General features: G+C 43.1%; 1 protein-coding gene across 2 annotated transcripts; it reads left to right on the top strand.

Moving 5' to 3' along the window:
• The first annotated feature begins 15,600 nt into the window (after nt 1-15,600).
• Nucleotides 15,601-70,125, top strand: LOC137385109 (NACHT, LRR and PYD domains-containing protein 3-like). 2 transcript variants are annotated; one of them, XM_068059879.1, is made up of 11 exons: nt 15,601-15,683; nt 20,056-20,151; nt 23,626-23,792; nt 27,535-27,706; nt 27,813-27,878; nt 37,214-38,951; nt 42,108-42,194; nt 42,346-42,516; nt 42,780-42,950; nt 69,655-69,822; nt 69,992-70,125. In XM_068059879.1, exons 2-11 carry the CDS (start codon nt 20,088-20,090, stop codon nt 70,077-70,079), a joined length of 2,892 nt encoding a protein of 963 aa, XP_067915980.1. In that variant the 5' UTR covers nt 15,601-15,683; nt 20,056-20,087; the 3' UTR covers nt 70,080-70,125. The 2 variants fall into 2 exon arrangements, with proteins under 2 accessions (XP_067915980.1, XP_067915979.1); XM_068059878.1 differs by lacking the exon at nt 15,601-15,683 and adding an exon at nt 16,954-17,294.
• The last annotated feature ends 1,964 nt before the right edge of the window (nt 70,126-72,089 follow it).

The raw sequence follows: 72,089 nt of genomic DNA, 5'->3' as shown, positions 1-72,089 counted from the left end.
TGAGATCAGACAGTGTGTAACCCGGGGAGGATGGACCCAATAAGATCAGACAGTGTGTAACCCGGGGAGGATGGACCCAATAAGATCAGACAGTGTGTAACCTGGGGAGGATGGACCCAGTGTGATCAGACAGTGTGTAACCTGGGGAGGGTGGACCCAGTGAGATCAGACAGTGTGTAACCCGGGGAGGATGGACCCAGTGTGATCAGACAGTGTGTAACCCGGGGAGGATGGACCCAATAAGATCAGACAGTGTGTAACCCGGGGAGGATGGACCCAATAAGATCAGACAGTGTGTAACCCGGGGAGGATGGACCCAGTGAGATCAGACAGTGTGTAACCCGGGGAGGATGGACCCAATAAGATCAGACAGTGTGTAACCCGGGGAGGATGGACCCAATAAGATCAGACAGTGTGTAACCTGGGGAGGATGGACCCAGTGTGATCAGACAGTGTGTAACCTGGGGAGGGTGGACCCAGTGAGATCAGACAGTGTGTAACCCGGGGAGGATGGACCCAGTGTGATCAGACAGTGTGTAACCCGGGGAGGATGGACCCAATAAGATCAGACAGTGTGTAACCCGGGGAGGATGGACCCAATAAGATCAGACAGTGTGTAACCCGGGGAGGATGGACCCAATAAGATCAGACAGTGTGTAACCTGGGGAGGATGGACCCAGTGAGATCAGACAGTGTGTAACCCGGGGAGGATGGACCCAGTGAGATCAGATAGTGTGTAACCCGGGGAGGATGGACCCAGTGAGATCAGACAGTGTGTAACCCGGGGAGGATGGACCCAATAAGATCAGACAGTGTGTAACCCGGGGAGGATGGACCCAGTGAGATCAGACAGTGTGTAACCCGGGGAGGATGGACCCAATAAGATCAGACAGTGTGTAACCTGGGGAGGATGGACCCAGTGTGATCAGACAGTGTGTAACCCGGGGAGGATGGAGCCGGTGTGATCAGACAGTGTGTAACCTGGGGAGGATGGAGCCGGTGTGATCAGACAATGTGTAACGCGGGGAGGATGGACCCAGTGTGATCAGACAGTGTGTAACCCGGGGAGGATGGAGCCGGTGAGATCAGACAGTGTGTAACCCGGGGAGGATGAACCCAGTGAGATCAGACAGAGTGTAACCAGGGAGGATGGACCCAGTGAGATCAGACAATGTGTAACGCGGGGAGGATGGACCCAGTGTGATCAGACAGTGTGTAACCCGGGGAGGATGGAGCCGGTGTGATCAGACAATGTGTAACGCGGGGAGGATGGACCCAGTGTGATCAGACAGTGTGTAACCCGGGGAGGATGGAGCCGGTGAGATCAGACAGTGTGTAACCCGGGGAGGATGAACCCAGTGAGATCAGACAGAGTGTAACCAGGGAGGATGGACCCAGTGAGATCAGACAGTGTGTAACCCGGGGAGGATGGACCCAGTGAGATCAGACAGTGTGTAACCCGGGGAGGATGGACCCAGTGAGATCAGACAGTGTGTAACCCGGGGAGGATGGACCCATTGAGATCAGACAGTGAGTAACCCGGGGAGGATGGACCCAGTGTGATCAGACAGTGAGTAACCCAGGTAACGTACTGGTTCGCCGTGATCGGTTTTTATAAATTTGTTCTTGGGATGTGGACATCGCTTTTATTTATTTCCCATCCCTAATTGCCCTTGAGAAGGTCGTGGTGAGCTGCCGTCTTGAACTGCTGATGTCCATCTGGTGCAGGTACACCTGCAGTGTTGTTAGGCTGGGAGGTCCAGGATTTTGATCCAGCTGCATTAAATGAATGGTTAAATCGTTCCAAGTCTGGATGGTGTGTGACTTGGAGGGGAACGTGCAGATGATCCTGTCCCAATGTGTTTGCTGCCCTTGTCCTTGTAGGTAGTAGAGGTCTCGGGTTTGGAAGGTGTTGTCGAAGGAGGGTTGGTGAGTTGCTGCAGTGCATCTTGCATATGGTGCACACTGCAGCCACTGTGTGTCGGTGGTTAAGGGAGTTAATGTTTGTAGATGGGTTGGCAATCAAGTGAGCCGCTTTCTCCTGGATAACGTTGAGATTTTTGAATGTGTTGGAGCCGTACTCATCCAGGCAAGTGGCGAGTATTCCACCACACTCCTGACTTGTGCCTTCTAGGTGGTGGACAGGCTTTGGGGAGACAGGAGGTGTGTTACTTGCTGTAGAATTCCCAGCCTTTGACCTGCTCTTGTAGCCACTGTATTTATATGGCTGCTTCAGTTCAGTTTCTGGTCAATGGTTACCACCAGGATGTTGATTGTGGGGATTCAGCGATGGTACTTCTGTTAAATGTCAAGGGGAAATGATCGGATTCTCTCTTGTTGGAGATGGTCATTGCTTGGCGCTTGTGTGACACGAATGCTACTTGGCATTTATGAACCTAAGCTTGGATGTTGTGCAGGTCTTGCTGCAGCTGCTTCAGTATCTGAGGAGTTAGAAATGTACTGAACAATGTACAACCATCAGTGAAGATCCCAACTTCTAATCATATAATGGGGGAAAGGTAATTGAAGCAGCTGAAGACGGTTATGCAATTCAACCCAGGTCCCACCCTGTCTGTACAGGCGGAAGTGAAAGATAGCACAGCTCCATTAGAGGAAGATCAGGGCACTACTCCCAGTGTCAAGTTCCACTTTCAGAAATCTTCAAAGTAAAACCAGACCATCCTCTCTAGTTTTCTTAAAGTATTATTTTAATGTTCCCAGAAGCTCCCAGATAGCCATACACTGACCAATGGAGGAGGGAATGGATGTAAATAAACTGATCTCTGGTTGTATCTTGTGGGCTGGATCAGCTACAGATGTGCCGGGTTAGGGCACTGCACAGCTGGGACCACAGGACCACCTCTCCCCTGTACACTGAAGTGGATTAGTTGATGCCAATGAGTCTTGTGCATTGGTGACACACATCAGTAAGTTCAGGGTGCGCTGCCATTGGTTAATGGACAGAAAACCCTGGGCAAAGAATCCTCCATTCTCCAGTGTACAACCTTTACGATCCCTGTCATTTTTTTTTTATTCGTTCATGGGATATGGGCGTCGCTGGCTAGGACAGTATTTATTGCCCTTCTCTATCTTGATATTATGCTGCATGTTTTGGTAGTGCCAGCCATGTTACTGAATTAATATGCATTTCATATCCAACCATTAAAATTAATGGACAGGTCTCAATCAAATCTGAGTTTTGCTTTTCGCTTATTTCCCATTGTTACATCTACTTCTCAGTTTAACACTTACTACTGTATTTAATGATTGATTAAATTTAAACTGGTGATTAAAATTATAACAATGTTATTTTTGCAGTATACATTTTTAAACTTGATTAAAGTAATTATTTTGCATTGTCAGCGTTAAGGGTTTTACCTCGTTCTCCGCACTCTTGCAGCAGATTGTGTGTCCGAGGATACTCAAATAAGCAATAAGTGTATTACAGGTAAGAGAGTAGCTAAAGTGAATGTTGGTCCTTTGGAGGATGAGACTGGGGAGTTAATAGAGGGGAACACAGAAATGGTGGAGGCACTAAATCGGTATTTTGCCGCAATTTTCACGGTGGAGGACACTAGTAGCATCCCAATAATAACAGGAAATGCAGAGGTTATAGAAAGAGAGGAACTTAGAAAAATCATCATCACCGGGAAAAAAAAAATACTGAGTAAACTATTGGGATTGAAGGCAGACAAGTCCCCAGGGCCTGATGGCCTACATCTTAAAGGAAGTGGCAGTGGAGATAGTGGATCCGTTGGTTATAATCCAAAATTCCCTGGATGTGGGAAAGGTTCCATTGGTTTGGAAAATAGCTAATATAACGCCCTTATTCAAAAAGGGAGGGAGGCAGGAAGTAGGAAACTATAGACCAGTTAGTTTAACATCTGTCATTGGGAAATTGTTAGAATCCATTATTAAGGAAGTAATAACAGGACATTTAGAAAGTCAAAACGCAATCCATCAGAATCAGCATGGTTTTATGAAGGTAACTCATGGTTGACTAATTTGCTAGAGTCCTTCGAAGCTGTAACAAGTAAAGTGGATAATGGGGATCCTGTAGATGTAGTATATCTGGACTTCCAGAAGGCATTTGATAAGGTGCCACACAAAAGGTTAATGCACAAGGTAAGATCTCATGGGGTTAGGGGCAATTTATTAGCTTGGATAGAGGATTGGCTAACCAACAGAAAACAGAGAGTCGGGATAAATGGGTCTTTTTCTGGTTGGCAAGATGTAACTGGTTAGGTGCCACAGGGTTCGGTCCTTGGGCCCCAACTGTTTACAATCTATATTAATGACTTGGATGCAGGGAGAGAAGGTACTGGAGCCAAATTTGCAGATGACATAAAAATAGATGGGACAGTGAGTTGCAATAAAGAAATAATAAATTTACAAATGGATATGGATAGGTTAGATGAAAGGGCCAAAATTTGGCAGATGGAGTTTAACGTGGATAAGTGTGAGATTATCCACTTTGGTCAGAAGAATAGAAAGGCAAATTATTACCTAAATGGAGAGAAACTTCAAAATGCTTTGGTGCAGAGGGATCTGGCTGTCCTCGTGCATGAATCACAGAAAACTAGTATGCAGGTACAGAAGGTAATAAGGAAGGAAAATGTAATTTTGGCATTTATTGCTGAAGGAATAGAGTGTAAAAGTAGGGAAATGTTGTTGCAACTTTACAAAGCATTAGTGAGACCACACCTGGAGTATTGCATACAGTTTTGATCCCCTTACTTGAGGAGGGATGTAGTTGTATTGGAGACAGTTCAGAGGAGGTTCACTAGATTGATTCCAGAGATGAGGTTTGCCTTATGAAGAGAGATTGAGCAGCTTAGGCCTTTATGCTGTAGAGTTTAGAAGAATGAGAGGAGATCTAATTGAGGTATATAAGATGAGCAAGGAGATTGACAAAGTAGACATAGAAAGGATGTTTCCTCCTGTGGGGCAATCTAGAACGAAAGGTCATAGTTTTTAGGAGATGAGGAGAAATTACTTCTCTCAAAGGGTTAAGAATCTGTGGAATTCACTATCCCAGAGTGCAGTGGATGCCGGGACATTAAGTAAATTTAAGGAGGAGATAGAGAGATTTTTAATTAGTAATGGGTTGAAGAGTTATGGAGAACGGGCAGGAAAGTGGAGTTGAGGTCGCATCGTATTGAATGGCGGAGCAGGCTCTAGGGGCTGAATTGCCTACTCCTGCTCTTAGTTCTTATGACCTTATGACCAATGGTCACCTGATCCAGCTCCCAGCCTTGACTGAGGGTTTTTATTAAACTGAGAACAGTGTTTGTTCTGCTACATTGTAGATTCATTGCTGTACTCGTTCAACACAAATCACCTGGTTATTGTTGGGACTTGCTTTCAGCGGGAAATGAAACCACCATGTTTCAGCCCTTTAAACACTAACTGGAGTTTTATGAAATGTAATATTTTGTAATAGTCACATTCCTTGAACTTCTGAAATATCAGATATTTTGGCACTGAATTCAGTTTGTTTGCAGTAATTTAAACAGTTACTGCTAACATTTCGAGGGTTAGATGGCTGAAGCTGGTTTAGTTGTCAGAGGTGACGAGGTCTATTTCTAAAAATATTACTTTTATTGATGTATTTCCGTAAATCCTGGAGCTGCTCAATGTCCTGTCCAGCGGGTATTAACAGTGCATTCAGTCAATCCGCAATGTCAGGTCTGGTGGTGAACAAAATCATTATTGGAATTGTAGCTTCATGGTTAGAAAACCTGGCTGAATGTTCAGGGTTAAATCTTCCTCTTAACTGAACTCACAACACGTAATGTTCCTATTTGGTTATTTTTGCTGAGTTATTTCCTCTGTTGCCCTGGTAACAATCTGTCAGATCTCCGTATGAGAGGTGTTGGTTCCATTTTATATGCGAAGGAAGTTGAAACATTCAGTATAAAATTCTCTCGGTGTATATGTCAGTCCAGGAGTAAAAACATCTTCTGGATTTCTGGAATAATTTTAATACAATGTCTATAATAGTAAAATGAGGTTATAAAGGTGATGTTTCTGAGCAGTTGCTTATTTGGATAATTGTAATTATTCTGATTTCCACTTGCTGTTTAACACTTTCTAGGGTTGATGATGCCTTTTTCGATGCTTGTTTACTGGAGAATATTATTTTACATGCCTCGCAGAACTGGGGCAGTGCAGTGAATATTCACACAGGTCCACCTGCCATTCTGGCATGTACCTACAGAAGCAGTGGAAAGACATTCCAGTTCATTTGTATAAGTATGAGCAAGGCCAGTGAGATTTAATTGGAATGAATTAAAAGCCTTATTTGTAACAGACACTTCTTGTAATTTTCCACATTACTGCTGGTTCAACTCAGCTCCTGTTACATTCACTTCCAGTTAAACATCAGACATCTCCCATCACTATTGCTCTTCCATTCCTCTCACTCCTACCCCACTCAGTGTGGCCTCCTGCTCCCTGGTGTCACATTGTTCCTCATGAAGACTGTTCTCTGAGTCACGGGCTGAAATTTTTTGGCCCCCAGGAGGCGGCTGTGGGAAGCAGGAGGATGTTACTAAAGTCACAGCCGTGCTGGATCAGCTCCCTGCTGCGGTCCCGGCTTTGGGGCATTTTACTGTGTGGCAGAGGGAGAAGGAGCCATTGATGAAGACCCTCTGGCTATCATTGGGTAAAAATGAAAGCAAGTGAGGTCAGTCCCACTGAGCTGGGCTATCATAGAATCATTGAATGGCCTCCTTCTGCGCTATAATCATTCGGCCAGTTCTCTGCAAGAGCAACTCCCCCAGTCCTGCTCTCCCAACTTTTCCCCAGAGCCCTGCAAATTTTTACACTTCAGACAAAAATCCAGTTCTCTTTTGAAAGCTACAATTGAATCTGCCTCCACCACACTCTCAGGCAGTGCATTCCAGATCCTGACCACTCCCTGGATACAAAAGTTTTTTCTTGCTTCGTTTGCCAATCACCTTAAATCGGTGTCCTCGGTTTCTCGACCCTTCACCAATGGGAACAGTTTCTCCCTATCAGCTCTGGCCAGACCCCTGATCATTTTGAACACCTCTATAAAATCTCCCTTCAACGTTCTCTTCTCCAAGAACAGTCCCAGCTTCTCCAATCACTGCATGTAACTGAAGTCCCTCATCCATGGAACTATTCTCGTGAATCTTTTCCACACCCTCTCCAATGTATTCGTATCCTTCCTAAAATGTGGTGCCCAGAACTGGACGCAATACTCCATTTGAGGTCAAACCAGTTTTTAAAAAATTCAGGTTTAATGTAACTTCTCTGTTCTCTATACCCCTACTTATAAAAGCCCTGGATCCCACATGCTTTATCATCCTGCCCTGTCATCTTCAATAATTTGTGCACCAAAATCCACGGTTCTCTCTGCTCCTGTACCCCCTTTACAATTGTACCCTTTAATCTATGTTGCCTCTCCTTGTTTTTCCTACTAAAATGAATCATTTCACTTTCCTGCATTAAATGTCATCTGCCACTTGTCCACCCATTCCACCAGTCTGTCTATGACCTGTTGAAGTTTATCACGATCCTCCTCACAGTTCACTATATTTCCAAGTTTCATCTGCAAATTTTGAAATTGTACCCTCTACACCCAAGATTAGGTCATTAATATATATCGAGAAAAGCAGGGATCCCAACACCGATCCCTGGTGACCCCACTAAACTTGGTGACCCCACTATATACCTTCCTCCAGTTCCAAAAACAATTGTTCAGAACTACACTCTGTTTCCTGTCACTCAGCTAGTTTTGTATCCGTGCTGCCTTTTACTGTCCCTTTTATTCCATCAGATTTAACTTTGCTGACAAACCTGATTGGTCAAGGCATTGCCCTGAAGATTGAACCAGAGAATGGCTGTCACTTACTTTGTTCAGCTGTAACAGACTCAATGTTTGTACATGATCATTCTGTCTGCAAAAAACCTGGTCCTGTGTATTAATATATGTGGCTTCCAGTACGTGCAAATGCGCCATCGCGAGCCCCACTAACAATCTTAAATTGGTTGTCAGCGTAATTCCCAGCACACTGAGTATTATTTAACAAATGTTGTCCAATTGCGGAAGCAAATCTTAATGTCGGACACTGTGGTTTGAGTTTTGCAAGCATTGATTGGTTGGGTACGGCCTGTTTCCTGCCCGTTCCAAACAGCGGAAGGGACATGTTTGATATGATCCGTCAGTCTTTGGGACGTACAGCCTACATACCGAGCATCACACTGGCATTAAAATTCATGTGTGTAATTATTCATTTGTGTGACAGACAGGACGTCCTTTTGGCTTAATGGCAGCATCCTGTGAGTGGCGATACCACAGGTGTTGTTCCTGCATAGTAGCAGCGTGAAACTGCTGATGGATCATATCAAGCAACATAAAGCAGCCCCACCCACTAACCCAGCCCAGCCCCGCACCCACTGACCCAGCTAAACACCTCACTGACCCAGCCCTGCACCCACTGTCTCAGCCATTTAACAATCCTTTGGAATCTGCTTCCACCAATATTTCATGTCATGCAACCCTTTTTGTTCCTTTCCCTCTCTTCATTTGCCAATTATTTTAAAACTGTGATCTCTGGTTGCTGACACTTGCCTGAGGAAACAGATTCTCCAGACTCACTCAAACACAATCTCTATTTTTATTATCTGTATTCAATCTGCTTCTCTGCTCTAAAAAGAACAATTCCAGCTTCTCCAATCTCACCATGTAACTGAAATTCCTCATCCCTGGTATCATCCTGGTAAATCTCCTCTGTATCCCCTCCAATGTGGTGCTCAGAATTGTACACAATACTCCAGCTGAAACCTCACCTGTAACTAAGGCAGTAACAAGGACGTTAACTAGCAAATGGAGGGAAGGGATCAGGTGGAAAAGGTAGGAATACAATAATTAATTATAAATAACAGTTCAAAAGTAAATGAAAGGGAAGAGACTAGACTAACAGATAGAAATTGTGCTTTATGCACTACAGGTCAAGAGAAAACTAAAAGATGTGAAGAAATTAAAGGTGGAGAAAGGAATAAACATGTGATTAAAATATTGGAGCAGAAGGTTAGGGGGTGTGGCCAAAATTCAAAATAAGTGGTCTTAATACAAGCACACAGAGTGTAATGAACATATTGAATTGGGTGCAGACGCAGAGTCAACTTGGAGGATATGATATGGTAAACATTACTGACACATGGCTGCAAGATGGTCAGGACTAGGAACTAAATATACCAGATTATAAAATCTACAAGAAGGATAGGGTGAATGAAAGGTGACCAGGTATCATCCAATTTCCCTATGGACTCTGCCCCAGCTCCACCCATGGACTCTCCCCCGGCTCCATTATCCTATTTCCCATGGACTCTTCCCCCGGCTCCACCATCCCTTTTCCTATGGACTCTCCCCCAGCTCCATCTTCCCTTTTCCCATGGACTGAGTGCTGTTGGAGGACCATCAGTATGAAGAAGGGAGTTTGGTAAGTGAGGGAGTTCAGTAAGGAGGGGAACTATAAATTAGTTAAGAAAAAGTTAAATTAGTGAAAAAATTAAGTCTTAATAATAAGGAACAAGTGAGTAGCTAGCGAGTAGTATCCTTTTGAGTAAGGTTTATTTTAACTAGGGAGTTGTATTGATTGGTAGTAGGATTTATCAGCACTAGTAAGGTTTTATTGATAGTTCTAAGGTGTTTTCGTATTGGTAACATTTCTTTTTTTTATCAGTAGCAAAGGGTCAGCTAATAAATAAAGGTATACCACAGTTGCTTCAACCTCAAAAGTGCACCTACTGTGCTATGTGGGAGCTCCAGGATGCTTCCCGTATCCTGGAGAACTATTTGTGCAGGAAGTGTCGTCAATTGAAGCAGCTTGAGCTCCGAGTCCTGGAACTTGAGCGGCAGCTGTCACACTGCAGTGCATTCACGAGATTGACAGCTACGGCCGAAGGAGAGCACATTTATAGATGTGGCCATCCCACAGCTTATGAGTATGCAGGGAGAGAGGGAATGGGTGACCACCAGACAGTCAAAAAGAATCAGGGAGGTAGGGCAGGAGACCCCTGAATGCATCTCACTGTCCAACAAGTATTCAGTTCTGAATGCTGATGAAAGTGATGGCTGATCTGGGGAGTGCAGCAAGAGCCAAGTGCATGGCACCAGGAGGCTCATCTGCACAGGGGGTACAGGGAAAACTGGGAGAGCCATAGTGATAGGTGATTCAACAGTTAGAGGAGCAGACAGGGTTTCTGTGGCAGCAGACGTGAAGCCAGGATGGTGTGTCAACCTCCTGGTGCCAGTGTCAAGAATAGAATGATAAGGTGGATGAATGCTTGGCTGGAAAGGTGGTGCAGGAGGGAGGGCTTTAGATTTCTGGGACATTGGGACTGGCTGTAGGAGAGATGGGACTTATACAGGCCAAACGGGTTGCACCTGAACAGAGCCAGGACTGAGTTCCTTGCGGGACGTTTTGCTAGTGATGTTGGGGCGGGTTTAAAGTAGATTGGGTGGTGGTGGTGGTGGGGACCTGAGGGTATACTCAATTGGGACAAAATCAGAAATGAAAATGGAAGGAAGAAAATTAATGAATGAGTCTGGAAGACAGAGAAAACAAAGGTTGGAAAATAAAAAAAAGAAACCAGAGTTTGGCAGTGTTCAAGGGTATCTAGTTCAATGCAAGGAGTATAGCAAATAAAGCAGATGAGCTGAGGGCACAGATAGATATGTGGCAGTATGAAATCATAGCTATTACAGAAACGTGGCTGAAGGAGGGACAAGAATGGCAGCTCAATGTTCCTGGTTACCGGGTTTTCAGATGCGATAGGGAGGGGGATAAGAAAGGAGGGGAGTGGTAGTTTTGGTCAAAGAAACTATTACGGCTGTGAGCAGGGATGATATGTTGGAAGGTGCATTAAACGAGGCCATATGGATTGAGCTAAGGATCAAAAAAGGGGCAATCACACTGCTGGGAGTGTACTATAGACCCCCAAACAGTCAGAGGGAGATAGAAGAGCAGATATGTAGGCAAATCTCTGAGAAGTGCAAGAACAATAGGGCAGTAATCGTCGGGGATTTTAATTACCCCACTATTAACTGGGATAGTTTTAGTGTGAAAGGAATTGAGGGAGCAGAATTCTTGAGGTGCATTCAGGAGAACCAGTATGTAGCAAGTCCAACAAGAGGGGGTGCAGTTTGAGACTTAGTTTTGGGAAATGAAGATTGGCAGGTGGAAGGAGTGCTGGTGGGAGAGTATTTCTGGTGGTAGTGATCATTATTGTCAGTTTTAATATAATTGTGAAAAGGACAAAGATAGAACAGGAGTTAGAGTTCTCAATTGGGGCAAGGCCAATTTTTACTAAGCTGAGGAGTGATTTAGCAAAAGTGGACTGGAAACAGCGAATTGAAGGTAAATCAGTGTCAGAGCAGTGGGAAGCAATCAAAGGGGAGAATCAAGGGGTTCAGAGTAAACGTGTTCCCACAAAGAAAAAGGGTGGGACAGCCAAATCTAGAGCCTCATGGATGTGAAGGAGCTTACAGGGTAAGATGAGGCAAAAAAGTAAAGCTTATGTCTGGCACAGAGAGCTCAATACTACAGAAAGTTGAGAGGCGTATAGAAAGTGGAGGGTGAAATCAAAAAGGAAATTAGGAAAGCAAAGAGAGAGCATGAAAGAATATTGGCAAGCAAAATCAAGCTGCACCCAAGGATATTTTATCAATACATTAATAGTAAAAGGGTAACTAAGGAAAGAATAGGGCCCATAAAAGACCTAAAAGGTAACTGATGTGTAGGGGCGGAAGATATTGGTATTGTTCTTAATGAATACTTTGTGCCTGTCTTCACAAAAGAGGGGGACGATGCAGATATTGTACTAAAGGAAGACGTGTGTGAAATATTGGATGTAATAAACAGAGGGAGACAGGAAGTATTAATCGATTTGCATCCTTGAAAGTTGATAAATCACTAGGGCCAGATGAAATGTACCCTAGGCTGTTAAAAGAAGGAAGAGAGGAAATAGCAAGGGGTCTGACCGTCATTTTCCAGTCCTCACTGGATACGGGTGTGGTGCCAGAGGATTTCAGGACTGCTAACATTGTGTCTCTGTTTAAAAAGGGAGTGAGGGATAGACTGAATAATTACAGGCCAGACAGTCTAACCTCAGTTGTGGGAAAATTATTGGAAGCAATCCTGAGAGACAGGATAAACTGTCACTTAGAAAGGCGTGAATTAATCAAGGATAGTCAGCATGGATTTGTTAAGGGAATATCTTGTCTGACCAACTTGATTGAATTTTTTAAAGAAGTAACAAAGAAGATAGATGAGGGTAGTGCAGTTGATGTGGTCTACATGGTTTAAGCAAGGCATTTGATAAGGTCCCACATGGCAGACTGGTTTAAAAAAATCCCACAGGATCCAGGGAAATGCAGCAAGGTGGATACAAAATTGGTTGAGTGGCAGGAAATTGGTTGGGTAATTGTTGACGGGTGATTTTGCGACTGCAGGGCTGTTTCCAGTGACGTTCCACAGGGTTCAGTACTGGGTCCCCTGCTTTTTTGTGGTATATATTAACGATTTGCACGTAAATGTGGGGGCATGATCAAGAAGTTTGCAGACGACACAAAGGTTGGCTGTGTGGTTGATAGTGAGGAGAATAGCTGTAGGCTGCAGGAAGATATTGATTGTCTGGGCAGAAAAGCGGCAAATGCAATTCAACCCGGAGAAGTGTGAGGTGATGCATTTGGGGAGGTCAAACATGGCAAAGGAATACATGATTAATGAGAAAATACTGAGAGGTATAATGAAAGTGAGAGACCATGGAGTAAATGCCCACAGATCCCTGAAGGTAGCATGACAGGTCAACAATGTAGTTAAGAAGGCATATGGAATCTTTTCCTTTATTAGTCGAGGTATAGAATATACGAGTAGGGAGGTTATGCTGGAAATTTATAACTTATCGGTTAGGCCACAACTTGAGTATTGTGTGCAGTTCTGGTCGCCTCATTAGAGAAAGTAATTACACTAGAGAGGGTACAGAGGAGATTTACAAGGATATTGCCGGGACTGGAAAAATGCAGCTATGAGGAAATATTTGATAGGCTGGGGTTGTTCTCCTTGGAGCAGGGAAGGTTGCAGGGAGATCTAATTGAAATGTACAAAAATTTGAGGGGCCTGGATAGAGTGGAGGTGAAGGGTCTATTCACATTAACAGAGAGGTCAGTGACTAGGGGGCATAGCTTTAAGGTGATAGGTAGAAAGATTAGAGGGGAGATGAGGAAACGTGTTTTTCACCCAGAGAGTGGTGCGAGTCTGTAACTCACTGCCTGAAAGGGTAGTTGAGGCAGAAACCCTCAACTCATTCAAAAGGAGTCTGGATATTAGTTAGTTAGAGATACAGCACTGAAACAGGCCCTTCAGCCCACCGAGTCTGTGCCAACCATCAACCACCCATTTATACTAATCCGACACTAATTCCTACTACATCCCCACCTGTCACTATATTTCCCTACCACCGACCTATACCAGTGACAATTTATAATGGCCAATTTACCTATCAACCTGCAAGTCTTTAGCATGTGGGAGAAAACCAGAGCACCCGGAGGAAACCCACACAGACACAGGGAGAACTTGCAAACTCCACACAGGCAGCACCCAGAATTGAACCCGTGTTGCTGGAGCTGTGAGGCTGCGCTGCTAACCACTGCGCCACTGTGCCACCTCAGGTGCCGTAATTTGCAGGGCTATGGTCCAAACGCTGGAAGGTGGGATGTTTTTCGGCTGGAACTGACACCATAGGCCAACTGGCCTATTTCTGTATAGTAAACTTTCTATAATCATATCAGTGGGGAAGAATGGACTCTAAGTACAGATAGTGTGTAACCCGGGGAGGATGGACCCAGTGTGATCAGACAGTGTGTAACCAGGGGAGGATGGACCCAGTGAGATCAGACAGTGTGTAACCCGGGGAGGAAGGACCCAGTGTGATCAGACAGTGTGTAACCCGAGGGGGGGGGGGAATGGACCCAGTGCGATCAGACAGTGTGTAACCCGGGGAGGATGGTCCCAGTGAGATCAGAGAGTGTGTAACCCAGGGATAATGGACCCAGTGAGATCAGGCAATGTGTAACTCGGGGAGGATGGACCCAGTGAGATCAGACAGTGTGTAACCCGGGGAGTATGGACCCAGTGAGATCAGACAGTGTGTAACCCGGGGAGGATGGACCCAGTGCGATCAGACAGTGAGTAACGCGGTGAGGATGGACCCAGGGAGATCCGACAGTGAGTAACCCGGGGAGGATGGACCCAGGGAGATCTTACAATGTGTAACCCGGGGAGGATGGACCCAGTGTGATCAGACAGTGAGTAACCCGTGGAGGATGGACCCAGTGTGATCAGACAGTGTGTAAGCTGGGGAGGATGGACCCAGTGAGATCAGACAGTGTGTAACCCGGGGAGGATGGACCCAGTGAGATCAGACAGTGTGTAACCCGGGGAGGATGCACCCAGTGTGATCAGACAGTGAGTAACCCGGGGAGGATGGACCCAGGGAGACCAGACAATGTGTAACCCGGGGAGTATGGACCCAGTGTGATCAGACAGTGTGTACCCCGGGGAGAATGAACCAGTGTGGTCAGACAGTGTGTAACCCGGGGAGGATAGACCCAGTGTGATCAGACAGTGTGTAACCCGGGGAGGATGGTCCAAGTGCGATCAGACAGTGTGTAACCCGGGGAGTATGGACTCAGTGAGATCAGACAGTGTGTAACCCGGGGAGGATGGACCCAGTGTGATCAGACAGTGTGTAACCCGGGGAGGATGGACCCAGTGTGATCAGACAGTGTGTAACCCGTGGAGGATGGACCCAGGGAGATCAGACAATGTGTAACCCGTGGAGGATGGACCCAGTGCGATCAGACAGTGTGCAACCCGGGTAGAATGGACCCAGTGTGATCAGACAGTGTGTAACCCGGGGAGTATGGACTCAGTGAGATCAGCCAGTGTGTAACACGGGGAGCATGGACTCAGTGAGATCAGACAGTGTGTAACACGGGGAGGATGGACTCAGTGAGATCAGACAGTTTGTAACCCGGGGAGGATGGACCCAGTGTGATCAGACGTTTTCCTAAAACACTGAGGAAAACTGCCACATTTCCATGTTAAATTGTGAAGGTTTACAGGAATTCCAGGTGGGTGAGCTGGGGATCAAGGAAAGGGACTAAATTCACCAGACGCAGGTGGCCCTGATCTTGAAGATGTGGAGGATTCCAACAGCTATTGGTCCCTCTGTTACCTCAGCAATCCAAGAGACAGTTTCTGATGCAGTGTCAGTTTGTCCCCGGTGCCGAGGAAAAAAGTCACATTTCTGCTGGAAACACTGTTTTCCTGTAGCCCAGGCTGATGGGCCAGGTATCTGTGGAAAGGAACAAAATCAAACAGAAATATTCATCCCTTAAATTTCACTTTGATGGGTTAGAAGACAAGTGTACATTACAATACCTCATGCCGTCTACATCCTTCTCATTTTCTGTCCTGCTATAATTAGATGAATGATGGAGTGATGAGAAAGGTCCACAGCTGGAAGTAAACAGGGATTGTAGACTGAGGAACAACAGCAGGTGAACCAGCACAGGATTGCGAGAGCACCAACCAGAGAGAACCCTTCCCATTCAAAGAGCTGTCATCGATCGACTGGGGAGAAAGGTGAGAGAAAGTCCCATTTACTCTGAGAAACACTGGTCCTGTAGACAGTACACAAAGGTTACAAGGTGAGGCAGGAAATGGTGGAAATGTGACTGGGAGATAAAGGCCGATAAACCCTACCCGAACCGACGGGACCCGACAACATGTGTCGGGTTCGGGTCGGTCGGGGTGCACTTCCGGGTCCGGCATTCGGGCTCAGGTCGGACACACTGTATCATGGCTAAGTGGCACCAATTTAATTTTTGGACCAGAAAGTTGGTTTTGTTACAGTTATTTTAAGCGTGTGCAGATCAGCAACAAAGTGAAAAACGGAAGGTAATTTCACTGATGGTCAGGCCGTGTCAGGCTTGGGTCGGGTTTGTTTTTGCAGACCCAAGGCAGGCCTTTACTGGGAGAGTCTGACCAATGAAAACAATTAATCAGCAAGAGGCCATGCAGTGGAATGTGAAGTGAGATCGGTTTCTGTCTTAAAACACAGAGTCATAAGTGAATCTTGTGAACAATTTTTAGTGAATGGATTTGCTCTAAGGGGTGACTCCAGTCTGGGGCAGAGTCCAGCAGATGGACACCTGTCTGTTTATTAGGTGGGGCTGAACTCACACAACATCATCAGATCAGTGTTAAAATGTCTCAGATTTGGGGACAAATCAAATGGGAGAATGAACTGTGAAACGAATTCCTGTCAATTCACTGAACACGATGCAGAGACAAACCTCAAAGATCAGCACGGCCTCTGACCAGCAGCTGTGGAGTATTGTCAGATAGTGAATGCTGAACACAGCTTCATTACCTTTCAACAAGCCCAATGTTTAGTACTGAGGATGGTAAAAGACATGAAACACCGGGTGAGTGTTTGCCTCCTATTTCATTGGTGACAGAGACACACAATACAGAAATCGAACAACAGTGGTCAACGCAAGCAGGGAATGTGCTTCCAAAATCAACTTCAGATACAAAGAAAACATCAGTTTCCCAGTGTATTCAGAAATAGAACCCAAACCAAGAAAACACAGAATATAGTCTGAAATGGGGATGAGTAATATGTCATAAATGGATGCAAACCCCCTAGTAAATTATGCTGTGCATTTGAGTATTATGTCAACAACCATTTTATACAGCAGGTTTTAAGCTTGGACTTCTGTGTTCTGATTGTCAAAATGGAGGACAGAGGTCAGGTGGGACAGCCACTTGTAACTCGTCTAGCTCTAGGACCCAGGAGAGCCCTATCCAACCTGTGTGGACTCAAAACGGTTTGTGGAGACAACTTGTCTTCCGTTATACAGCTACGATGTGCTGGAGACACATCTTCCTGCAAGAAGCCACATCCTGTCTTCAAGCTGCATTGACTTTTCTCTCTTAAGGCCTCTCCAACAAGAAAAATTATAGAGAAGCTACACTTTGAAAAATGCAGCAAGTAACAAACCAACCTAAAGACAAGCTGCAGTGACAGCATAAAATGTCTGATTTCTCCCCGTTTCCTCTCTGTTTAAAATAAGGTGACTTCAGCAATTTAGCTGTCTCTGTTATTACTTTTGAGAATGAAAAGAAAAAGACATTTTCAAGAAAAGAGCTATCTCCAACAGCTCCTCCTCCATTCACCATTTTGAATAGGTAATCTCCAAATTTTGGACACTTTTTTTTGATATTCATGGGCACTGGTTTTAACTGAAATCCATATTAGCTGGTAGTTAAAATACGTTTCTATTTGGTAAATGTCCTTGCCTTTTTTATGCCTTTAACTTTTCCCTGAATATTTGTAAGTGTGTGTGGTGAAGTTAAACCCCTTCCTGAGTTTAAGAGTGGGTGATAACAAACCTTAATACTTTGTTTTGATTTTAAAAACTATGTTGTTGATGCGGTCATTTATTATTGGGGTTTAAGGGAGGAAAAGAAATTCAAACGCTAATCTAGTTACGGACAGGTCGTTGAAAAGAACAGGAAATAGGATCAGAGGGAAAAAATTAACTTCCTGTTTGTAACAAATAATCTTAGAAATAAAGCAGAAAATCTGGAAACGCTGTCATTCAGGCAGCGACTGTGGAGAGAGGAAGGTGGGGTTAATGTTTCAGATCCTGATCCTGTTAACCGTTAACCTCACCATCCTTTCCCCACAGACACTGTCTGACCCACTGAAGATTTCCAGCATTTTCTGTTCTTTTTATCAGACTTCCAGTATCTCCAATATCTTGCTGTCTCTAATAAGATTAGTTTAGTTTAGAGTTGGTTTCCTCCCTTGTATAAATGGCCCTTATAGTCAGGGTGAGACTGTCCAGACTGTAATAAATGCCTGTCCCCATCATACTCCTCTCACTACCCCATGCTGTCTGGCTGCCGCTTTCTCCCCATTCCCAGCCTCTCCCCTCTTCTCCCTGGCCTTCTGTACCCTGGACCCACACCCTCTTCTGTAGCTGCAACAAGCTCCTCTGATGGAACTGAAAGATTCCAGTCTCCCAGCTAGAGCATGTGGAATATCTTGTAAAAGTGAACTGACTTTAATGGTTTCTATAACATTAAGTCACAAATGAGATTGTGTATTCCAGAAGATAGAGTTTGATCAGACACTCACCCAGTTTGACCTGTGGGTGAAGAGTTAGACATGTACGTCTCCATCTCCAGCCTCACTTTCCTTTCATTGATTTTTTTGGATCCTTATTCTCTGCAAGTTTCTCACCTCTCCATGCTTTAATCTCCAGTCAGGTTACTGCTCCTGCCACAGCTCTGAAATGACAAGAATCAAAGTCACAAATAACCCCTTCTTTGTCTCTGACTGTGATAAACTCTCCCTCTTGATTCCTCTCTACCTCTGCAGTCTTTGACACCGTCGAGTACAACATCCTCCTTCAGTGCCTCTCCTTCATTGTCCAGCTCAGTGGGACTGAACTCACTTGTTTCCACTCTTACCCGTCCAATGATAGCCGGAGAATCTTGTTCACTGGCTTCTGCACCATTACCTCTGGAGACCCCCATGGATCTCTCCTCACTCCCTCCTATTTCTCATCCTTAAGCTGCCCCTTGGAGACACGATGCAAAGACAAGGGCTCAGCTTTCACATGTCCACTGACAGCACTCAGCTCCACCTCTCTCGACACCTCCACTGCCTCTGCTTTTTCATGCTACTAGTTTGACCGCACGTCTTAAGTATTTATTTTATTCAGAGATACAGCATTGAAACAGGCCCTTCGGCCACCGAGTCTGTGTCGACCAACAATCACCCATTTGTACTAATCCTACATTAATCCCATATGCCCTACCACATCCCCACCATTCTCCTACCACCTACCTACACTAGGGGCAATTTACAATGGCCAATTTACCTATTAACCTGGAGAGTCATAACGGCACAAAAGTAGGCCGTTCGGCCCATTGACAGCAATCAAGTCAGCCCCACTCTCCCATTCTATCCCCATAGTCTTGCAAATTTATTTCTCCCAAGTGCCCATCCAATTTCCTTTTATAAGTCATTGATCATCTCTGCTTCCACCACCCTTGTAGGCAGTGAGTTTCTGGTCATTACACTTGCTGCAAAAAAGTTTCTTCCTCATATCCCCCCTGCAACTCTTACCCAGAACTTAAAATCTGTGGCCCTAGTCCTCATACCATCAGCTAATGGGAACAACTTTACTTTGTCTACCTGATCCAAAACTGTCATAATCTTGTAAACCTCTTATCAAGTCTCCACTGGCCATAATCTTCCAATCCTCCTTAGATACAGGGGTAGTGCCAGAGGACTGGAGAATTTCACATGTTAATACCCTTGTTCAAGAAAGGGTGTAATTATGAGCCCGGCAACTACAGGCCAGTCAGTGGTAGCTTTTAGAAATGATTAAAACATTTGTTTGAGGGAATCTGGGCGTTGCTGGCAAGGCCAGCATTTATTGCCCGCTTGCTAGGCCATTTCAGAGGGCAGTTAAGAGTCAACAACATTGCTGTGGGTCTGGAGTCACATGTAAGCCAGATAAAGATGGCAGATTTCCTTCCCTTAAGGACATTAGTGAACCAGATGGGATTTTATGACAATCGGTGATAGTTTCATGGCACCATTACTGAGACTAGCTTTCGATTCCAGAATTTTATTAATTTATTGAATTAAATTCCACCAGCTGCAATATTACTCGTTCAGTGACATTATCATTACACCACTTTCTCCCCCACTTCTAGTGCAGAGCCTTGGTGACGGGCGTCCATCTGGAACTGGGTGATGGAGCTCAGCGGGACTGACTGGGCAGCTGTCTGGGTCACACCTGATGCTCGATCCCAGAGTTAACGGCTGTTATACTGATGGGGAGGAGGAACTGATATCATGTTTAGCGAGGCAATGTTTTTTTTTTATTATTTCTGTCTAACCCTCTTGTTAATTTTACCTTTATTGCAGAGAATCAGAATCTGGGAACGCCTGTCACCACCATGGCTCAAGGTCCAAATAGGGAAGAAGATTCAACATATTCAAGAAGAATGAGAATGGATACAGGTAGGTTCACAAAATATTTTAAAATATCATCTCTGTCTTGATCTCGTTCAAGAACCTGCAGCTCGCACAGCAAGAGGGAACAGAATGGGCTGAGCAGAAAGAGGGAGGTGAGTGACCATCTAGAGGGATATAACAGTCACAGGTGGGGGGAGCCCCTGAGTACTGGAACTGTCCAGTAGATACATGCTATTGGGGACTGAAAGGTGGATAGAGACAATAGCTTGGAGAAGGATCTTCCTGTGCAACAGTGTGACACCAGGGAGCAGGAGGCCACCCCAAGTGGGAGGGGGCTGGAGCACAGGAGAGTGTAGTGGTGGGAGATTCTATAGTCAGGAGAATAGACAGCCTCTTCTACAGCACCAAACAGGTTCAAATGGAAAGCTGCCTCCCTGCTGCCGAAAGAACAACATCCAGGAATTGTTGGGACCATCTGTGGGAAGGAAAAGAGAGCAGAAAGTAGTCATGTGGTCAGAGCCAATAACGCGGGTAGAAATACGTTTAGAGAGGGATACTGAGGCACTGGACTAAATAAAAATACTGTCCTCAAGGTGGTGATTTCTGGATTGTTTTACACTGGGTCAGTTAAGGATGGAAAAATGAGGCAGGTCAATGTGAGGCTGCAGGGCTGGAGCAGGAGAAAAGGGTTCATGTCCTTGGAGTAGGAGAATGAGGTCAGGGTGAAGGGAAGGGACGGCCAGGATCTGAATCCACCAACAGCAATGTTTTTGCAGAGAAGGTGAATGGAGCAATGATCGGGAATGGTTCTGAGACTAAAAAGCAAAATTAATAAAACTGTTAGTTCAGGAACAGTAGATTTATGAAATAGTGAAAAGTTATTAGCTGGAAAAAAGGAGTGAGATAAAGTCAATTGGTATTTTTTTAAATGGAAGAACAGAGAAGAATTAACGTAAGCTACATTGAGTATTGCTGAAACTAGAGACATGTTGTCGAAGCTTTTTATCTTGCACTCATCAGGCCAATCCCCAAGAATAACCAATGTAAGGGAAAACAACAACTTATACTGTATAAGAAGAGAGTGCTGATTGTTTGGTAGAGGCAATGCCATGGAGAATGCACCAGTTTACAGTGACTGACAGTTAACTGCCCCACTTTGTTTGAAATTTAAACCAGGCAGCTTGACTCTGATTGGTCAAGACATTGCCCTGAGATTGAACCAGCGAATGGCAGTCACTTATGTTGTTTAGCTGAAATAGGCGCAATGTTTGTTCATGTTCTTTCTGTTTGCAAAGTACAGGGCCCTATGTATTAATATATTTAACTTCCAGTACACACAAATGCGCCACACTGCGAGCTCGACTGACAATCTTAAATTTGATGTCAACGTAATTCTGAGCACACTGGATTATATAGCAAATGTTGTCCAATTGTGGAATCAGATCTAATGTTGGACACTGTATTTTGAGTTTTGCAAGCACAGGCTGGTTGGTTACAGCCTGTACCTTGCCCATTGTGAACAGCTGAAGGGACATGTTGTTTGATATGATCCGCCAGTCTTTGGAATGTAAGGCCTATATACCTAACATCACACTGGCATTGAAATTCATATATCACATTACTCATTTGTGTGTTAGGCAGGACAACTTTTTGGCTTGGTGGCAGCATCTTGTTAGTGGCAAACATCATACGTGTTGCTACTGCATAGTAGCAGCGTGAAACAGTTAGCTTTACCTGTTGCTCAAGTTTTTGGGATACATTACCCTTCCAGGGTATTTTGAGGTCGACTGGGCATTTTTCAGGGCTGAAAATGGCGGCCTTAGGCCCATTCATAAGTTTGTGCGATACACGGCGAGAAATGTTCTGATAGGTTGCCATTGTCATGCAGGATGTCTTTGATTCGCCCTATTTCAACATCGAGATTGCGTCGTGAGCAAATGGCTGGGGTCCTATTGACGACTAATCTCTTCCCATACCGTATAAGTTGTTTATTCCCTTGTGTTGGTTATTCTTGTGGATTGTCCTGATGTGTGCAAGACGAAAAGCTTTGACAAGATGTTCCTATTTTCAGCAATACGCAAGTTCTGTACTACTAAACGACTATTTATAAACTACATTGTTGTTGCTTGCACTTCTGGCGATTCGTGCCACACACGCGAAGCCAGTCTGGTTGTGTGGCTTGACGTGTGTGCTGGCGTTGAGGGTTGTGACCTGTTTTTTTTTTTAATTCGTTTTTTTATGGAGATGTGGGCATCGCTGGCTGGAACAATATTTATTTCCCATCACCAATTGCCCAAGAGAAGGCGGTGGTGCGATGCCTTCTTGAACTGCTGCTGTCCATGGTAGGTACACCCACAGTGCTGTTAAGAAGGGAGTTCTTTTATACAGCCTGAGCTGCGGCATCGCGCATTAGAAACTTGCATTTTAGATGAGTCTGCGGGTCACCTAGAGGACCCTTGGACTGCACTTCGAGAACCACTATTCTACAGCCACAGCAACGTATGAAACATAAAACTTGGAGGAGTAACCCATATGCTCCGTAGAGCCTGCTGTCTGCCATTCGATAAGATCATAGATGAACATTTACCTCTACTCCATTATTCTGCCCTGTCACCAGATCCTTTGACTCCCTTAGTGCCCAAAAATCTACCTTCATCCTGAACATGCTCATTGACTGAGACCCCACGTATTTCTGAGGTAGAGAATTTCATAAGATTCACAACCCTTGGAGTTTAAAAAAAAAAGCCTCTCATCTTCATCCTAAATGGTTGACCCCTCATCCTAAGACCGTCACATCTAGTTCTAGACTCTCCAATCAGAAGAAACAACCTCTCACCGTGCTCCTGTCAAGCTTTCTAAGAATTCTACATGTTTCGAAGAGATCACGAACACCAACCTCACTTTGACCTACTTAGCCCTTTTCACCTCTATCTATTTCTATGTGCCAGTGTGTGAGTGAATGCAGAAGTGAATGAGGTTACAAACATTTTGAGAATTGTGAAAAAATAAATATTTAATCTTCTGTTTTAAACCAACAAGAAAACCTATCATTTGTCGGTTTATTTGACCTAAAGACTAACACAGCACTAACACAGCATTTTAACCAAACACGTTTGCGGTCAGTTGAAAGGTGAAGTGTGGGAACCACCCACACCCCTTATCACTTGACAATAACAACTAGAATCCCTAAATCACTTTCTCCACCTTCTTTAATGCTTTTCCCTGGAGGGTGTATGAATTGAGCATTCACCCTACCCATGTGTGGATTATAAGTGTGTAAGTATTTTATGTAACTTTCTATCCAAAGTAAACATTATTTGCCAGTCATGTGCACAATATCCTAACACACAAGACAGCTTTGTTGAGACTGATCAGCATAGATCTATGGAATGTGATATATATGCGTTTTCAGAAGATATTTGTCTCACTAAAGGTTGTAGCCGTTTATTATAAGAGGAAATGTCACATTCTGGATAGGTTGTCGATAATGTGTTTAGTTTTCCCCATTTGTGTTCACAGATCCGAACTCTATCACCACTGATTTATTGACAAATTACGACGATTACCAGTTGTTCAAGTTGACAAAATTCTACCGGGACAGACTAGAACAGGCGATTGAAGAAGGAGTGGACGGAGTCAGCTCATTGTTAACATACGAGAGACATTTCAGTGTACAAGAACATCAGGTAAGTGTGAGGGACACAGAATGAGTTTGGATTATTTAAACACCACAGAACTAACAGGATGTCAGATCTTGCAATCATAGAATGTTACAGAAGAGAAACAGGTTAAACAGGAAAGAAATGGATAAAGCTGAACATATTATGAATCTGAAACAATGATATGAAGAGATGAAAATACCCAGCGGGTATTACCGGCATTTCAAGAACAAAAACGGAAATCTTCAAATGGTTAAAATGTGAGACCCAAACAGGGAAACTAACCAGAAGCCAGCGATGGGGATTGAAAACCCGATACTGTGCAGGGTTTATTCTCCCCCACACATCACCAATTCCAACTTCAGTGCAGGCACAATCTGGGCAGTAGAACTTGCTGTGGAGGGTCACTCCCCGGAAGAGCACTTTAGAAAATTCCATACAAACAGCCTGTAATGTTCTGTTAGTTCCTTTTAATGGAAGAGAAGTAAATGGGAATGAAAATCAGACAGGGTATATAATGGATGATCGATCTGCTACCACCTGCACAAGTTGAAAAACTAGTCTAATCTCAAGCATCTGTTTACCACCCATTAACATTAATATCCACTCAATCTAGTCCCAGTTTTATGATCATTCCCCATACTCTAGATTTCCTACTTTCCACACACCAACAGAATTCTCCTGAATAAACATTTACCCACTTGCTTCCACAATAATTATTGGGAGTGAATTATACTTTTTAACCAGATTGTGTGTGTGAAGAAAGTTTTCCAAATTCAACCTGAATGCTTCAAATTTACTTAGTTTTCACTGATTGGCCAAAGAGCAAATATATCATTTTTTAAAATCATGACTCTTCAGAATCTGAAGACCTGCAGCAACTCCTCACTTAATCTAGTCATTCTTGAGTGGAATGAGCCCAAAGTTCTCAAATCCCTCATGGCAACAGTAATTCCACATTCCTCATTAACAGCATCCTAGTCAATGTGCACAGTACTTTTTTTCCTCATGCTTTTACTTCCTATAAATGGAGTGTCTAAAAATGTACAGAATGGAGGAAATTTCCTGTCGCTCTGCTCTTGTTGTGAACCTCACTGCAGAGAAATAGCAGGAAATTGAGCTCATTCACTCTGTAATTTTCTGCCCCTGTGCACCACAGCCTGTGCACCACAGCCTGGTGGAACATCAGGAAATTGAGCATATTGTGTCTGTTATTTGCAGATAAATAGATCGACATCTGCTCCATTTTAGTTATGGAAAGCATGACTCGGAGATAACATTTTGTAGTTTCATGTTTTTCCAAACAGCTGGATTTTACAGTAGAAAGAACAGTGAGGCTAACAGCACTTGCCATTATTAACATTAAATCGGACAGTAACTTTCAGCGGCTGCACATGCCCAGTTAAACACAGAAATCTCACAGTTTCTGTCTGAGATGCCGTGCCCCTCCAAAAGCATCATTGGTGACTTACCATTGAACTGTGTGAAGTTGCTGAATTTACTGAATAGATACACATTAAAATGGCCAGAAAAAATGTTACAGCTTGTTCATTCCAGTGTAAGTAAATTTTTAGAAGAGCGATAAATCTTAATTACTGCCAAACTACCTCTCTAGCATGGAAAAATAACTTTTATAGTTGTGAAGTCTCATTCTGTCATATTGACTTTATTGGACATTAAAGAAAATAAATACATTTTAATTGTTTTTACTTTTTCTTGCTGTCTCTTTTCTCCCTCTCTCTCGATCTGATTATTCTTTCCCTCTTGTTATTGTGCTTTCTGTACCTGGTTTGACATTGAATTAAATATCCAAACTGACACTTCCTGCTTCACACTCTGTGCTGTTCAGTAACAAATGTTCAATCTGACTGGTTAAGGATACACACTATCTATCCCTGTTCACACAGGTCCCTGATGCTTTGTAGGTGGGTTTGTGTGTTTTCAAGAGTTGACTGGGAAGAACCTCCAGCACAAATGCCTATAAAATGTTTGTGGGCAAGTGCCAGTGTGATGAATGACTGGTGCAGTCCATTCACCACTGATGACAAAATCAAATATTGTGATGATGAATGACATTGTCATCTCCTATTAACACAAACTCTGTCTCCTCGCTACTTCTTTCCATCTCCCTCCATGACCACTGTTTGAGGTCGCACCTAAATGTTCCTAAACTCTGCATCCTATTTCCTCGGATTGGAGAAAGTTATATAGTGGGGTTCACCTGGGGTCGGTGTTGGCATTAGTGCTTTTCTTGATATGTATTAATGACCTAGGCTTGGGTGTACAGGGCACAATTTCAATGACAGAAAACTTGAAAATATTATGAGCTGTGAGGAGGGCAGTGAACCTCAAGAGGATGTAGACAGGTGGGTGGAATGAGTGGACAAGTATCAGATGAAATTTAAAGCAGAAGAGTATGCCGTGATACATTTTGGTCGAAAGAATGAGGAGAGACAATATAAACCGACTGGTCTGTAGTTGCTGGGCTTTTCTTTATCCTTTTTGGAACATTTGGAACTCTTGTTACAACCGAGGCGAGAGGAGTGCACTATTTATTCTAGTTCCACTTCTCCATGGGTCAAGGCATATTTTTTCCCTACTTACCGATATTGTCAATCATAGGCTCTATTTTTATCCCAGAAAAAAAACACACCAACCAGGTTTCTTTAATAAACACCAAAATTAACAGTTTATTATAAAACAAACCTTAACCAGTAATGAAGTAAAGCACCAACACACCGATTGAATTATTAAAGTTCCCTTTTTACCTCAGCCCCTCACACACACATGCATACACCGGTTAACTGGAAAAGTGAAAGGGAATGTTGTTTAGTGCTCTGTTACAAAAAAAAGCAGACAAAAAATCCACACTTAGGCTGAATTCTTGCTCAATCTTGAAGAAAAATAGATGAGATATGTTGTGTTCCAAAACTGGCATACAGTCTAGCCTCCGAGTACACTGGGATCTTTGAGAACAGTTCTTTCCAGTAGGTGTTGAGAATTAATTTGGCAGGCTTTTTTTCCAAGACAGGAGACAAGACTAGTTGACACAGAGACTTTTCAGAGAGGTGCTGGAAAGCTGAGCTGGGTTGTGGTTTTCTCCTCCTTCCTTGAGAATTCTCTTCTCTCCTTGGGAATTCTCTTCTCTCCTTGGGAATTCTCTTCTCTCCTTGGGAATTCTCTTCTCTCCTTGGGAATTCTCTTCTCTCCTTGGGAATTTTCTTCTCTCCTTGGAAATTCTCATCTCTTCTTGGAAGTTCTCTTCCTTTATATACAGCTCAACACCAACTCAAAACAATTCAAGAGCGAAACTGACAACAGGAGTTGACTTACATCAATCTCTCCAGGTGTCCAAAAATTCCCAGAAACGCTTGTTGTTGTTGCTGAAAGTCGGGTAGTTTCCCTGAAAGGCTTGTTTTCCTCACAAGGCCCTTCAGTGCCCCTTTTCAAAAACATTTCCAGGGACTGTTGTTCAAATAAAGTGGCATTTACATGACCCCCTTTTGAAAACACCAAAGTTTAACATTTCTTCAATCATTCAAAAATTAATCCTCAAAAAAATATATTTCACAAAACACAGAGGCTTGTGCAGTCAGATGTTCCTAGAATATTCAGCTCGTGTTCAGAATGGATCAGTACCCAGCCCAGTAACTGCTTTCTGTGCTGAAAACCACTGGGAGATATCATCATTATGCAGATCCTTTCCTTCTCATTCTCCATGTGAGTCTTTCACTCCCGTCCTCAATGTAATCATTATTATTCTTTACAGAAGATCACTGAACTCACAGAGAAGGGAAACCGGGCGGACAGTTCCGAACTTCTCCTAAATCTGGTGATGGAGAAAAGCTCTCAGGCCCGAAGGCTGATGTGGGAGTCCTTTGTGAAAATGCGTCATGGAGTACCAAAGTTAAACAAAATACTGAAAGAAATACAGGAACCCGGTACGGTAAAATCACACACTGAAATTCAACTTCAGATTCAAACACGACATGTTTTACTGTAATATTATACAAATCTGATTTCATGAAATCTAAATAATTTAAACAGGTTCTGATCCATTTGACAATATGAATATCACACAAGGTTTATCTGAAGTATCCGGTTACCTGAAAGGTAAGTGATGATACGGAGGTTTCAAACCTTTTATTTCACTTTTGAGAATCAGAATGTTTGACCACATCCGTTTGTCAGAATCTGGGAATCAAATTGAAACAATGTGGGAGCAGGATTGAATGTTGTTTAAATTTGTCATCAATCTCATGGATTCTGCATAGATTCAAGTTTCAATTCGTACAATTTCGGATCTATGCTGTAAATATGTGGACATGACATTATTTCAATCCAGTTGCTGATAGGCATCACTTTCGGCCCATCAACTCCACACTGACTCTTTGTAGAGCAATCCATTCAGCCCCATTCCCTGACCCTATCCCCGTAGTTTACTTCCCTCAAGTGCCCATCCGATTTCCTTTTGTAATCATTGATCGTCGTCACTTCAACCATCTTCGTAGGCAGTGAGTTCCAGGTCATTACCACTCACTGTGTGAAAAAGTTTTTCCTTACATTTCCCCTGCTTCTCCTGCCTAAAACATTAAATCTGAGTACATGATTTTGGGGACAGATAATGGGAATAGCTTTTCTCTGTCTACCCTGTCCAAACCTGTCTTTCAAATCTCCCCTCAATCTCTTTTCCTCCAAGGAGAACAACCCCAGCTTCTCCAACCAGACCTTGTAGCTAAAATTCCTCATCTCTGGAACCAATCTGGTAAACCTCCTCTGCACCTTCTCAAGGACCCTCACATCCTTCCTTAAGTTTGGTGACCAGAACTGGCTGCAATACTCTAAGTTGTGGTCTAACCAGAGCTTTATAAAGGCTAAGCTTTTGTACTCATTACCTCTATTTAAGAAGCCCAAGATCCCACATGCTTTGCAATGTGATAATAACCAGATAATACGCTTTGTGATGTTGATTGAGGGATAAATATTGGCCAGGACACTGGGAGTAACTGCTCTGGTCATCTTCGAAATAGTGCAATGGGATCTTGTACGTTCACCAGAGAGTTAGATGGCCTTTGGTTTAGTGTCTCATCGGAAATACGGCCCCTCTGGCAGTGCAGCACTCCTTCAGTACTGCACTGGAGTGTCAGCTTGAATTTTATGCTCAAGTTCTGGAGTGGAACTTAAACCACAACCTTCTGACTCAGAGCAAGTATGCTGCCAACTGATACACTTAGTATTGATATCATTTAGTATTGACCTGGGCACCAGTTATGACCAGCCCAGTCTACCCTGTAAAGTGATTCTCACTGATATCTGGGGAATTGTGCCAAAATTGGGAGAGCTGCCCCACAGGCTAGTCAAACTACAGCTTGAAATAGTCATAGTTACATCATCATATATCTCAGCCAATGGTCCAGATTCCTTCATCACAATCACTGGATATGTCCAGTCCCACCGACAGGACAGACCCATCACAGGTGGCGGTACAGTGTTACACAGTCAGGAGAGAGTGGCCCTGGGAGCTCTCAACATTGACTCCAGATCCCTCGAATTCTCATGACATCAGATCACGTATAGGCAAAGAATTATCCTGCTGATTACCACCTACAGCCCTCCCTCAGCTGATGAATTACTGTTCCTCCATGTTGAAGAAACACTGAGAAGAGATGGCACAGAATGTACTCTGAATGGGGCACTTCAGTGCAGCACCACTGCTGACCGAGCTGGCTATGTCCTGAGGGACATAACTGCCAGACTGGGCCTGCGGTAGGTGGGAGAGCCAACACCAGGTAAAAACCTGCTTGGCATCTTCTTCACCAATCTACCTGTTGCAGATGCATCTGTCCATGACAGGATTGGTAGGAATGACAACCACACAATCCTTGTGGAGTAAATCCCTTCAACCTGAGGACCCCCTCCATCGTGCTGTGGGGCAACTACCATAGTGCTAAATATAATAGTTTCAGAACAGATCTAACTACACAAATCTCGGCATCCATGAGGCACTGTGGACCATCTGGAGCAGCAGAATTGTATTCCATCATGATCAGTAACCTCGTGGTCTGACATATCACTCACTCTACCGTTACCCTCGAGCTAGGGTAACCCTAGTTCAATGATGAGTGTAGGACAGCATTGCAGGATCAGCACTGGGCATACCTGAACATTAGATACCAACCTGGTAATGTAATTACACAGGACTACATGCATTCTAAATAGCAGAAGCAACATGCTATAGACAGAGCTAAGCGATCTCACACCCAATGTATCAGATCAATGTTTAGCAGTCCTGTTCACTTTTGTATACGTTTATGGGATTTGAACGTCTCTGGCAAGGCCCACATTTGTTGCCCATCCTAATTGCTGTTGAGAAGGTGATGGGGAGCTGCATTGAACTGCTGCAGTCTGTCTGGTGTAGGTACACCCACACTGCTGTTAGGAAGGGAGTTCCAGGTTTCTGACCCAGTGACAGTGAAGGATCAGCAATACAGATCCAAGTCAGGATGATGTGTGACTTGATGGGGAACCTGCAGGTGGTGGTGTTCCCATTGTTATGGCCAGGTGGGTGAGGCGTGGCGTGTTCCCACTGTTCCCTTCCCAACTGACCACAGGAAGTGAGTTTGTTATTACGGTTTTAACCTCGTGTGTTTTATTTGTCAAATAAACAGACAGTGATGGGTTTTCTTGTAGGTTTGAAACAGAAGATTAATTATTTATTAAACAATTTTCGCTCCCAAATGGTCGCACCTGCACCCACGCTTGCATTCACACACACACACACACACACACACACACACACACACACACACACACACACACACATGTGCGTGTGCGAAAACGGTAAATGGTTTGAAGTGAGGTATGTGTTCAGAGTTAATGCTAAACCTGTTGAATCTTCTCAGAGAACAATTTCACTTTTAAAGTTGCAGGCCTGAGTGTTTGTACTTTCCTGGTGGTTGAGACTTCAGACTGGAGGAGGCGGTGGTCACTTTCAGTTTTCTGCTGTACCACGTTGAAGTGTAGAATTTGCAGCAGGGCTCCTTCTTTAGATTTTGCTGGGCTACTTTTCATAGCCCTTGGCTGGACTTCTTTTTGGAGATATTCTTGTTACATCTCCTCTTTCGCTCTCCAGAAGGATACCTTTTTAAGGTAAAAAAAAAACCTCTCAGATTAGCCTCTGTTAGGAGATGCCTGTTCCCCCCCCACCCCCCACCCCCCATGTTGTGACCACACAATGGCCCCGGATGTGGCTACTTGACACGTGCTTTGTTTCAGAAGAACACATTCAATTCAGGAATGTCTCTTGATGTTTTCAGGATGGGTGTAATTGACACCTCCGAGCCTGGAATGTATCCTTTTGTTCTTGACAGATAGTGAGACAGTTTGAATGTACAGGCCAAGACAGCCCAACCTTCAGCGGCCATTTTGCAGCACACTGTCCACTTTTCAAAGTAATGGTCAGTTTTTATAAATCTTCAGTTTGCTTCTGTATTTCCACCATTGCACTTCTCGTGAGTGTGATACTATGCCGCTGCTGCCCTTGTTCTCTAGGTGGTGGGGGTTGAGTGTTTGGAAGATGCTGTCGACAGAGTCTTGGCGAGTTTGAATTTGAAATTTGAATTTTTTTGGTTTTTGCTGGGCTACTTTTCATAGCCCTTGGTTGGACTTTTTTTTGGAGATATTCCTGTGATCTCTCTCTCTCTCTTTCGGTCTCCAGAGAGAGACCTTTTTAAGGTAAAATAAAAACCTCTCACATTAGTCACTGTTAGGAGATGTCTGCCCTCTCCCTGTTGTGACCACAAAGTGGCCCAGAATGTGGCTACATCGCACATCCTTTATTTCAGAAGAAACCATTCAAATGAGGAATGTGCTTGATGTTTTCAGGATGGGTGTAATTGACACATCCGAGCCTGGAAAGTATCATTTGGTTCTTAACAGATAGTGAGACAGTTTGAATATACAGGCCAAGTCAGCCCAACCTGCGGCAGCCATTTTGCAGCACACAGTCCACTTTTCAAAGGAAAGGTCAGTTTGCTTCTGTATTTCCACCATTGCGCACAGCACAAGTGTGATACCATGCGGCTGCTGCCCTTGTCCTCTGGGTGGTAGAGGTTGTGGGCTTGGAACGTGCTGTCGACAGAGGCATGGAAAGTTGCTGCACTGCATCTTGTATCTCGTGCACACTGCTGCCACTGTCCGTCCCTGATGGAGGGAGTGAATGTTTACGGTGGTGAATGGGGTGCCAGTCAAGTGAACTGCTTTGTCCTGGATGGTATCGAGTTTCTTGAGTGCTGTTGGAGCTGCACTCATCCAGCCAAGTGGACAGTATTCCATCACATTCCTGACTTGTGCCTTATGGATAGTGGGCAGGCTTTGGGGAGTCAGGAGAGGAGTAACCTGCTGCAGAATTCCCAGCCTCTGACCTGCTCTTGTAGCCACAGTATTTGTATGGCTGGTCCAGTTAAGTTTCAGGTCAATGAAATGAAGAGTGGTGCAGTGGTTAGCACCGCAGCCTCACAGCTCCAGCAACCCGGGTTCAATTCTGGGTACTGCTTGTGTGGAGCTTGCAAGTTCCCTCTGTGTCTGCGTGGGTTTCCTCCCACAGGCCAAAGGCTTGCAGGTTGATAGGTAAATTGGCCATTATAAACTGCCCCTAGTATAGGTAGGTGGTAGGGGAATATAGGGACAGGTGAGAATGTGGTAGGATTATGGAATTAGTGTAGGATTAGTATAAATGGGTGGTTGATGGTCGGCACAGACAAAGTGGGCCGAAGGGCCTGTTTCAGTGATGTATCTCTAAACTAAATGGTAACCCCCAGGATATTGATGGTGGGGCAGGGTGGGAGGATGTTCATTGATGGCAATGCCATTGAATGTCAAGGGGAAATGGTTCGATTCTCTTTTGTTGGAGATGGCCATTGCCTGGCACAAGTGTGGCACGAATGTTACTTCCTATTTATCTGCACAAGCCTGAATTGTTCCCAGGACTTGCTGCAGGTGGATGGGGACTGTCTCAGGATCTGAGGAGTTGCAAATGGCACTGAAGACAACAATCATCAATGAACATCCTCACTTCTGATCTTATGATGGAGGGAAGGTCATTGATGAAGCAGCTGAAGATGACTAGGCCGAGGACACTACCCTGAGGAACTCCTGCGGTGATGTCCTGGTGCTTAGATGTTTGACCTCCAACAACCCCAACCATCTTCCTTTGTGCTGGGTACAACTCCAACGTGAGGAGAGCTCCCACCTCCCCTACCCCAATTCCCATTGACTTCAATTTTGCCAGGGCTCCTTGATGAGTCAAATGCTGCCTTGATATCGAGGGCAGTCATTTAGTCACTTTCACCCCACCTCTTGAATTCAGCTCTTTTGTTCATGTTTGGACAAATGCCGTAATAAGGTCAGAGGCCAAGTGATGCTAATGGAACCCAGACTGAGCATAGGTGGGTGTAACTAACCCACATGGACTGCAGTGGTTCAAGGAGGCAGCTCATCAACACCTTCTCAAGGGCAATTAGGGGTGCACAATAAATGCTGTCCCAAACCAGCAACACCCTCATCTCATGAAAGAATAAAAACTAATCTCAGACCCAGGACATCACTGCTGGAGTTCTTCAGGGCAGTGCCCTCAACCCTCTGTATAACATGCATATAGTTCTGTGTTGCCGCCTTACCAGGTTGTCATCTCATTTTTATATATGCATTCTGCTGCTCTTGGCATGCTCTTCCACACTCCTCATTAAATCAGGGTTGATACCCTGGCTTGATGGTCTTGATAGAGTGAGGGATATACAAGGATATGAGGTTGGAGATTGTGGTGGAAGACACCACTGCTGCTGCTGATGGCCTGTAGTATCTCATAGATTTTCCGTTTTTAGCTACCAGATCAGTTCTGAATCTATTCCATTTATCGTGGTAGTTGTGCCACACAACATGTTGGAAGGTGCCCTCAGTGTGAAGATAGTACTTTGTCGCAACAAGGACTGTGTGGTGGGCGTGTTATCAATATTATCATGGGCTGGTGCATCTGCGATAGGTAGAATGGTGAGAAGAAGGCCAAGTAGATTTTCCCCTCTTGTTGGTTCTGTCATTACCTGCCGCAGGCTCAGTTTGACAGCTATGTCATTCAGGACATGGCCAGCTCAGTCAGTAGTGGCACTGGAGAGACAGTCTTGGTGATGGACATTGAAGTCTCCCACCCAGCATACATTCTATGCACTTCCGACCCTCTGTGCATCTTCCATGTGATGCTCAATGTGGAGGAACAAAGAACAAAGAACAGTACAGCACACGAACAAGCCGTTCGGCCCTCCAAGCCTGCGCCGATCTTGATGCCTGCGTAAACAAAATCCTTCTGCACTTCCGGGGTCCGTATCCCTCTATTCCCATCCTATTCATGTATTTGTCAAGATGCCTCTTAAATGTCTCTATCGGACCTGCTTCCACCACCTCCCCCGGCAACAAGTTCCAGGCACTCACCACCCTCTGTGTAAAGAACTTGCCTCACACATTCCCTCTAAACTTTGCCCCTCTCATCTTAAACCTATGTCCCCTAGTAACTGACTCTTCCACCCTGGGAAAAAGCTTCTGACTATCCACTCTGTCCATGCCACTTAAAACTTTGTAAACCTCTATCATGTCACCCCTCCACCTCCGTCGCTCCAGTGAAAACAATCCGAGTTTTTCCAACCTCTCCTCATAGCTAATGCCCTCCAGACCAGGCAACATCCTGGTAAACCTCTTCTGTACCCTCTCCAAAGCCTCCACGTCCTTATGGTAGTGTGGCGACCAGAATTGCATGCAATATTTTAAGTGTGGCCGAAATAAAATTCTGTACAGTTGCAGCATGACTTGCCAATTTTTATACTCTATGCCCCGACCGATGAAAGCAAGCATGCCGTTTGCCTTCTTGACTACCTTATCCAGCTGCGTTGCCACTTTCAGTGACCTGTGGACCTGTACGCCCAGATCTCTCTGCCTGTCAATCCTCCTAAGTGTTCTGCTATTTACTGTATACTTCCCACCTGCATTAGACCTTCCAAAATGCATTACCTCACATTTGTCCGAATTAAACTCCATCTGCCATTTCTCCGCCCAAGTCTCCAACCGATCTATATCCTGCTGTATCCTCTGACAATCCTCATCACTATCCGCAACTCTACCAACCTTTGTGTCGTCCACAAACTTACTAATCAGACCAGCTACATTTTCCTCCAAATCATTTATATATACTGCAAACAGCAAAGGTCACAGCACTGATCCCTGCGGAACATCACTAGTCACATCCCTCCATTCAGAAAAGCACCCTTCCACTGCTACCCTCTGTCTTCTATGACTGAGCCAGTTCTGTATCCATCTTGCCAGCTCACCTCTGATCCCATGAGACTTCACCTTTTGTATCAGTTTGCCATGAGGGACCTTGTCAAAGGCTTTGCTGAAGTCCATATAGGTAACATGCACTGCCCTTCCTTCATCAATCATATTTGTCACTTCCTCATAAAACTCAATCAAATTAGTGAGACATGACCTCCCCTTCACTCCATTTGTTTCCAAATGGGAGTAAATCCTGTCCCGAAGAATCCTCTCTAATAATTTCCCTACCACTGACGTAAGGCTCACCGGCCTAAAATTTCCTGGATTATCCTTGCTACCCTTCTTAAACAAAGGAACAACATTGGCTATTCTCCAGTCCTCTGGGACCTCACCTGTTGCCAATGAGGATGCAAAAATCTCTGTCAAGGCCCCAGCAATTTCTTCCCTTGCCTCTCTCAGTATTCTGGGGTAGATGCCATCAGGCCCTGGGGACTTATCTACCTTAATGCCTTGCAAGACACCCAACACCTCCTCCTTTTTGATAATGAGATGATTGAGACTGTCTACACTCCCTTCCCTAGGCTCATCATCCACCAAGTCCATCTCCTTGGTGAATGCTGATGCAAAGTACTCATTTAATACCTCTTCCATTTCCTCTGGCTCCACACATAGATTTCCATCTCTGTCCTTGAGTGGGCCAACCCTTTCCCTGGTTACCCTCTTGCTCTTTATATAGGGGAAATGTTTTGTGAGCTGTGGGAGGATATTCGGTAATAATCAGCAGAAGGCATCCTTGTCCATGTTTGATCTGATGCCCTGAGACTTCGTGTGGTCTGGAATCATTTTTGGGACTCCCATGGCCTCTCTCTCCTAACTCTGTACGACTATGCTGCCAGTGCAGGTGGGTATGGCCTGCCAGTCTGACAGGATGTAACCCGCGATGGTGATCGAGTCGTTTGGGAAGTTGAAAGAAAATATGACTCTGTGATTTTGAATATCTCAGGTTGTTGCCTGACTAGTCTGTCGGACAGCTCTCCCAATGTTTGCACAAGTACCCAGATGTTGGTGAAGAGGAGTTTACAGGGTTGACTGGGCTGGTTATGCCTGTGGTGTCAGGAGTGTATATTGATGCCAGGTGGTTTGTCTGGTTTTATACTTCTTAAAGCTTTCTGTACCGATTTGATAGAACTGAATAACTTGCCAGGCCATTTGAGCTAGCAGTTAACAGTCAACCACATTGGTGTGTGTCTGTAGTCACCCAGAACCAGACTGGATAAGGACCGCAGATTTCTTTCCCAAAAGGATATCAATGGACCAGGTGGATTTTCATGACAATCTGGTAGTTTTCATGAACAACATTCTTGATACTAACTTTATTCCAGATTTATTTATTTAACAGAATTTACATTCCCCAGCTGCCATGGTTGTACATAAACTCATATCTCCGGATCAGTGGTCCAGACCTCTGGTTTACTAGTCCAGTGACATAACTGTGTTACTCTACCTTTGGTGGAACACAGAGACCTCAGAGTTTTGTCAGGCTGGAGGTGGTTACAGAGATAGGGAGGGTCCAGGCCATGGAGAGGTTTGAAAACAATGAGAATTTTTAAATTGATACATTACCGAACTGGGAGCCAATGTCCAGCCAGATGAACTGCTCATTGTCTGATACAATAACAGTGGGATTACTGACAATTCACAGTATAACCCACTTGTGCCCGATGTCAAATTTCCCATTTCTGCAGAAGGTAAGCATCGCTGAAGGTTTTAAAAATTAATCCAGTGGAATCTCTGTTGTTGTATATCCCGGATCACGTGTGGATTTGTAATGAGATTTCTAATCGTACAGAGCAGGCCGGATCATGTTAACCATCAGAGGGAAAATATCACCTGTGTCGGCATCTCCATGTTCAGTAAATGTTAGAATCAAATCAGGATTTAAAACTTCTTTTCACCATTGTTCACTGACAAGCAAAGTTTTCATTAACTGAGTTTTAATTTATACACACACCTCTATTGAAGCTGTGAATTAAATCTTGCAACATTTATTGAATAATAAAATGTTTTCAGAAGTTGTTTTTATATCAATACAGCTAACATTGAAAACCACTTTCTGTCTGTTCTAATTGAAGATGTTCAACAGAAACACAAGGAAACACTCCGGGTACAAACTGAAACACTGAGAGTGAACACTATCCTAATAAAGGAGAAGGTTAAGATTTTCCAGCTGGTTGATCGATACGCTGAGCTAACGGTCATTTCTACTGTTCGAGATCGGACACTTGTAGAACATGAACTGCTGGTAAGAGGCCGAGACCATGAAGAGTGGAGAGAGAAACATCTCCGGAGAGTACTGGAAAAAATCCGAACTGATCAATTGTTCCAGAGCAGTTTTTCCTGGAGAAAATCCAAATCTGGGAATTCAGCAGCAGTGAGTGGAGTCCCAGGGATTGGAAAAACAACAATGGTACAAAAGATTGTTTATGACTGGGCCACTGGGAAAATATACCCATACTTTCAATTTGTTTTCAGTTTTAAATTCCGGGATTTGAACACAATTAACTGCAGAATAAATCTGAGGAATCTGATACTGGATCAGTATCCTTACTTTGGGAATGTTCTTGGAGAGCTCTGGAAGAATCCAGAGGGATTGCTGTTTATATTTGATGGTTTGGATGAATTCAAGGACACGATCGATTTTACTGACAATCGGAGAAATACAGAACCTCAGTACATGTGCACAGATCCCGAATGCTGGTGTGAAGTGTCTGACATTGTGTACAGTTTAATACAACACAAGCTGCTCCCAGGATGTTCAGTGTTAGTGACCAGTCGTCCCACTGCATTACATTTATTGGAAAAGGCTGAGATCAGTGTCTGGGCTGAAATCCTGGGATTTGTTGGTGATGAACGGAAGGAATATTTCAACAAGTTTTTTGAAGATCAGACGGTGGCAGCAGCTGTTTTCAAACACGTGGAGGAGAACGAGATCCTGTACACCATGTGCTACAACCCTTCCTACTGCTGGATCCTCTGTCTGTCACTGGGTCCCTTCTTTACACAAAGAGACAGGAAACAGCAGCAAGTTCCCAAGACCATCACCCAGCTATATTCCTACTATATTTACAACATTCTGAAAAACCATAGCCGAGAGATTGAAAACCCCCGTGATGTGTTACTGAAGATCGGTGAGATGGCCTTCACAGGAGTCTCCAGGAAGAAGATTGTGTTTAGAAATGGAGATTTGATCGAGTACAATCTGCAACCTTCCCAGTTCCTGTCTGGATTCCTGATGGAACTTTTGGAGAGAGATGATTCTGTCCAGAGTGTGGTTTACACATTCCCGCACCTCACCATCCAAGAGTTTGTAGCCGCACTCGCACAATTCCTGACTCCATATCCCAGGGACATCCGGAAACTCCTCAGTGAAGCTCACGGTGAGAAGGATGGGAGATTTGAGATATTTCTGCGTTTTGTTGCTGGTCTCTCCTCCCCACAGGCTGCTCGACCCCTGGAGGAGTTTCTGGGTCCATTTCCTCATCAAACAACCTGCCGAGTGATTGACTGGGTGAAGGAGAAGTTTAAAGGAGCGATTAGAAACACAGGGAGTGAAACTGATAAAAGGAAGCTCCTGAACACATTGCACTACCTGTTTGAGTCGAAGAATAAAGCACTGGTTCAGGACACAGTTGGATCTGTGAACACACTTACATTTAATGAATTGCAACTGACCCCAATTGACTGTGCAGTCCTGTCTCACGTTATTGGTCTCTGTGATACCATTAAAAACCTTGATCTAGATTACTGCAACATTCAGTGTGAAGGACTCCAGCGGCTGGGACCCGTACTGCACAAATGCCAGGATTTGAGGTAACTGTTTATTTGTCTGGAACTATTATATGAATTGTAAAACAGTCACAGATTGTGTTGTTGCTCTGTCATGAAGGGAAAGAAACAGTTCAGTTAAACCAGAGAGAAACAGATTCAACACAACGATGGCAAATAATAAGAGGATTGTTTAGTTTTACCATCAGGACTGGAAAATCTAAAATGGATCCTGATGAACCATTAGGGATTTTACAATCTGTATGGAATCAGCAAATACAGGTCACTGAAAGAGTCTGATAATTTAATTACGTCATTAATAAGGCAGGACAGCAGAATGTAAATATAAAATATAAACCAGCAGAACAGAACATTAATGTCAAATATTTTCCACGTCCACCATTTTAACGAGAAACAGGACAGAAACCCGAGTTTAAATATTTAACAGTTAGATATTTAATCCAATCCCATGCAGGATGTGTATGTCGAGGGAGATGTTTCCTGGATTTGGAGTATTGGGGAAACAGGAATTATTTCAGCTGTAAATGTTCAGAGTTATTCACAATCCTGAACATTAAGTAAAGAGTGACATTTGGGAGGTTAAACTTACAGGGGAGGGGAGTCTCTCACTTTAATCCTCATTAAACTGGTGCTGCATTTATTTTAAGTGTAACTGGTCTGACTGTTTCTGGAGAATTTTCATAAATTCCCTCCCCGATTGGGGCTTCATACAAGGGGTCGGATTATGGGAAATTCCCGAGCTCAGGCCAACAGTTTTTCCCAGGAGCTGCTGCTATGAGGTCCCACTGCTGACCAGTGTGCATCTGTACTCTGGGGTTAATACCCCATAACATGTTAGATTGGAGTCTTTTTATCAGCAGGTTTAGGTAAGATAGACAAGGAAAATCTGTTACCATTAGCTGAAGGTGTAAATTTCAGATTTTGAGCAAGAGATACAGGGGATATTTGAGGAAGAACTTTACTTTCCACAATGAGTAGTAATGACTTGGAACTCGCTGCCTATGAAGGTGGAGGAAGTGAAGACGATCAATGATTTCAAAAGGGAATTTGATACGTAATTGAGGGAAATAAATTAGTAAGATTCTGATGGGTCTTGACAAGGTGGATGTGGAAAGGATGTTTCCTCTTCTGGGAGAATCTCGAACCAGGGGTCACTGTTTAAAAATAAGGGGTCGCCCATTTAATACAGGGATGAGGAGAATTTTTTTTCTCTGAGGGTCAAGACTTTAGAACTTTCTTCCTCAAAATTGGTGGAAACAGAGACTTTGAATATTTCTAAGGCAGAGGTAAATAGTCTCTTGATACGCAAGGGGGTGAAAGGTTATTGAGGATAGGCAGGGGATCAGCCATGATCATATTCAATGGCAGAGCAGACTCGAGGGGCCGAGTGGCCTACTCCTGCTCTTAATTCATATGTAAGGAGAACAACCCCAGATTCTTGAATTTAACCTTGTCGCTAATATCCCCCCTCCCTGGAATTGTTCTGCTAAATCTCCACTGCACCGTCTCTGGGACCCACACGTCCTTCCTAATGTGTGATGACCAAAACTGGGTGTTTTATTACAGACACTGTGTGAATTGATGTATGAAAAGTTTAACTCATTTGTAATAGCATTTCTTCTGCTTTATTTTTTTACCATCTTTTTACAATCATGTTCCATAATTCTCTTTACCTCCTTTCCATCGAAGTCCTCACTTATTTATTTTTACTTTCCAGTGCTCTGCTTTCCTATATTGTTTATATTCAGACTGACTTCATTTTCTGTTCATCCCTCCCCATCTCCTCCCCCACCCCCGCCCCACCCTGCCCCATCTTATTAGTTTAAAGCCTTTACCACCTCCCTGTTTGCCCTTTCCACTAGGACACAGGTCCCATCCCTGTTCAGGTGGAGTCTGTAAACTCAGTATAACTCCTTTCTGTGCCAGCACCAGTGCCAATGTTTCAGTTAAAGGAACCCCTCTTTCCCACACCAGCTCTTTAGCCACACTTTAATTCTCCTGATCTGACTGTTTCTTTGTCATCTTGCATGTGGCTTCGGAAATAATCCAGTAATTATTGCCCTTGAGTTCCTGCTTTTTAATTTAGCTCCTAACACCTGATCTTCTCAGCAGGATTTCCTCCCTGTTCCTACATATGTCATTTGTTCCAACATCGACCACGACAACCGGATTATTCCCTCCCCTTCCAAATTGCTCTCCTGCCACCATAAGATATCCCTTACCCTGGCACCTTGTAGACAACGCACCCGACAGGATTCTCATTCATGGCTACAGAGGACGCTATCCATCCCTCTAATTATAGAAACCCTTATCACTACCACATTCTATTCTGCTCTTTCCCCCTTGGACAGTTTTCTGAGCTGCATTGCCTTGGTCTACATTGTAACTGTTCTCCCCACGATCTTTCTCCTTGTCCTCACAGGTAACAAGTACATTGTATCTTTTGGACAGGACCTGTGTCTGAGGGACCTCCTTCTCAGTCTCTCCTCAGTCCTCACCATGCTGCTCCCTCATGGTTACACCCTCTTCTTGAACCTGTGATTTTCTTTGATCTGTGACTGTGTTCTGGATAAAACTGTGAAGAAATTCCTCCCCCTCCATTATGTTTGGGAGTGTCCCTATCTCAAATTCCAGCCCATTGACTCTGAGCTGGAATGACTGAAGACGGAGACATTTCCTGCTGGTGTGGGAATGTGGGACAGTCTCACTATCCACAAACTCCCACATCCCACATCAGTCCCAACACGTAGCCTGCCCTGTCATCTCTCGTCTTTTACTTGCTTATTGATAACCTGAATAAATGTAATTAAATCTTTTAAAACAATTAATAATAACATTAATTAATTGATTTATCTGATTAATTTAATAAAATAATAGATTGATTTCCTATAGCAATACTTATTCAAATGCTTACACTTGGAGAGACAAAAGCACACTGTAATACTCACCAACCAATCACCTACCTTCTGTCCTGTTTCTTCCCTCCTTGATGTTATTGACAGCTCCTGAATATATGAGGAGTTCTACAGTGTGAGATTCATTGTCAGTGACAGGCAAATCTGGTTGTTAATTTCCTCAAGTCTTTTTCAGTGTTTCCTGTAACATTCAACAGAAAGTGAATTGTATCAGGTCCAGGGTTTGATTCAGTTTGTTTCTCACTCTCTGTCTGTTTGTGTTTAGACTGGGTTTCAATAATCTGGGAGATTCAGGAGTGAAACTACTGTCTGCGGCTTTGAGGAACCCGGACTGTAAAATACAGAAACTGGGGTTAGTACCAGACAATAATATTATTGCTGAGCACTGCACATTATTTGTATCAGTCATGGTGTTACCAATAAACACTACATCAATAATGGTGTTATTAATAAACACTGGGGTTTTGTTCTGATTCCTGTTATTTTCCCATCTTTGATCCCAGGCTGGAAAGAAACAATCTCTCAGATTCTTGCATCGAAGATCTCGTCGCCGTTCTCGGTACAAACCGATCACTGACGGATCTGTACCTGAGTAATAATAATCTGGGAGATTCAGGAGTGAAACTGCTGTCTGCAGCTCTGAGAAACCCGGACTGCAGAATACAAGAAATGCAGTAAGTACCAGACCGTGTGAGATTGTGTGAGTAATAACTGAACATCTGATTTTGTTCATTATTATCAGTAATAGTGTTATTAATAAACACTGTACATTATTATTAGTATCAGCAATAATGTCATTGCTAAGCACTGCACGTTATTAGTATCAATAATGGTGTTACCAATAAACACTACATTGTCACTAGTATCAGTCATAGTGTCATTAGTCAACACAGGGGATTTACTGTGATTCCTGTTATTTCTCCACCTTTAATCCCAGCCTGCAAGGAAACAATCTCACCGCTTGTTGTATTGAGGATCTCGCATCTGCTCTCAGTCCAAACCAGTCACTGACGGTTCTGAACCTGAGTTCTAATAAACTGGGAGATTCCAAAGTGAAACTATTGTCTGCGGCTTTGAGGAATCCAGACTGTAAAATACAGGCCCTGGGGTAAGTGCTAATTGTATATTAATTGTGTTTAATTGTGTGCAGGTAGTGGGCATTAACTGGGGTTTCACTTGAGCACATATAAAGAGGCACTTACGGATACTGTGGTGTGGTTGAATGAGGAGGTGTATGCTTGTAATGCTTAACTCTGTAAATTAATGTAAGACTGAGTAAAGATCAGCTCCAGTAATATTCTTCACCAACTGGCTTTCCAGAGTAGAATATGGTAACTGGGTGCCTGAAGGTGAAGGTCCAAGGCTATGAAAAAATGGCTGTGTTTGCTGACAATGCAACCAGTAGGTGGCGCAGTATGGACACATGTGCAAATGCAGACTCATAGACAGAAGCGTCACCATCTGCAACGTCTCAGGCAGTTGTCAGTAATAAAAATTGTGCTGCTCAATTTGACGCAAAAAAACAATGAAACCCAAAGCCCCTCACCCTCAATGCCCGCGATCACCACCTCCACCACCCCACCCAACAATACACCACTCCCTCCTGCAATGCCACTTCTCTTACCCACTCCCTCCCACACCCACCTTCCCATCGCTCACAACTGCTCGCCACTCCATTTCACTGTTCTTTGCTGTGCCTGTCTGCTCGCTGTTCCCGCCTGCTGCTCGCTCCCCGCATCACCACCCAGAGAAGCACCAGTGAGGGGGGGCGGGAGAGGGTGGTGGGGGGTAGGGGTGGGGTGGATGTGCTAGCGAGCTGCTAGCGACGAGGTAGGAAGCGAGTGGCAGGATGGAGTGGTGGAAGGGGTCGGGGCAGATGGAGGGTGCAAACCGTGTTTTAGCGGCGAAGTGGCAAGGAGCGGTGAGCAAGCAGGCGCAGGACAGAACAGCGGAAGGGTGCGGGGTAATAGTGGAGGGATTGAGATTGCAATTATGGCCATTGAGGGGGTGAAGCAACACTCCGACGTTAAAACATCAGACGTTATTATGTGGTGACATTGACGCATGCATGCACGGACCCATACTGGACGCAGTGTTGATGTCAGCGATCGCTCTGCACATGTTCTGCATTGTCAGGAGATATTCCGAGAAAAAAAACAGGCAGAAAACGACAATCCTCGCAGCAATGATCAGAAATGGCCGAAAGCAAGTGTAAATTGTTGGGCTTTGATTACCCTCCAATGTTCTCGGAATCTGAACCATATGACCAGGTGAGGTGAAAGTGATTGCCCTTGATATTGAGGCAGCATTTGACCGGGTGTGGCATCAAGGAGCCCGAGGCAAATTGAAGTTAGTGGGAATCAGGGGGAAAACTCTCCACTGGTTGGTGTTACAACCGAGGATGGAGGATGTACTGTCTTTCTCTATTTCCACTTCTCCATAGGTCACAGTATATATTTAAATGTTTTACCCAGTTACTGATACAGCTAATTATATACTTCAACTATTTTTGTTTCTAAATAAAAATCTGCCAACCAAGTTTCTTTAATAATCAACAAAATTATTAATTTATTATAAAACAAGGCTCATTTCATAAAGATGCAAATCTGATTAACACACAGATTGAAATATGAAAGTATAAATGTATTCCCTTTGAAATAACCCAACACACATACGCACACACACCAGTTAAAGGAAAAATAAAGATGCTTTCTCAGCAGAGATCAACTTTATAAAAAAACACACAAAAAAAATACTTTGGCCAAGTGCTTGTCAATTCTTGGAGAAAAAGGATAAGATATGGAATATTCCAGTTAGTTTGGTGTCTGGATACATGTGGTCGGGTGTTACTAGACACATGTGGTTGGCACTAGGATCTTTTCTGAAGCAGTCAGTTCAGGTGTTGTCAAGAGAAAATCTTGCAGAAGCTTCTCAGGAGAAATGCTGCATTAGTTTCTCCAGTTGTCAGGTTTCACTAAGAGGTGGAATACAATGAGCTACTGACCTCTCTCTCTTAGCAGGCTTCCACTCCCACTGGCCATTCAGACAGTTCAAAACGAAACCAACTCCTGACCACCATAAATCTAGACATGTGACTTCTCTGTAAACAACTCCAGTAAGTCAGCAAGGCTCCTGCTGTTTACATATCTGAAGACATGTGACTTCCAGTAAATGTTTTTTAAAACAAAGTCTCAAGTGTCCTTCCAGTGATCCTTTTTTAAAAATAAGTCAAACATCTCCTCAGATATTTCCAACGTCTTTTGAACACGAGTCCTCAAAATATTATTAAAAATGGAAGCACCTGCCTAACATTGGAGTCACACCTAGCACAAAGGAAGATGGTTGTGATTGTTGGAGGTCAACAATCCCAGTCCCAGGACATCACTGCAGGAGTTCCTCAGGGTAGTGTCCTCGGCTCAACCATCTTCAGCTGCTTCATCAATGACCTTCCCTCCATCATAAGGTCAAATGTTTGTCATAATTGTACAATGCAAAGTGCCACAAAAACACAAGACATTGGAGCAGGAGTAGACCATATAGCCCATTGAGCCTACTCCACCATTCAGAAATATCATGGCTAATCTTCGGCTTCAACTTCACTTTCCTGCCCACTTACAATATTCCTTGTTTCCCTGAGAGACCATAAATCTAACCCAGCCATAAATGTATTTAACGATGGAGCATCCACAACCCTCTGGAGCAGAGAATTCCAAAGACTCTCAACCCTTTAAACAAAGTAATTTTCCCTCATCTCAGTCCTCAGTGATTGGCTCCTCATCCTGAGACTGTGCCCCGTGTTATGGATTCCCCAACCAATGGAAACAATCTCTGTGTCCACTCTACCCAGTCCCTTCAGAATCTTGTATGTTTCCACAACATCGCCTCTCATTCTTCTAAACTCCAGAGAGTATGGGCACAATTTACTTAGCCTCTCATCATAGGCCAACGCCCTCATCCCAGAGACCAATCCAGTGAACCTTCGCTGTACCGCCTCCAATGCAAGAATATCCTTTCTTCAATGTGGAGACTAAAACTGTACACAGTACTCCAGATGTGGTCTCACCAAAACCCTGTACAATTGTAGCAAGACTTCTTTATTCCTGTACTCCAATCCCCTTGCAATAAAGGCCAACATTCCATTTTTTTCCTAATTGCTTGCTGTACCTGCATGCTAACTTTCTGCATTCAAGCACACCCAAATCCCTTTGAACATCAACACTTACAGGTTTCACACCTTTTGAAAAATACTCTGCTTTTCTATTTTTACTACCAAAGTGAATAACTTTACACTTCCCTACATTATACTCCATCTACCATTCTCAACTCCTCAGATACTGAAGTAGTCCATGTCCCCATGTGGCAAAACTTGGACAACATCCTGGCTTGGGCTGATAATTTCCAAGTAACATGCATGCCATATAAGTGCCAAACAATGACCATCTTCAACAAGAGAGAATCTAACCATCACCCCTTGGCATTCAATAGCATTGCCATCGCAGGATCCCCCACTATCAACATCCTGGGGGTAATCATTGACCAGAACCTGAACTGCAGCAGCCATATAAATACTGTGTCTACACGAGCAAGTCAGAGGCTGGAGTAGCCCACCTCCTGACTCCCCAAAGCCTGTCCATCATCTGCAAAGCACAAGTCAAGTGTGTGATGGCATACTCTCTACTTGCCTGGATGAGTGCAGCTCCAACAACACTCAGGAAGCTCGATACCATCCAGGATAAAGCAGCCAACTTGATTGACACACCATTCACCATCTTAAACATTCACTCCCTCCACCAGGGACAGACAGTGGCAGCACTGTGTACCAGAAAGAAGATGTGCTGCAGCAATTCCTCCTTTACCATGCCTCCTTCAACAGCACCTTCCAAACCGGTGGCCTTTACCGCCTAAAAGGACAAGGGCAGCAGACACGTGGGAACATCACCATCTGCAAGTTCCCCTCCAAGCCATGAACCATCCTGACTTGGGAATATATTGCTGTTCCTTCACTATTGCCAGATCGACACCCTGGAATTCGCTCTGTAACAGCATTGTGGAGCTAAAAAGGGATATAGATAGGTTACGTGAGTGGGCAAAGACCTGGCAAATGGATTAACACATGAGAAAGTGTGAAATTGTCCACTTTGTCAGGAAGAATAAAAAAGAAGCATGTTACCTAAATCGTGAGATACTGCAGAACTCTGAGATGCAGAGGGATCTGAGTATCCTAGTGCATGAATCACAAAAGTTTAATATGCAGGTACAGCAAGTAATTAAGAAAGCGAATAGAATGTCATTGTTTATTGTGATGCGAATTGAACACAAACGTAGGGAGGCTACGTTTCAGTTATACAGGGCATTGTTGAGACCACATCTGGAGTATTGTGTACAGTACTGGTCTCCTTATTTAAGGAAGGATGTAAATATGTTGGAGGCTGTACAGAGAAGGTTAAATAGACGAATACGTGGAATAGGCGGGCTGTCTTCTGAGGAAAGATTAGACACCCTCGGCTTGTATCCGCTGGAGTTTAGAAGAGTAAGAGGCGAATTGATTGAAACATATGAGATCCTGAGGGGTCTTGACAGGGTGGATGTGGACAGATTGTTTCACCTGGTGGGAGAATCTAGAACCAGGGGTCACTGTTTAAAAATAAGGGGTCGCCCATTTAAGACCGAGATGAGGAGAATTCTTTTTCTCTCAGAGGGCCGTGAGTCTTTGGAATTCTCTTCCTCAAAAGGCAGTGGAAGCAGAGTTTGAATATTTTTAAGGCAGAGATAGATAAATTCTTGAGAATAAAGGGGGTGGAAGGTTATCGGGGTAGGTGGAAGTATGCTGTAATCAGTTCAGCCAGGAACTTACTGAATGGTGGAACAGACTCGATGGGCTGAGTGACCTACTCCTGATCCTAATTCGTATGTTCGTACCTACACCAGATGGACTGCAGAGGTTCAAGACGGCAGCTCACCACCACCTTCCCAAGGGCAAAACATGCTGGCCTGGCCAGCGAAGCCCACATCCCAAGAAACAAATAATTTTTAAAAATGACCAGTGGACAAATGAAGTGGAAATGTGGACATGGGTGGCATCCTGACGAGAAAGGAAACAAGGTATGGCCCGAGCGTTGTCGCTTTGGACCACAAGTAAAATAAGAAGTAAAATGCTTTATGAGCTGCCTCCCCATCAGTTAAAACTGATGATGGTTTGGATCCTCTATTACAGTTCTTGGATGAAATGTACAAGTAAGGTGATCTATTAAATGCCTTTGAGGCATGATCAGAGTTTGATACGTTTTGGAAAACAGATGTTTATTCAAAGGAAGAATATATCATGTCCTTGAACAGATTGTATAAAAGATTGACAAAATTAACTTTAGAGATCCCTGGTTCAGTACTAGCACTTAAGTTGCTGGATTGTGTCAAGGTGTAGCATAGGGACAGGCTAAAGGTCTGATCGGGTCTGCAACTGAAACCCGATCCGAGCCCAACAGAACCACATCCGACCCGAGTCCGACCCAGCCCGAGTCCTTTCATTTTTTTCCCACGCCCGACCTGGCCACTGCAATAAAGTAAAAGAGGTTGTGCCCTACCTTTCCCGCATTGGCGTCCTGGCTGTCACTGTGCCTGACCCGGTCCGAATGCCAGATCTGGAAGAGTGACCCGACCTTATCCAAGCGCAACACATGTCGTCGGGTTCGCGTCGGATAGCCGTGCTGTAGGACATGCTCCCGGTTCTAACTGGTTTTCAGGTCTCAGAGAGAGAAATTCCCTGTTGGATCAGATGTCTGCTTTCTTGAAAACATTCCTGGGGCTTTGGTGGAGCAAATGGGACATTCCGCAGTAACACAAAGAATAGAAGACACCGTAATTGCCAGATTTCAAAATGGACCAGATACTGGATGCAGGCTTAAGTACAATGGAATGGTTATGGACAGTCAGAATGAGGATGAAAGCACCTTGAGCAGATCTGGCTATTGTCGTGAAGACAAAATTGGAACAGCAATAATAGGCGACTGAATCCCAGCATTGGCCAAGGAACAGTTAATAGGTGCCTCAGTTGTGGCTTCAAGTACTATTATGCCATAAACTGCACAAAGCGTACAGGCAGAGTCCTCGAAATGACACATGGGACAGAGCACACTGAGGCCGAAGATGAAGACTTTGATGAATCTGAACAAATTTTACAGGTCACAAGGAGTTTTAGTCTTGTACTGAATATGTTATTCGCAGACTTGTTTAACTGTGTCATACTGGTAGTGCTTGCACTTCAACAGTATGCAGAACAAATTGGTTAAAATGTTATCTAGATTCACTAAGTGGTGAGAATTGATGCAATGTTAAAGAGTATAAAAGTACTACTTGTTTCAGGTTTAGTGATGACGAACATTGAGGTCACTAAAGAGTGTCATAATTCCACATAAAATAGCTGGAGTAAGCCATGTTATCAGTACTGATGTCTCTAGTGAGTTATCTATGTGGTTGAGTAAACCTTCTATTAAAGAGACATAAATGAAACTTGACATGGAGTGTGATAAGGCAATTACTTTTGGAAAGTCAGTGGATCTGCAGTTTATCCAATCTTGACATTATTGGGTCCCCTCAACAAAACCTGTTGTTTCTTATCAGAGTGTTAGACAAGTATTAATGGCATCAGTTGATAAGAATCAGAGAGTAGAAAAGCAAATTGGCTTGCGGTAATACGGACAATTTGCTCAACCTGCTCGTCAGAGGTTAAAAACCCTGCTAAAAGATACAGGTACAGTTGAAGAGTGTATAAGGCTAATAGAAGAGATTCCTTTTGGGCCTCCTTATCTCGAGAGACAATGGATACGCGCCTGGAGGTGGTCAGTGGTTTGTGAAGCAGCGCCTGGAGTGGCTATAAAGGCCAATTCTGGAGTGACAGGCTCTTCCACAGGTGCTGCAGAGAAATTTGTTTGTTGGGGCTGTTGCACAGTTGGCTCTCCCCTTGCGCCTCTGTCTTTTTTCCTGCCAACTACTAAGTCTCTTCGACTCGCCACAATTTAGCCCTGTCTTTATGGCTGCCCGCCAGCTCTGGCGAATGCTGGCAACTGACTCCCACGACTTGTGATCAATGTCACACGATTTCATGTCGCGTTTGCAGACGTCTTTATAACGGAGACATGGACGGCCGGTGGGTCTGATACCAGTGGCGAGCTCGCTGTACAATGTGTCTTTGGGGATCCTGCCATCTTCCATGCGGCTCACATGGCCAAGCCATCTCAAGCGCCGCTGACTCAGTAGTGTGTATAAGCTGGGGATGTTGGCCGCTTCAAGGACTTCTGTGTTGGAGATATAGTCCTGCCACCTGATGCCAAGTATTCTCCGAAGGCAGCGAAGATGGAATGAATTGAGACGTCGCTCTTGGCTGGCATACGTTGTCCAGGCCTCGCTGCCGTAGAGCAAGGTACTGAGGACACAGGCCTGATACACTCGGACTTTTGTGTTCCGTGTCAGTGCGCCATTTTCCCACACAATAGAAGAGATTAGTCAAGTGTGAAATATGTAAAACGTATTGGAGGATGCCTCCACATCCAATTGTAAGCCTTCATTGGCACGTGGCTTTGATGAGGTTGTTGTATGGATCAAAGACAGAAATATTTTCATTCTACATTTTATAGACCTGGCCATCAGATTTAGTGTTTCTACAATAAAACAGAGTCAGGACAAAAGGGTGATTATAGATAAAATCATGGAGAATTGGATAGGGATCAGACTTGGGGCACAGCAAAGTTTCAAACTGATAGTGGAGGGAATATGAAAATGATAAGTTCTGAGACATGTTTGAAAACATGGTCATGAATACAGCAGCTGAAAACTTTTTCAGTAATGGACTCTGACAGGAATGATGTGGTGATTGATGAAATGCTGTATAAAATCTTAGCTGATCAACCAGATTGCAAAATGACAACAGGCCAAGCATTGATGGTTCATGCAAAGAATTCACTCCAGATGGTTGAAGGGTTTAGTCTCTGTCAATTGGTCTATGGGAAAATTCCACAATTACCTCCTGAACTGTGTGATAGCCCTCCTGCTCTCGAAGGTACTACAATTAGTTCATTTTTTCAGCATATTTGAATGTTTTACATATAGGGAATCGGGCTTTCATCAATTCTGAGATCTTGTAGAAAATTCAGAGAGCTCTGAGGCATCATATAAGACCATCTGAGATAGAATTTAATTCAGCAGATTTGGTCTATTATAAAAGAGAGGGTCATAGGGAATGGAAAGGTTTGGGTAAAGTAATAGGCCATGAGGGTAAAACAGTCCTTATCAAACATATCAAACTGTTCAGGTTCATTCCTCATGATTAATCAGGATTAATTATATTTTGGATTCTGAGCAGCCGATAGAAGTAAACGAGGCACCTTGTACCTCAAATGTTTGCATGTTTTGTGATGAGGGTCCTGAGGACCAGTAAAACAGTAGATCAAGGGCTGGTTAGTGGTACTATGAGTGATCATGACACACAGGACAGACCTATCACATCCAAAGGCCAATTGCTCAGAAACTTGGGTGACACATAATCCAGAGGGGTCAAGTTAATGCAGGAATATGACAATTGTGGGACATGCAGGAAAATCTACTGGCAAGTTTAAATATTGTTTAATGTACAGGATGATGGTCAAGAAGTGAGGTCTGTGGACTGGTAGAATGGGATGAAAGAGTGGAGGGTATGAAAACACAGTGCACGTTCTGATAGTGGATCTGGAGGTGACTCTTGCATCAGAAAAAAGTCAGGTACCGGAGAAAGAGCCTCAAACGTGTAAGAGGGAGATCTCACAGTAATAGTCCCGACAGATATAAAAATGCAAGTAGAGGCTGGAACTTGAACAGATTACACAATGAAATTAAAGTCACAGAACACTCTCCGAACAGAACTAAGCAGAAGTCCTCATGATTGTGAAGTTTTAGTGGCTGCCAATAAACTTGAGGACAAACTGTTAAGAGAAGTAACACAAAGGGAATTAGATAGTTGGAGACAGTTGAAGTTTACTCTGTGGTACCAGGTAAGGGGCAAGCAGCCTTGTCCCATAGGTGGATTTGTACTGAAAAGGTCCTTGTAGATGGGACTTATAAGGCTAAAGCCAGGCTGGTTGCTAGGGGTTTTGAAGAGTGACTGCGTGATACAAATGTTGGAGTGGGCTCTCCTACAGCTGGAAAAGTAATCGTGAAAATCCTTTTAGCTCTTTTGGTAACATATTCATGGGAGTTTAGATCAATTGACCTGAAAGCTGCATTTCTGCAGGGCGATACCTTTCAGAGAGGTGTGTTTCTGAAACTTCCCAAAGAGACAGCGGATGCAGAAGGGAAACTATGGAAACTAAACAAATGCAGATATGACCTGAATGATGCTTCCAGTGCGAAGTATTTTGCAGTGAGATCTGTTTTGCTGAAAATAGGTTGTGTTCAACTAAAAACAGATCCTACAATGTTTTATTGGTATCATAAAGGGAAACTTTCAGGCATCTTTATGATGCATGTTGATGATTTCTTATTAAATGGCACTGTAGAATTTGAGAAAGGTGTTATTAATAAGATTAGAGTAGAATTTAAAATAGGGATAAAAACAAGAAATGCTGGAAATACTCAGCAGGTCTGACAGCATCTATGGAGAGAGAAGCAAATTTAATGTTTCAGGTCAGTCGCCTTTCATCAGAACTGGCAAAGGTTAGAAATGTAATAGGTTTCAGCAAATAAAGCGGGGGCAGGGCAATAGATAACAAAAGGGAAGGTGTTGATAGGACAGGATCACAGAGAATAATCGACAAGAAGGTCATGGAGCAAAGGCAAACGGTGTGTTAATGGTCATTTGAAAGACAAAGCGTTAGTGCAGAGAGGGTGTTTATGGATGGAAGAATGAACAGCCCTGGCGCAACGCACAAACATGAAAAAAACAGTGGACTGGCACATGGTTAAAAAATGAAAGATGAAGCATACTAAAATAAATGGAGAAGAAAAAAATAAAAAGTAACTGCAAATAAAAAGGTGGGGGGGGGGGGGTCCGTCATGCTCTGAAATTATTGAACTCAATATTCAGTCCAGCATGCTGTAGTGTGCCGACTTGGTAAATGAGATGCTGTTCCTCGAGGTTGCATTGATGTTCACTGGAAAACTGCAGCAATCCCAGGACAGATATGTGAGCATGAGACCAGGGGTGTGTGTTGAAATGGTCAGCAACTGGAAGCTCGGGATCATGCTTTTGGACTGAATGGAGGTGTTCCGCAAAGCGGTCACCCAATCTGTGTTTGGTCTCCCCAGTGTAGAGGAGACCACATTGTGAGCAGCGAATACAGTATACTACATTTAAAGAAGTACAAGTAAATCACTGCTGCACCTGAAAGGAGTGTTTTGGCCCTTAGATAGTGAGGAGAGAGGAGGTAAAAGGGCAGGTATTACACCTCCTGCGATTGCAGGGGAAGGTGCCATGGGAAGGGAACGAGGTTGTGGGGGTAATGGAGGAGTGGACCAGGGTGTCACGGAGGAAATGGTCCCTTCAGAATGCTTACAGGGGAAGGGAGGGGAAGATGCATTTGGTAGTGACATCACGCTGGAGGTGGCAGAAATGGCAGAGGATGATCCTTTGGGTATGGAGGCTGATGGGGTGGAAAGTGAGGACAAGGGGAACCCTGTCATGGTTCTGGGAGGGAGGGGAAGGGGTGAGGCTAGAGGTGCAGGAAATGGGTTGGACATGGTTGAGGGCCCTGTCAACCACAGCGGGGGTGAATCCTGGATTGAGGAAAAAGGAAGACATCAAAAGCGCTGTCGTGGAAGACTGCATCATCGGAGCAGATGCGTCGGAGATGTTGCAACTGGGAGAATGGAATGGAGTCCTTACAGCAGGCAGGGTGTGAAGAAATGTAGTTAAATATCTGTGGGAGTCGTGGGCTTATAATGGATATTAGTAGACAGCCTATCCCCAGAGATGGAGACAGAGAAGTCGAGGAAGGGAAGGGAAGTGTTAGAGATGGACCATGTCAAGGTGAGAGAAGGGTGGAAATTGGAAGCAAAGTTGATAAAGTTTCCAGTTCAGGGCGGGAGCAGGAAACAGCACCGATACAGTCATCAATGTACTGCACAAAGTTGGGGGGAGGGGGTGCGGTGGTTCTGAATAGGACTGGAACAAGGAATGTTCGACATATCCCACAAAAAGTCAGGGTACCCATAGCAACACCTTTCACTTGAAGGAAGTGAGTAGAATTAAAGGAGAAGTTGTTCAATGTAAGAACAAGTTCAGTCAGGCGGAGGCAGGTGGTGGCGGATGGGGACCGGTTAGACCTCTGTTCAAGGAAGAAGCAGAGAGCCCTCAAACCACCCTGGTGGGAGATGGAGGTGTAGAGAGATTGGCTGTCCATATTGAAGAGAAGGCAGTTGGAGCCAGGAAACTGGAAATTGTCAAAAGAGTCACAGATGTAGGTGGGAAGAGACTGCACCAGGAGATAAAAGTTAGAGTCAAGATAGGAAGAAATACGTTCAGTGGGGCAGGAACAGACTAAAACAATGGGTCTGCCGGGACAGTCCTGTTTGTGGATTTTTCTGTCCATTAACTCTCTCTCTCGGCGCTAATGCTTTGTCTTTCAGCATACTATTAACATACCGTTTGCCTTTGCTCCAATGCTTCTAGTCAGTTATTCTCTGTGAACCTGTCCTATCAAAACCTTCCCTTTTGTTATCTCTTGTCCAACCCCCACTTTATTTGCTGAAAACATTTCGAACATTTGCCAGTTCTGATGAAGGGTCACTGACCTGAAATGTTAACTCTGCTTCTCTCTCCTCAGATGCTGTCAGACCTGCTGAGTATTTCCAGAATTTCTTGTTTTTATTTCAGATTTCCAGCACCTGCATTATTTTGCTTTTATTTAAAATAGGGAGTCAGGCTTGTGGAACTTTTAAATATATTGGTTTAGATATTAAGCAGAGTGGGTCTGAAAATTTTTTAAATCATCAATCCTATTTAGTGGGTGTTACTCCCCTTCCCAGTTAATCGGACTTGGACATCACAAGAAGATGATGTTATATCTGTAGAAGAGAAGAACAATTGCGAAGCTTGATTGGTCAGTTGAACTGTTTGGACACTCAGAGGAGATCAGAGACTAGTTTTTATGTGTTGGGGTGAAGTGCTACAATGAAACATCCGAAAGTCGAGAATATTTTATTTACCCTTAAAACATTCTAGAATTAAATTGATTAAATCTGGAGAAATGTGTGTTTAAGTTCCCATCCCTAGGTGACCCAAAGAACATGAAACTAGTCATTTTTACCGATGGTTCACATGCGAATCTTCCTGATGGGTATTCTAGTGCAGCTGGTTTCATAATATTACTGATGGGTGAAAATGGGAGACACTGGCCGGAATTTTACTCTGGACGGATGGAAGCCAGACTCCGATGTAAATGTCAGTGCCAATCCCGCTCAGCCTGAGGATCCGTCCCATATTTTACGGATCTCCAGGCTTTAATTGGCATGAGGTGGGACTTCCACCCACTTGAGGGAGGAATTCCCGCCTGAGTGAGCAGTGGGCACTGCTGACACTGCAGCCCAGCTGATGGAGGAGGACGCAATGGAACCAGGACAGAAGGTATGTTCAGGCAGCCTCACCAGGGAAATTTTTTTTTAGATTAGATTAGAGATACAGCACTGAAACAGGCCCTTCGGCCCACCGAGTCTGTGCCGAACATCAACCACCCATTTATACTAATCCTACACTAATCCCATATTCCTACCAAACACCCCCACCTGTCCCTATATTTCCCTACCACCTACCTATACTAGTGACAATTTATAATGGCCAATCTACCTATCAACCTGCAAGTCTTTTGGCTTGTGGGAGGAAACCGGAGCACCTGGAGAAAACCCACGCAGACACAGGGAGAACTTGCAAACTCCACACAGGCAGCACCCGGAATCGAACCCGGGTCCCTGGAGCTGTGAGGCTGCGGTGCTAACCACTGCGCCGCCCCTGCGCCACTGTGCCACCCCGTTGGTCATGAATTGGTCATGCCCTGGTGAGGCTAGGGTGGTCGTTTGAGGGGAGGGGTGGCGTCTTGGATCCCGGGGTTGGGTTGGGAGGCGGGTCGGCCCACAATCGGGCACCCTGTGCCCGTTTGCCAAGCCCACACCCCAGGTGCGGAAAGGCCGACAGCTATAGCTGGGTGGCCTTTCACGTCCCTGGCAGACCCGCTTTCCACGGGTAAAATACCCGTGGAGGTGGGTGAGGGCCCTAAGGGACTGTTAAGTGGCCACTTAAAGGTCTTGATTGGCCTGGGGCGGGCGGACCGCTTCTCGCCCCCCTGCCGGACCTCCGTAAACCTGGTCGGAGGTGGAATTGGGTCGGTTAGGCCTCCAAGAGCCTGCCGCTCAATTTTATGCGGCCCCCCCCCCCCCCCCACGCCACCATCCGACTCGCTGGGGCTGCATAAAATTCCGGCCACTGTTCTTCAGCTCGGGAAACTAAGAAAATAAAAAGGGTTGTTTAAAGTACTTCAGCCAATTGACACACTGGCCCTTGTGGGGGCAGTGGATATGGGATATTGTCAAATATTGTAAGTGTGATTCTATACAAGGGGTGTAATGAAGATCACATACTCATTGAATGTTATGTAGATAATTGTTCATTGTTGGATAATGCACATTCTACTAAAAGTGTCAGAAAAGGTTACAGATCGACCTTGCTGGCTTGAAAGAAATGTCGGGGAGAAAGGAAATCTCTAAAATTAAATGGGTAGGTGCAAGTCATCAAGTGTTTGATGTTTTTACAAAAGGAAATGTTTGTGTGAAGAAATTGTTAGTGGTCTTCAAGGATTTCACAATGTAGTGCCTTGTGCAGAATATGGAGGTTTTTGCTTTGATTTTTTTGTTGAAATTTTGTTTGTGCATATTGGCTCTAATTTTTATTGAAAGAGAAAGAAGGGAATCTGTTAATTGTATATCAATGGTGTTTAATATGTGGGCAGTGGTCATTAACAGGGGGTTCAGTTGAGCACATACATAGAGACACTTATTGAAAATGTGTGGCTGAGTGAGGAATTGTATGTCAATAATGGTTAACTCGAACTAAATGTAAGATTGAGTAAAGATTAACTGCAGTATTAGACTTCACCAGCTGCCTTTCCAGAGTAAAATAGTAAGTACCAGACTCTGTGAGGACAGTGAACAATTATCATTAGTATCAATAATAGTGTTATAATATACAGTGTACATTAATGGTATCAGTAATAGTGTTATTAATGAACGCTGTACATTATTATCAGTATCAGTAATAGTGTTATTAATGAACGATGTACATTATCGTTAGTATCAGTAATAGTGTTAGTAATGAACGGTGTATATTATTAGTATCAGTAATAGTGTTATTAATGAACGCTGTATTTATTATTAGTATCAGTAACAGTGTTATTAATGAACGCTGTACATTATTATTAGTATCAATAATAGTGTTATAAACGAACGCTGTACATTATTATTAGTATCAGTAATAGTGTTATTAACGAATGCTGTACATTATTATTAGTATCAGCAATAGTGTTATTAAGAAATGGTGTACATTATTAGTGTCAGTAATAGCATTATTAATGAACATTGTACATTATTAGTATCAGTAAAAGCGTTATTAAAGAAACCTGTACGTTATTAATATCAGAAATAGCGTTATTAATGAACACTGTATATTATTATTAGTATTAGGAATAGTGTTAATAATTAACACTATTCCTAATACTAATAATAATATACAGTGTTCATTAATAATATCAGCAATAGTGCTTTCAATGAACAATGTGCATTATTATTAGTATCAGTAATGGTGTTATTAATGAATGCTGTACATTATTATGAGTATCAGTCGTAATGTTATGAATGAACACTGAACATTATTATTTTCAGTAATAGAGTTATTAATGAACGATGTTCATTATTATCAGTGTCAGTAATAATTTTCTTCATGAACACTGTACATTATTATTAATATCAGTAATAGTTTTATTAATGAACGATGTACATTATTATTAGTATCATTAAAAGTGTTATTAATGAACACTGCACAGTATTAGCATTAGTAATATTGTTATTAATGAACGATGTACATTATTACTATCAGTAATAGTGTTATTAATGAACGCTGTACATTATTAGTATCAGTAATAGTGTTATTAATGAACGCTGTACATTGTTAGCATCAGTAATAGTTTTAATAATAATATACAGTGTTCATTAATAATATCAGTAATAGTGTTATCAATGAACAATGTGCATTATTATTAGTATCAGTAATGGTGTTATTAATGAACGCTGCACATTATTATGAGTATCAGTAATATTGTTATTAATGAACGCTGTTCATTATTATTAGTATCAGTGATAGTGTTATTAATGATGTACATTATTATTAGTATCAGTAATAGTGTTATGAATGAACATTGTACATTATTATGAGTATCAGTAATGGTGTTATTAATGAATGCTGTACATTATTATGAGTATCAGTAATAGCGTTATTAATGAACGCTGCACATTATTATGAGTATCAGTAATATTGTTATTAATGAACGCTGTTCATTATTATTAGTATCAGTGATAGTGTTATTAATGATGTACATTATTATTAGTATCAGTAATAGTGTTATGAATGAACATTGTACATTATTATGAGTATCAGTAATAGTGTTATTAATGAACGCTGCACATTATTATGAGTATCAGTAATAGTGTTATTAACGAATGCTGTACATTATTATTAGTATCAGCAATAGTGTTATTAAGGAATGGTGTACATTATTAGTGTCAGTAATAGCATTATTACTGAACATTGTACATTATTAGTATCTTTCTTTCTTTCTTTCTTTTGGGCCTCCTTATCTCGAGAGACAATGGATATGCGCCTGGAGGTGGTCAGTGGTTTGTGAAGCAGCGCCTGGAGTGGCTATAAAGGCCAATTCTGGAGTGACAGGCTCTTCCACAGGTGCTGCAGAGAAATTTGTTTGTTGGGGCTGTTGCACAGTTGGCTCTCCCCTTGCGCCTCTGTCTTTTTTCCTGCCAACTATTAGTATCAGTATTAGTAACAATTATTAGTATCAGTAAAAGCGTTATTAATGAAACCTGTACGTTATTATTAATATCACAAATAGCGTTATTAATGAACACTGTATATTATTATTAGTATTAGGAATAGTGTTAATAATAATATACAGTGTTCATTAATAATATCAGTAATAGTGCTTTCAATGAACAATGTGCATTATTATTAGTATCAGTAATGGTGTTATTAATGAATGCTGTACATTATTATTAGTATCAGTAATGGTGTTATTAATGAATGCTGTACATTATTATGAGTATCAGTCGTAATGTTATGAACGAACGCTGAACATTATTAGTTTCAGTAATAGAGTTATTAATGAACGATGTTCATTATTATCAGTGTCAGTAATAATTTTCTTCATGAACGCTGTACATTATTATTAATATCAGTAATAGTTTTATTAATGAACGATGTACATTATTATTAGTATCATTAAAAGTGTTATTAATGAACACTGCACAGTACTAGTATTAGTAATAGTGTAATTAATGAACGCTGTACATTATTACTATCAGTAATAGTGTTATAAACGAACGCTGTACATTACTATTAGTATCAGTAATAGTGTTATAAACGAACGCTGTACATTATTATTAGTATCAGTAATAGTGTTATAAACGAACGCTGTACATTATTATTAGTATCAGTAATAGTGTTATAAACGAACGCTGTACATTACTATTAGTATCAGTAATAGTGTTATTAATGAACGCTGTACATTATTATTAGTATCAGTAATAGTGTTATAAACGAATGCTGCACATTGTTATTAGTATCAGTAATAGTGTTATAAACGAACGCTGTACATTATTATTAGTATCAGTAATAGTGTTATAAACGAACGCTGTACATTACTATTAGTATCAGTAATAGTGTTATAAACGAACGCTGTACATTATTATTAGTATCAGTAATAGTGTTATTAACGAATGCTGTACATTATTATTAGTATCAGCAATAGTGTTATTAATGAATGCTGTACATTATTATGAGTATCAGTCGTAATGTTATGAATGAACGCTGAACATTATTAGTTTCAGTAATAGAGTTATTAATGAACGATGTTCATTATTATCAGTGTCAGTAATAATTTTCTTCATGAACACTGTATATTATTATTAATATCATTAATAGTTTTATTAATGAACGATGTACATTATTACTATCAGTAATAGTGTTATTAATGAAAGCTGTGCATTATTAGTATCAGTAATAGTTTTAATAATAATATACAGTGTTCATTAATAATATCAGTAATAGTGTTATCAATGAACAATGTGCATTATTATTAGTATCAGTAATAGTGTTATTAATGAACGCTGTACATTATTATGAGTATCAGTAATAGTGTTATTAATGAACGCTGTACATTATTATCAGTATCAGTAATAGTGTTATTAATGAACGATGTACATTATCATTAGTATCAGTAATAGTGTTATTAATGAACGCTGTACATTATTATCAGTATCAGTAATAGTGTTATTAATGAACGATGTACATTATCATTAGTATCAGTAATAGTGTTATTAATGAACGATGTACATTATCATTAGTATCAGTAATAGTGTTAGTAATGAACGGTGTATATTATTAGTATCAGTAACAGTGTTATTAATGAACGCTGTACGTTATTATTAGTATCAGTAATAGTGTTATTAACGAATGCTGTACATTATTATTAGTATCAGCAATAGTGTTATTAAGAAATGGTGTACATTATTAGTGTCAGTAATAGCATTATTAATGAACATTGTACATTATTAGTATCAGTAAAAGCGTTATTAAAGAAACCTGTACGTTATTATTAATATCAGAAATAGCGTTATTAATGAACACTGTATATTATTATTAGTATTAGGAATAGTGTTAATAATTAACACTATTCCTAATACTAATAATAATATACAGTGTTCATTAATAATATCAGCAATAGTGCTTTCAATGAACAATGTGCATTATTATTAGTATCAGTAATGGTGTTATTAATGAATGCTGTACATTATTATGAGTATCAGTCGTAATGTTATGAATGAACACTGAACATTATTACTTTCAGTAATAGAGTTATTAATGAACGATGTTCATTATTATCAGTGTCAGTAATAATTTTCTTCATGAACACTGTACATTATTATTAATATCAGTAATAGTTTTATTAATGAACGATGTACATTATTATTAGTATCATTAAAAGTGTTATTAATGAACACTGCACAGTACTAGTATTAGTAATAGTGTTATTAATGAACGCTGTACATTATTACTATCAGTAATAGTGTTATTAATGAACGCTGTACATTATTAGTATCAGTAATAGTTTTAATAATAATATACAGTGTTCATTAATAATATCAGTAATAGTGTTATCAATGAACAATGTGCATTATTATTAGTATCAGTAATGGTGTTATTAATGAACGCTGTACATTATTATGAGTATCAGTAATAGCGTTATTAATGAACGCTGTACATTATTATGAGTATCAGTAATATTGTTAATGAACGCTGCACATTATTATGAGTATCAGTAATATTGTTATTAATGAACGCTGTTCATTATTATTAGTATCAGTGATAGTGTTATGAATGAATACAGTACATTATTATTAGTATCAGTAATATTGTTATTAATGAACGCTGTTCATTATTATTAGTATCAGTGATAGTGTTATGAATGAATGCTGTACATTATTATTGGGATTTGTAATGGTGTTAATGAACGCTGTAAATTATTATAATGTATCAGTGATTGCATTATTACTGAACGGTATACGTTGTTGTTAGTATCAGTAATGGCGTTATTAATGAACACTGTATATTATTATTAGTATCAGTAATAGTGTTATTAATGAACACTGTACATTATTATGAGTATCAGTAATATTGTCACTAATGAATGCTGTACATTATTATTAGTATCAGTAATAGTGTTATTAATGAACATGTGCATTATTATTAGTATCAGTAATGGTGTTATTAATGAATGCTGTACATTATTATGAATATCAGTAATAGCGTTATTTATGAACTCTGTACATTATTATGAGTATCAGTAATATTGTTATTCATGAACGCTGTACTTTATTATTAGTACCAGTAATAGTGTTATTAATGAATGCTGTACATTATTAGTGTCAGTGATAGCGTGATTAATGAACGTTGCACGTTATTATTAGCATCAGTAATAGTGTTATTAATGAATGCTGTACGGTATTATTAGTATCAGAAATAGCATTATTAATGAAAACAGTATATTGTTAGTATCAGTGATATGTTATTTAGGAGCACTGTACATTATTATTTGTATCAGTAATAGTGTTATTAATGAACGCTGTATTTTATTATTAGTATTGGTAATAGTGTCATTCATGAATGCTGTATATTATCATTGGTATCAGTAATAGTTTTAATTATAATATACTGTGTTCATTAATAATATCAGTAATAGTGTTGTCAATGAACATGTGCATTATTATTAGTATCAGTAATGGTGTTATTCGTGAACGCTGTACATTATTATTAGTATCAGTAATGGTGTTATTAATGAACACTGCACATTAATATTAGTATCAGTAATAGTGCTATTGGTGAATGCTGTACATTATTATCAGTAATAGTGCTCTTAATGAACGCTGTACATTATTATTAGTGTCAGCCATTGTGTTATTTATGAACGCTGTACATTATTATTAGTATCAGTTATAGTGTTATCAATTAACTCTGTACATTAATATTAGTATCAGTAATAGTGTTATTAGTGAATGCTGTACATTATTATTATCAGTAATAGTGTTATTAAGGAACGCTGTAGATTATTCGTGTCAGTAATAGTGTTAATGGTGAATGCTGTACATTATTATCAGTAATAGTGTTATTAATTAACTCTGTACATTAATATTAGAATCAGCAATAGCGTTATGAATGAATGCTGTTCATTATTAGTATCAGTAATAGTGTTATTAATTAACGCTGTACATTATTATTAGTATCAGTAATGGTGCTTTTAATGAACGCTGTACATTATTAATAGTATCAGTAGTAGTGTTATGAATGAACGCTGAACATTATTAGTTTCAGTAATAGAATTATTAATGAATGATGTTCATTATTATGTGTCAGTAATAATTTTCTTCATGAACATTGTACATTATTATTACTATCAGTAAAAGTGTTATTAAAGAACGCTGCACGTTATTAGTGTTAGTAATAGTGTTATTAATGAACGCTGTACATTATTAGTATCGGTAATAGTGTTATTAATGAACGCTGTATATTATTAGTCACAGTAATAGTGTTATTAATTAATGCTGTACATTATTATTAGAATCGGTAATAGTGTTATTAATGAAAGATGTACATTGTTAATAGTATCAGTAATAGCGTTATTCTTGAACCATGTACATTATTATTAGTATCAGCAGTAGTGTTATTAATGAATGCTCTACTTTTAATTAGTATCAGTAATAGTGTTATTAATGAACGATGTTCATTATTATTAGTGTCAGTAATAATGTTCTTCATGAACATTGTACATTATTATTAGCGTCAGTAATAGTGTTATTAATGTGTGATGTTCATTTTAGCCCTAACTACAAGCCAACAGCTAGTTTATGTTACCTGGGCCCACGACCCTCCCCCAGCCATACCTGCTCTTTGCTTTCTCCGGATGAAACTGAAAAGTACAGCTGGTGATACTTTGATCTCCGATCCTGCTGTCTTAACCGTCCTGAGTGTCCGCGGCCACGGCGTGCGGTAAGTCCATTGAAGAGAAGAAGGAGCAGCGGGACCCTACGGAAGCCTTGCTAAAAGGTGCCCGAACACCCAAAAAGCCACAAATGGCTCCTCGGCCGCAAACTCAAAGCGCCCGCCTGAGATGGCTGGGAGAGCATCTGCAGTGCACTGTCGGCAATGCTGGTATCGGCGCACAAGGATGTTGCTCACCTCCCGAAGGACGCGGACGAGATTTCCAGGCATCGATGGTGGGAACTGAGGAAATGGCTTATTACCTGCAACCCCTTCCCCCCCTTCCCCTTCCCAGCTCCACTTTCTCAGCCCACACCCCCACACCCCCTACCCCCTCACAACCCCTCCACAGACCCCCGCACCATCTTCCCTCTGCACCCCTTTCCCTGCACCCCCTACCCCCTTACAGCCCCCTTCCCAGCTCCCCCTCACAACCCCTTCCCTCCACCCCTCCCCCTCGCACCCCCTCCTCCCACCGGCATCATCCTACAGCTGTGTAGGGGCCCTAACAACCCCACTGCCTTGTGGGCGTCTCGGGGGAGACCAAGGCTAAGGGAGTAAACCCGAACAGAATATCTGGAGCGGAACCCCGTAGGCGGTCATGTGTCACCTTTGGCATGTTTCCGGCAGTTCCTGCAGCCATACCGGTGCCAAACGTCGTGCTCTGCACTCCTTTGGACTCCACCAGAAAGGCCGAGGGGGGGTTTTGACGATTGGGCAACTTTCAACCTCCATACACTCGACGAGGCATGCGCCATGGAGAGGTCACTCCATAGTTGCCTCACAGGGACTGAAACAACACAGAAAGCAGCAGTTACGGGTTATAAGTCCAGCTAAATTGGCGTAGAGATTGGGAACCACGGGTTGACTTTGTCGGTGGGAGAGGTCATCGCACCTCACTGGACAGCTACTGCCCGCCTCAAACCGGGCAGCCCCCGGTCAATAAGGTTCTGTCCCTCCACGGTCCACCTGCTTCATTAGGTCTTGGAGCTCAGGGTCATTGCCGGAAAGGTGGACTGCAACACCGCACCAAACAACATGAAAAAAGGAAAGAAGGTACCAGCCCTTCACTTTGCAAGCTGGAACGTCAGAACTATGTGTCCTGGCCTGTCGCAAGACCTTACACAAATCAACGATTCTCGGAAGACCGCCATCATTAACAATGAGTTCAATAGACTCAATGTAGACATTGCAGCACTTCAGGAGACACACCTTCCCGCGAGTGGATCTCTAGCAGAGCAAGACTACACCTTCTTCTGGCAGGGCAGGGATCCTGAAGAACCAAGAGAGCATGGAATGGGCATCACCATCAGAAACCCCTAGCTCAGCATGATAGAGCCTCCCTCAAATGGCTCGGAATGCATACTGTCCATCCGACTGCTCACCACCTCTGGTCCAGTACACCTACTCAGCATCTAAGCTCCAACACTCTGCTCCCCACATGAAGCTAAAGACCAGTTCTATGAGGAACTCCATAACATCATTAGCAGCATCCCCAACACTGAACACCTGTTCCTGCTGCGGGACTTTAATGCCAGTGTTGGGGCCGACCATGACTCATGGCCCTCCTGCCTTGGGTGCTATGGCGTTGGAAGGATGAATGAGAATGGACAGAGACTGCTTGAGTTGTGCACAACTCATCATAACCTCTGCATCACCAACTCGTTCTTTCACACTCAACCCTGTCACCAGGTTTCATGGAGACACCCAAGATCGCGTTGTTGGCACCAGCTAGACCTCATCGTCACAAGGTGAGCCTCCTTAAACAGTGTTAAAATCACACGCAGCTTCCACAGTGTGGACTGCGACACTGACCACTCCCTGGTGTGCAGCAAGGTTAGACTCAGACCAAAGAAGTTGCATCATTCCAAGCAGAAGGGCCACCCGCGCATCAACAAGAGCAGAATTTCTCATCCACAGCTGTTACAAAAATTTCTAAATTCACTTGTAACAGCCCTTCAAAACACTCCCACAGGGGATGCTGAGACCAAGTGGGCCCACATCAGAGACGCCATCTATGAGTCAGCTTTGACCACCGACGGCAAACGTGCGAAGAGAAATGCAGACTGGTTTCAATCTCATAATGAAAAGCTGGAACCTGTCATAGCCGCTAAACGCATTGCACTGTTGAACTACAAGAAAGCCCCCAGTGAGTTAACATCCGTAGCACTTAAAGCAGCCAGTAGCACTGCACAAAGAACAGCCAGACGCTGCGCAAATGACTACTGGCAACACCTATGCAGTTATATTCAGCTGGCCTCAGACACCAGAAACATCAGAGGAATGTATGATGGCATTAAGAGAGCTTTTGTGCCAACCATCAAGAAGATCACCCCCCCCCCCCTCAAATCTAAATCAGGGGACACAATCACTGAACAACGTAAACAAATCGACCAGTGGGTTGAGCACTACCTTGAACTGTATTCCAGGGAGAATGTTGTCACTGAGACCGCCCTCAATGCAGCCCAGTCTCTGCCAGTCATGGATGAGCTGGACATACAGCCAACAAAATCGGAACTCAGTGATGCCATTGATTCTCGAGCCAGTGGAAAAGTCCCTGGGAAGGACAGCATTACCCCTGAAATAATCAAGAGTGCCAAGCCTGCTATACTCTCAGCACTACATGAACTGCTATGCCTGTGCTGGGACGAGGGAGCAGTACCACAGGACATGCGCGATGCCAATATCATTACCCTCTATAAAAACAAAGGTGACCGCGGTGACTGCAACAACTACCGTGGAATCTCCCTGCTCAGCATAGTGGGGAAAGTCTTTGCTCGAGTCGCTCTAAACAGGCTCCAGAAGCTGGCTGAGCACATCTAACCTGACGTGCAGTGTGCCTTTCGTGCAGAGAGATCGACCGTTGACATGCTGTTCTCCCTTCATCAGATACAGGAGAAATGCCGCGAACAACAGATGCCCCTCTACATTGTTTTCATTGATCTCACCAAAGCCTTTGACCTCGTCAGCAGACGTAGTCTCTTCAGACTACTAGAAAAGATTGGATGTCCACCAAAGCTACTAAGTATCATCACCTCATTCCATGTCAATATGAAAGACATAATTCAACAGGGCGGCACCTCATCAGACCCCTTTCCTATCCTGAGTGGCGTGAAACAGGGTTGTGTTCTCGCACCCACACTTTTTCGGATTTTCTTCTGCCTGCTGCTCTCACATGCGTTCAAGTCTTCAGAAGAAGGAATTTTCCTCCACACAAGATCAGGGGGCAGTTTGTTCAACCTTGCCCATCTAAGAGCGAAGTCCAAAGTACGGAATGTCTTCATCAGGGAGCTCCTCTTTGCTGACGATGCTGCTTTAACATCTCACACTGAAGAGTACCTGCAGAGTTTCATCGACAGGTTTGCGGCTGCCTGCAATGAATTTGGCCTAACCATCAGCCTCAAGAAAATGAACATCATGGGACAGGACGTCAGAAATGCTCCATCCATCAATATTGACCACCACGCTCTGGAGGTGGTTCAAGAGTTCACCTACCTAGGCTCAACTATCACCAGTAACCTGTCTCTAGATGCAGAAATCAACAAGCACATGCGAAAGGCTTCCACTGCTATGTCCAGACTGGCCAAGAGAGTGTGGGAAAATGGTGCACTGACAAGGAACACACAAGTCCGAATGTATCAAGCCTGTGTCCTCAGTACCTTGCTCTATGGCAGCGAGGCTTGGACAATGTATGTCAGCCAAGAGCGACGTCTCAATTCATTCCATCTTCGCTGCCTCCGGAGAATACTTGGCATCAGGTGGCAGGACCGTATCTCCGACACAGAAGTCCTCGAGGCAGCCAACATCCCCAGCTTATACACACTACTGAGTCAGCGGCGCTTGAGATGGCTTGGCCATGTGAGCCGCATGGAAGATGGCAGGATCCCCAAAGACACATTGTGCAGCGAGCTCGCCACTGGTATCAGACCCACCGGCCGTCCATGTCTGCGCTTTAAAGACGTCTGCAAACGCAACATGAAGGCCTGTGACATTGATCAGAAGTCGTGGGAGTCAGTTGCCAGCGTTCGCCAGAGCTGGCGGGCAGCCATAAAGGCGGGGCTAAAGTGTGGCGAGTCGAAGAGACTGAGCGATTGGCCGGAAAAAAGACAGAAGCGCAAGGGGAGAGCCAACTGTGTAACAGCCCCGACAAACAAATTTTTCTGCAGCACATGTGGAAGAGCCTGTCACTCTAGAATTGGCCTTTATAGCCACTCCAGGCGCTGCTCCACACACCACTGACCACCTCCAGGCGCTTACCCATTGTCTCTCGAGATAAGGAGGTCAAAGATGAGATGAGATGGGAGATGAATGTATGATGTGCATTATTATTAGTGTCAGTAATAGCGTTATTAATGAACCATGTACAATATTATTAGCATCAGTAATAGTGTTATTAATGAATGCTGTACATTATTATTGGCATCAGTATTAGTGTTCTTAATGAGCGCTCTTCATTATTATCAGTGTCAGTATTGTTAGTATCAGTAACATTGTTATGAGCGAATGCTGTACATTATTATTAGTATCAGTGATAGTGTTAATAATGGACGCTCTTCATTATTATCAGTGTCAGTAATAGTATTAATGAACGTTGCACATTATTATTAGTATCAGTAATAGTGCTGTTAATGAACGCTTAACATTATTAGTAATAGTGTTATTAATGAACGATGCAGATCATTTTTGTATCGTAATAGTGTTATTAATAACAGTACATTATTATTTGTATTAGTAATAGCATTATTAACGAACCCTGTACATTATTATTATTGTCAGTAATAGTGTTATTAATGAACGCTGTACTTTATTATTAGCACCAGTAATAGTGTTATGAATGAACACTGTACATTGTTATTCGTGTCAGTATGAGTGTTATTAATGAACACAGTACGTTATTATTAGCATCAGTAATAGCGTTATTCACGAATGCTGTACATTATTAGTATCAGTAATAGTGTTATTACTGAACGCTGTCCATTATTAGTATCAGTAATAGCGTTATTAATGAACGATGTATATTATTAGTATCAGTAACAGTGTTATTAATGAATGATGTACATTATTATTAGTGCCAGTCATAGTGTTTCTAATGAACGCTGTACATTATTATTAGTATCAGTAATAGTATTAATGAATGCTGCACATTATTGGTATCAGTAATAGTGTTATTAATGAACGCTGTGCATTATTATTAGTGCCAGTTATAGCGTTATTAATGGTCACTGTACATTATTATTAGTATCTGTAATCGCGTTATTAATGAACCATGAACATTATTATTGGTATCAGTAATAGTTAGTTAGTTAGTTAGTTAGAGATACAGCACTGAAACAGGCCCTTCGGCCCACCGAGTCTGTGCCGGCCATCAGCCACCCATTTGTACTAATCCTACACTAATTCCATATTCCTACCACATCCCCACCTGTCCCTATATTTCCCTACCGCCTCCCTCTACTAGGGGCAATTTATAATGGCCAATTTACCTATCAACCTGCAAGTCTTTAGGCATGTTATTGCTATGTTAGTGTTTTTAATGAACGATGTCCATTATTATTGGGATCAGTAATAGCGTTATTAATGAACCATATACATTATTAATATCAGTAATAATGTTATTAATGAACGATGTGCATTATTATTAGTATCGGTAGCTTTATTAATGAACGCTGTACTGTACATTATTATTATCGGTAATAGCGGCATCAACGAATGCTGTGCATTATTTGTACATTATTATCAGTAATATCGTTCTTAACGAACGCTATACAGCATTATCAGTATCAGTAATAGTCTTATTAACGAATGCTGTCTATTATTGTTAGTATCAGTAATAGCGTTATTAATGAACGCTGTACATTATTATCAGTATCAGTAATAGTGTTGTTCATGAACGCTGTACATTATTATTAGTATCAGTAATAACGTTATCAATGAACCGTGGAGATTTGCACTGATTCCTGTTATTTCTCTCTGATCCCAGGCTTAGGGATGTCGGTCTCACAGATGCTTGTGCCCAGGATATCGCCTCTGCTCTCAGTTCAAACCAGTCACTGATGGAGCTCAACCTGGAATCAAACTCCTTCACAGACCGATCTGTCCCCGTTCTCCGCCGCCTCATACTGAACTGCAGGAGTCTGGAGCGGATCCAGTGAGTGTTTGTGTTAATGTTTAATGTAATAAATAAAGTATAAATCAGATTTGGTCACTTTTATGAGTAATATTTCTGTAATTATTTTTTAAATATTAACCCCAGTCTCCCTGTTATTTACTTTATTGCTCAATCTCTTTGTTTCCTGTTCATCTTTAATCTGTTTCAGGTTGGGGCGGAATCAGTTCAGTCGAAATGGAGAGAATCAGTTGAAGTCGCTGCAGGGTACAAGACCTCGACTGGATGTGGGTGTGTGAACATTTCAATTTATAAACATCACTGTTTCTCTCCAAATAAACATTTTTGGCCAATTTTCTGTCCTTCCCCTTTAATTGGCCGTGCTCCAGGTTTAAATCCTATTGGCTGTTTCACTGTTTCGAGTTCGAGCTGAGCGAGTGTCATCTCCCATTGTGACGTCAGAGACCCAGCAACAGGGTCACGTGACTCAGCCGCCCGGCCCCACAGCGCTGCTTCTGCAGGATATCCGGGACTGAATGTTCCCCAATGGGGCACTGGGGAAATGTACAGACAGGAAGGGTCCAGGGTGGGGCTCAGTCTGGGCTGCAGTGGGACACTGGTAATTACACTCAATATCCCTGGGTTTGGGAACTACATTGTCCAGGACACAGCAAGGGAGAAGGTTTTAAAAAGAGTGCTGGAACGCCGCTCCCTCCCACGATCGCAGCCATTTTACCCCGCACCGAGAAAGAGGGAGAGAGTGGAAAGATAGACAGGATATGGGAAGGAGGCTGTGGGTGGTGGAGAGAGCAGGCGTGGAGGAAGAAGTGGCGAGGGCACGGATTCGTTTGTAATGTCCACACAATCCTGCACATGCAGCTATCCTGCAGCTCCGATCTAAATATAAAGCTCACTGAAGTGATACCAGATCAAGTTCTAGCTTTGGCTCTTTTGACAACCCAGAAGCAGCTCACTGCCAGTGCTCATGCTGAATACGAACTCCCAGAATTTATCTGTTCCAGCTTCCAAAATGTGAGAAAACCCTTTTCAAAATGCCCACTGGATTAAAATTCGTGTTTGTGCACGGTGGGGGTGGGGGTGGGGGCGTTTGGCGGGAGTGGGGACCAGAAGTGGCCATTTTGCTTTCATTTGTTTTCGATTTTGTGATATATTGAGCAGCGCCATCTTTGCTGGTGGCAGCTGCCAAAACGTCGCAGTGACCTTAAAGTGCGCGAGGTGGTATTTGCGCATGTGCAAGTACTGCGCCACCCGGTGGTTGCGTGATGCGCAATCGCAGCCTTTAACAAGAGCGCGGAAACTGGCAGCAGAGCACGTCGGGAGAGAGGAGTTTAAAGAGCGCTGGAGCCCCTGACACAGACAGAGCAGTCCCAGCTCCCTCCTGCATCTGGCCGCGCTACTGGACCCCACTCCCTCCCGCTACTGGTCCCCGTTCCCTCCCGCTTCTGGTCGCGCATCCGTTCCCCGCTCACTCCCGTCAATTGTCCCGCTTCTGGTTCCCGCTCCCTTCCACTTCTGAAGCCCGCTCCCTCCCGCTTATGGTCGCGCTTCTGGTCCAGCTGCTCCGTCCCGTATCGAGTCCCCGCTCTTTCTCCCTTCTGCTGCCGCAAACGAACCCCGCTCTCTGCCGGTACTGGTCCTGTTTCTGGTCCCCGCTCCCACGTGGTACTGGTAGCTCTACTGGTCACCGCTCCCTCCCGCCAGAAGTACAGGCTCCCCCCCGCCACAGATCTCCGCTCCCTCACACTACTGGTCGCGCTACTGCTGCCTGCTCCCTCCGGCTTCTGGTCGCGGTACTGTTCTCCGCTTCCTCCCGCTTCTGGTGGCAGTCGTGGTCCCCACTCCCTCCCGCAAATGGTCCCACCTCTGGTCCCCGCTACTGGTCCACGCTTCCTCCCGCAAATGGTCCACGCTTCTGGCTCCCGCTCTCTCTCCCTTCTGGTGGCGCTAACGATCCCCGCTCTCTCCCGCAACTGGTCCCTGCTCCCTCCCGGTATTGGTCCCGCTTCTGGTCTCCGCTCTCATCCGCATCTGTTCCCGCTTCCTCCCCCTGCTGATGGCGCTTCTGATCCCCGTCCCTCCCGCTACTGATCCCAGCTCCCTCCCGTTCCTGGTCGCGTTATTGGCTCCCGCTCCCACCCGCTTCCATTCCCCGCTCTCTCCTGCTACTGGTCGAGCTACTGGTCACCGCTGCCACCCGCTACTGGTCCTTATTCTGGTCCCAGCTCCCACGCAGCACTGGTCGCGTTACTGGTCCCGGGTCCCTCCCGCTTCTGGTCGCGCATCTGTTC

The sequence above is a fragment of the Heterodontus francisci genome, chromosome 28 (genome assembly GCF_036365525.1).
Source record: "Heterodontus francisci isolate sHetFra1 chromosome 28, sHetFra1.hap1, whole genome shotgun sequence".
NCBI classification, from domain to species: domain Eukaryota; kingdom Metazoa; phylum Chordata; class Chondrichthyes; order Heterodontiformes; family Heterodontidae; genus Heterodontus; species Heterodontus francisci.
Note: the sequence above shows the minus strand (reverse complement) of the source record. Positions and strands in the feature narration are given on the sequence as shown.

What these genes read in the sequence shown, in the direction of transcription:
- LOC137385109 (XM_068059879.1), top strand. Translation starts at nt 20,088, where the DNA reads ATGGCTCAAGGTCCAAATAGGGAAGAAGATTCAACATATTCAAGAAGA. An exon ending in AAGAATGAGAATGGATACAG is followed by an intron (nt 20,152 to 23,625) that starts GTAGGTTCACAA and finishes TTGTGTTCACAG; the next exon opens with ATCCGAACTCTATCACCACT. An exon ending in TGCAGAATACAAGAAATGCA is followed by an intron (nt 42,517 to 42,779) that starts GTAAGTACCAGA and finishes CTTTAATCCCAG; the next exon opens with CCTGCAAGGAAACAATCTCA.